This window comes from Barbus barbus (assembly GCF_936440315.1).
Source record: "Barbus barbus genome assembly, chromosome: 16".
Taxonomy (NCBI): domain Eukaryota; kingdom Metazoa; phylum Chordata; class Actinopteri; order Cypriniformes; family Cyprinidae; genus Barbus; species Barbus barbus.
The window spans coordinates 18,010,087-18,082,175 of record NC_136744.1 but is presented as its reverse complement, the minus strand read 5'-3'; the positions used below and the strand labels follow the sequence as shown (position 1 = coordinate 18,082,175).

Genomic DNA, 72,089 nt, shown 5'->3' with positions numbered 1-72,089 from the left:
AGTAAAACAGTCAATCTCAACAGAACATGAGGGTTTGTATCTCTCTGTTCCTCTCCCTTTGTCAGCTGTGTCCAAACCTGGAACGATTAAAATGATTTAGATGAGCGAAAAGAAGGAAAACTGACAATTCTGTGGTCTTTTTTTATTGTGGGATTGCATTCCCAGCTTGCTCCAGATGTAGAACGGTGGATATTATCTCCACATGAAAACCACTGTCACAACTGTCCTAAAAACAACCTGCCTCATGCCTTTCAAGTGTTGAATGTCCAAAAAAGATGATTTTCACAAATTGTTTGGAGGTTCCTCTGACATGTTGAGGATGATAAACATCTGGAACTCAAAGTCAAAAATATGTCCTCCACACCCCTTTACAGCTCACGGAAGTGTGACTTCAGCACTCTGTAGCCAACACTCATATCAAACAAGTTTCACACACTTTATTATTTTTATGCTCTACAAGTATATAGATCTATAAGGTGGGACATTAAACAAGTTGAGCAGCTGCCAAGCTTCCCAGGTGGAAGTCGTAGGCATTGTGCATGTGAAAATGGATTTTTCACAAATACTTAACTACTTTTTTCTTAAGCACAGCTCCCTGCGGTGCATATTACTTTATGTGTGGGACTGATTTACAGAGATGTTTGTAAGTCTAGCTAAGTGTGTGTTTCTGTTAATACAGTCACTTTCTAGGGACCAAAAAGCAGTCTGGGTGGTGAACAGAACAGCAACAGCTTTCCCAGCCATTCACTTAATTCCCAAAAAAGTCATCCTATAATGTGCTATGTAGTGAGAAATGCTCACTATGACACGTACACCCACAAACACACACATACTTATCTATCCACCAGATGATGTCCCTCTTAACACAAGCCATTCATTGTCACACAATTAGGGCATTTTTTCAGCACCTGCTGCAGTGGGAATGCCCGTTTGCCTGTGTTAATTAGAGCCAGACTTCACTGCTCCTCTCTAAGAACATGTTCAGAGATGCAATCCTGACCACCACAGTGTACCCACTTATCACTGCCACTTACTCGTGATCGTGCATCTAATGCCTCAGGAGGGAAATAATCACAGCAGACTCTTGATTGGCCAAAAATAATAATGTCTTAAATGGATAGTTCACCCAAAAATGTTAATTCTGCATCATTTCCTCACTGTCATGTTGTTACAAACCTGTATAACTTTATTTTATTATGTGGCAGACAAAAGAATATATACTTTTTTAGTTGTTGTTTTGGACCCCATTGATTTTCATTGTACAGGCAAAAACAGTTGAAAAATATAGCTGCAAGCAGCAATTACGGGGCCAAGCACGCCAGCGGCGCTAAATGAGGAGCTAAGCATAGCATGGAGCATCAGACCAAATGCAATGAGTGCTTAAAGCAATTTTAAGATGATTTCAATCGAAATGGCTGAAAAATCCTAAATACAATCTCTAGTAATACGATTAAATGGCTGAGCAGTTTTGACCAACAGGTGGCGCTGCAATCAAATAATTTTGGTGTACATACAAAGTTCGAAATAGTACACCAATGCATTGGTAAAATATAGCATTTTATATCATAATACTCTATTGTAGTCAATGGCAATTGTATTTTGTTCAATTATAGCACCACCAAGAGGCATAATCCCACCAAATTTTGTATGTGTCCTTAGACTGTGCCCATACATATGTGTGGCAAGTTTGGTGAAAATATCTCATTTTGTTTTGGAGTTACAAACACATATGTGTATGAGTAGATGAAAAATGACTGACTGTTTATTTTTGTTTGCATTTTTGTGCCACTTACTATCAAAATTTTGGCAATTGGGCATGGAAAGAAGGGCCGAGACGCTATGTTTCTGAATGTCCTACGGTGGTTTCGTGTCGATCGGAGTAATGGTTTCTAAGATATTGGCAAATGTTTTTTAAAGCGCTAAAATGCAACTTTGCACAACTTTGCACAAACCATAAGGCAAAATCTGGCAAATTTGGCATCGTTGGACTCGGGAAGGATTGAGGAGTCTAAATAGGTGACTCCCGTGAAAATTAGTCAACCTACCCAAAATTATAAGCATGTGAATATTTGATTTTACCACTAGGTGGCGCTGGCTCGAAACTTCTTAGGCTGCTTCAGGGCATCGTGCTGATGACCCATACCAAGTTTCATAACGATATGTCAATGTGTTTGTAAAATAGCATTTTACTACAAAATTCCAAATGGCCGATGCCCAAAATGGCTGACATGGGAAAATTGGATATGGTTCAACTCGGCATGATGCACCGAATCTAAAGAGATCAGTTTTGTGATTTTTGGCCAAACTATTGTGAAGTTATAAGCAAAAATATTAATTTTTCGTAACTCCTGACCACTAGGTGGCACTTTGCCGAAACACTACAGGTAGTCTCAGGTCATGCTTGTTATAACACACACCAAGATTGGTCTCAATACGCCAAACCATTGCGGAGATATAGGCTGTGTCCAAATTCAGGGTCTGCATCCTTCGGAGTACTCATTTGAAGGATGTTACGTCACAGCGCCGCGACGAAGGCTGTCCAAATTCGTAGGATCCTTCAAATGCGGCCCACAAATACGTCCTCCTTTTCCCCGAATTGGAAGGATGGGTGTGGTGGATCCTTTCCCGTCCTACCTATCCCATAATTCTTTTCGGCAGAGCGTAATGCCGGACGAAGCGAGCGGTAGCGGAGTGGGAGAGGAGTTTCTCTGACAAAACAAGCTAAAGTTTATGCTTCGGCTCAATTAATTTGTAGGAGAAATTAGTAGAATACTTAAAAACAAATAAAAATAGGCTATAATGGCTTACCTGGATGTGACTGTCTTGTAGTCTGATATAAAAAACTCTCCGACAACGAGCAAAGAAAGTATTTAATTTATTTAATTGCTTTATTTCTTCCAAAAGAATTAAAATGAGGAGAATAACTCTTTGTTTGTCCATTTTCCCGCTTCTTGCTTGGCGCTGTCACGGTTGCTAGGCGACAGGATATGAGCAACGGGTAAGGGAGGGAACTGAAAAAAGGGTAGGCTGTCCAAATTCACAAACACCGACTTCCGGGTTTTGCGGACGTCGGAGGATCCCTCCTCCTTCAACCGGGTAGGAAGGATCCTAAGGAGGATGCAGACCCTGAATTTGGACACAGCCATAGCCTCAGATACATTTTTGAGGGCTTTTCGTAGAATTCATTTGTACGTTATTTGAGAACGGTTTGACTAATCAACTTGAATTCCATAATTTTTGCCAGCATGGTCTGAAGATGATCTGAGCCAATTTTGGTGAAAATCGGACGAACCGTCTAGGATGAGTTCGAAAAAGTAGGTTTTGCAAACAATTGAAAATAGCGAAAAAAATAAACCTTATGAATCTCAAGAGTCAAGGATTCAGAGAAAAAAATATATTTTCATTATCTGCCTTACGGTTCAAAAGTTATTAGCATAAACATGACTGAACATTTGGACAAGTGGTGGCGCTAGAGAGTTTTAGATAGAGACTCCAAATTTGCTGTGATTAGTATTGACATTGACGCAATGGTGGAAGAAGAAGAATAATAAGAATCCTAACGGATTCAATAGGTGCCTAAGCACCCGCGGTGCTTGGTCCCTAAAAAGAAAAAAAAGTTATACAAGTTTGGAACGTGAGTAAACAATGAAAGAAGTTTCATATTTGGGTGAACTGACATCAAAACCAGTATTAGATTATAAGTATAACCTGTACAAAAAAAATGTGTCCATGCAATGTTGTTTTGGACCCCATTGGCTTTCATTGTAGGGGCAAAACCTTTGAAACAAAGACAGTCATACAAGTTTGGAATGACATGAGGGTATATTATGACAGAATTTTCATCTTTGGCTGAACTGACGTCAAAAAAAAAAATTATGCAGAGCACAAAAGAGGATATTCTGTGTTTTACAGTGCTGTTTTGGACCCCATTGACTTTCATTGTAGGGGCAGTTGAAAACAAGAAAAACAAAAGTCATACACCCTTGGAACAACATGAGGGTGAGTAAATGATGATTTGAGTGAAAAAATGTTTTTAATCACAAAAGAAGATTATCAGCATTTTTTTGTCCATGCAGTGTTGTTTTGAACCCCACTAACTATCATTGTAGGGGCAAAACTGTGGAAACAGGTAAAGGTGAGTAAACGATGACAGAATTTTTGGGTAAACTGTCCTTTTAATACTAATGTGGCTCTTTAGGTGTGTTGGAGAGTCTGTGAAGTAATACAAAAGCACTTTTGTCCTGATTTTGAGAGGATGACCTGGACTGTTAAAGGTTAAAGCACTAGCCTTCAAGAACACTTAATAACTCCTGGCTGGTTACAGCTTCTCATTGTTTTCACTTTAAAGAGCTGTAAAGTGCCACCTAAGGGGTGAAAGAAATTCCCTGTCTGATTGAGAAAGAATCCAGCTCACACTTGCTGACAACAGCCCACAATGCAAACTGGGAAATTGTGCTTATTGTCATTCGTAGAGGGCAGACATTCAAGGCTCTTTTTTCTTCGGCTATACTCCGCCGTTACAGGTAGTTGCGACCTATCACTACTTGTTGAAATTTAGGCCCACTACACAAAAAGAATGGAAGTACAATGACTTCAAATAAGTTTCAAGGTAAACTCCCTTTAGAGCCATATAAAAGAGAAGACTGTACTCAGACACATGTACCTTGCGTATTCTAGCTGTGTATTGGCTTATTGTTTTGACGTTGTAAATTAGGACAGTAAAATGTCTTCCGGCATTTGTGAATGAATAAAGGTTGGGCATCACTGTTTTTTTCATGACCCCTCAGAGAAAGCTAGCGCTTCATAAGAATTTTCTAATATTGCCATTTGCCAGTAGAGTCAAGTAAGAAAAAATATATAATAAAAAAAGCAAACAGCAAATCCTACAGCTTTCATTACACTTATAAGAATGCGGTAGTATTTTAAAGTGCTATGAGCATGAAACCAAGGAAACTGATCATTGACAGAGTAAAAAAAATTTTTTTTATTTTTTCTCTGAATTATTTTTCTCAATATAGTATTTGACAGCTTTATCTATAGGCTATGTTCAGAATAGCTTAATACCTATTAATTGTATAAATGAGATAAGCAGGCTACATAATATGCGGTATGCAAATTAAACGTACACATGGCTGAATTTGGAATATCATGCTAGTATACTACTATTTCTAACAAGTAAAATATGGCAGAAATAGTATGTAGTATGCTTTCTGAATATAGTGCATGGAGTATCTACTACATTCATCAGTGTCTAGAATACAAGTTACATATGTAAAAATATAGCTGCAAGCAGCAATGACGGGGCCAAGCACATCAGCGGCAAAATTAGGAGCTAAGCATAGTACGGAGCATCAGAACAACTGCAGAAATGAGTAATTGAAGCCATTTTAAGATTGAGTGAAAAATCATTTAAAACTAGCAGTAATAGGATTGATTGACTTTTAACTTTTGACCAACAGGTGGCACCATTATCAAATCGATGTGGTTTGTTTTGTGTGAGGTGACAATGGCACACACAAAGTTTGGTGTCAATATGCCAAAGCATTTCAGAGATATGGCCTCAAGTGTCATTTTGGCATGATGATATCAGGATATGGTTGGACTCGGCATGATGCACCGAATCTAAAGATACCATTTTTATGATTTTTGGCCAATCCATTCACAAGTTATAGGCAAACATATGTATTTTTCATATCTCCTGACCACTAGGGGGCACAGCGCCGAAACACTGCAGGTCGCCTCAGGTCATGCTTGTTATAACACCCCCTTGCAGAGATATAGCCTCAGATCCATTTTTGCGTGCTTTTCGGCGAATTCGTTCGCTCATTATTCGAGAACTGCTAAGCGAATCAACTTGAATTCCATAACTTTTTGCCACCATGGTCTGTTGATGATCTGAGCCAATTTTGGTGAGAATCAGACGAACCGTCTAGGACAAGTTCGACAAAGTAGGAATTGATTCGACTCGGCTTGAGGCAAGGATTCAGAGGAAAAAAGAATTTTCATTTTGTGGCTTACGGTTCAAAAGTTATTAGCATTTCAAATTTGAATTTTGGACAAGTGGTGGCGCTAGAGTTTGATTTAGAGACTCCAAATTTGGTGTGGTTACTATTGACAGTATCATCTATCAGTGTGCCAAATTTGACAACTTTCCCGCAATCGGTTCTTTGGGCTCCCATTGACTTTCGGCGGAAGAAACGGAAGAAGAAGAATAAGAACGCTAAAGATTACAATAGGTGCCTACGCACCTTCGGTGCTTGGCCCCTAATAATGTATCACACAATGCAATTCATGTGATTTCACCTTCCATTTACAGTTAAGACAAATTTTTTTTTTAAATTTAATAAAAATCCAAAATAGCTATTTCTGGAATAATTATGATTATTCAGAAATAAAAGATTCTTTCTGAAATAATAATTTTACAGCACTGTATTAAACATGCAATGAGATCAGTTCATGTGACAACAATATAGCATACTACTGATTGAAATGTTTAATATACTTAATATACTAAGTAGTATAAAATAAATACTGTGCAGTATTAAGTATGTTAAAATTCCATTTCAAACAGCCTGATTTTGACCTTTGACCTCCCTTTAGTTTAAAGAGTGTTCCCTGAGCTCCCTCTAGTGTCCAGTTGGGAATGACACCATAAGAAAAATCATATTCACAATTAAATTCACTATTAAATGTTACCATACAGCAGCTTCCTCTGGCATCACTGCAGTTTGAGACATTAGAAGACCAACAAGCTCAGACACAATAACCAAACAGACTGAATGAAGTGTCAAACACTTACTTAATCTGAAATGTCTGACAACTTTGGATTTACATTCTTTGTTAAAAGTAACAAGTGGTATTTTGCTGAGTAAGTGATCAGTAAGCTAATAATGCTGTGAAATCATGCACTTTACAATACATACAAAGCAAATGAAAACAGAGAGGCATGTTGGGGTGTTTCCACTTTGCGAATCCTTTACAGCACCATGAAATGAAATCAAGACCAAGAGAAAGCTAGAAATGTAGATACTTCCGAGATGTGACTGATTGCATTGCTAATAAGTTTCTGAGTTCTAATACACAACAGACGACCAAACGCCAAAGAAACCGGTTTATATATTTAGATCTGGATCACTACAGGATCAAAACAAAGGCAAAGCTTTCTCAGTTAAGAAATGGCATCTCTGAAACCAGTCGCAAATGTATATTCAAATTATCTTTCAAACATATCTGCAGGAAACCAGACGTGAATGCATATTTTACATCAAGAAACATGCATATGCATTTCCCGCTTAAGAACTATCTCTAGGAGAAATACACAAGATATTATAGGTATCTTGGCTAAAGACCTGGCGTTCCTCACACTGATTTGAGAGTTGTCAGTGAGTTGTTTAAGAGACTTAGCAGCTAAGTAGCAGGAACGTGTAATATTTGACAGCTATCTGCTGGCATGTTGACAAAAAGAATGGTGGAGGATTGAGTTTTAAAACATGCAAATGAACAAGAGAGACAGAGAAAAAGGGATGTGACACTGTGTTGATGTTCATGGAGTTTCTGTAATTTTACATATTCATTAGTTACATATTCATCACTATTAGACCTACTCTTTGCTCATATTTGATTTCTAGGATTTAAACGCACTAACCTTAAGCACTAAAATACATTGTGTCACTGTGGTCCTGCTACAGACAGGAATGACATTTCAAACTCTGCTTTTTAGGCAAGATATTTTCACACGTCACATATATTAAATCACATTTTCTTCAGAAAATGAAAAAATCGAGTTATCTAGTAATATTTTAAACTGAGTAACTGAGGCAGTTCTTTACTAGTACGTTTATGAGGTAGTTTGTTGGGTAAGAAGATGAGGTTTTAAAATAATAAAATAAATCTTTTCTACATTTGTCTTTGATTGTAACCAATCATGCCTAAAATTCAATTTTGAGAAATAAAAAGTATTACCAATATTTAATAGTCAGTGGTGCTGCATCAGTATGAAAATTAATACTATGAATTATATAGTTTTATCAGGCTGTAAATAAATAAAATAAATAAATAAATAAGAATAGTGTATGGTAAATACTTAAGGCAAATATTTAAGAATTCAATAAGACTTTGTTTTGGATAAAAAATTGTTTAATTTAATAATGCAACCTCAATTTGACAGTAGTTGCACAAAATAAAATGAAATATATACTAAAATATATATTTAGAAATATAATAAAAAAACAAAGTTGGAGCTAATCACAGTCATTTGATCAACAAAAACTATGTTTAATTAGAAACAGAATCTTTAATATAAACAGCCTTTTGTTTATAGTAATGACATATAACGTACATGTTCATATAGTGTACATATAATGCATGTTCACAGTACAATCAGATCTTTGCGACAGTATGTTTGTCCTTGATTTTAACCAATCATGCCTAAAGTTCATTTAAAAAAAATAATTCCCAATATTTAGTAGTCCATAGTGATGAATCAATATGCAATTTTAATATTATAAATATTATAGCTCTTAGGCTGTTATCAGTTTATAATTAATTTATTGTTCTACATCTAATCTCTGGAGGACAAAACAGTAGCTCTATGTATGGCCTTTAGTGCCCAACTGAAGTACTAACACTTTGGTGCTGTCATTGACAGCAGACTCTAGGTGGCACACCAGACAGCCTTTGTGCTCCATTTTGCCCCTGAAGACTTACACACTTTTGCTGGGACTGCAATTAAGAGTTACGCTGCCTGCGTATTGTTGTTTTGCATATGTACTGTATATGAATGCAAATGTACATTTGCAACACATTTTGCTTCCTCAACATTAGTCCTGTAATATTCAAGAAACAGCACCTACAGAAATTGCAGTAAATCTAACACAGAAATCCTTAAGTTTTCCATCTTTCAAACGACCTTCTCCAATATTCTTAAGTGACTAGTAAACCAACATACAAATACATACTCACATAATAATGCATAAAGACAGGTGCAGGTACACAAATACATTTTCACACACTCGTATGAGCAAGCATGTAGAAACGCACACACAGAGACTCAAAAAGCAGCCCTTCTCGCTCCTTGTCTATAAATACCCTCTCCTCAGTGATGGCTGTCAGGGCCTGTAACCTTGGCTTCTCCACTACTGCATTGATTTATGGTGGGGCTAGATTGAACCGACCTTGCACTTGGTCTCAAGCAGTATAAGTAATGGCGGGTCATCAACGCTGAAACTGGCAGCCATCTTAGGCAGGGCTCGTCTGTTGCTTTTGTCTCTATTTCTCGGTGTAGCCTCTACCCCGGGCATTGCCAAATGGACATGAGTGGCCCCCTGCTTTTGTGGCCATCATATAGAGAGGGTGAAATGAAGGCTTAACTGCGGTAAGGATCAGGCGGCGGTCAGCAGTAGCTCGCTTTAATTTCATGCCTAATTTCTCCCTGTGCTCAAAGAATTGATCTCTCTCCTCTGTCTCCCTAACCTCGGCCTGGCTGTCGAGAGCTCTAGCCGGACGGGGGCGAGGTAGGGGCAAGACTGTGGCCATCCATCACACACCTCCCTAGCCCTGGCTTCACAGCTCTGCTCTGAGCAGAGCCCGAGTGATGAAAGCTAAGCCACAAAATGAGCTTATTAGATCATCATAAACTCAACAGGCCAGATTCATCAAACGAGCGCATGTTGCTCAGCGAAATTCATTCTCTCGACTCGGAATGAATCACAAACCAGAATTTCCTGATAAACATTTGCGTGCATATTTGACATGCACACAGAAGAGAAGGTCAATGTGGAGAATTTCTTAGGTTTCCTGTAGCTTTGTTGCATAGCTGCTAGAACATGTGCTAGCAACACCAAGGTCATGGGCTGATTCCCAGGGAAGGCGTACTATATACAAAGTACATTCATTCACAGTAAGTTCACTCGCTTGTAAATTCAAGTCACTTTGCATAAAAACATTTGCAGCTTTACAGCTTTAAAAAAAAAAAAGAAACTCTAATTTGAAATTAAAATAAAATACTCAAGCATTCAAAAGGTTTGAGTCAATCATAACCCAATTTGTCTTTTTTAGATCAATAAAACATTAGGTTTACTTCAAAAGTGCAACTGCAATTTGGCAGTAGTCTCAAATAAAATAAAATACAAAAAATAAAACAAATACAATAGTATATCATATAAAATTTATTTTTTTAAATAAATATTGAATAAATAAAAAGACAAGGTTGAAGCTGAATACAACCATGTCTTTTTAAAAAAAAAAAGGTTTAATTTAAATAAAATATAAATAAAATGACTAATATATATATAATACAGTTAGTTAGTATCTATAAAATATATAATATAGTTAAAATATATAATAAAATATATATTACAATCAAATACAAAATAAATAAAAATATATTTAAAACTCAAGGTTTGAGCGAATCACATTTCAGCCAATCAAAATCATTTGTCAATCACAACAAAACTCTAGGTTTAATATAGTAAAAGCGTTAAACACTTAAAGTAAAACAGCGGTGGAAATATTGGTTGGTCACAACCCCCTTTTCATGTCACTAAGATCTGAAGGTTCTGTCAAGATGACAAAATGGCTCACCTCTGGCTGCACAGCACAGACGAAAACTACAAGCTTGGCACAATAAAACCTCCTATATCATTCAATGAATCCTCAGGTCACAGAGGAGCCATGGAGGCTTCTCTGGAGAGTGAGCTGATGGACAGTGCCTTCTTTTATAGGTCAGTCTACAATTTTCAGATGCCAGGCTTCCAGAGGATCTGATATTGTCACCGGCACGGACATGACCTAGTTACAAATGTTCAAATCAACGATAATCAAATATAGGCCTATCAATTTTGAGGTCCACCTAATGTGATTGAGAAAGAATCTTTTTATAAGGTGGGCGACCCTCTTTGCTTAACCACCATGGTGTCGTTCACCACCTAATCTTCAAAATGTCCTTGAGGAGCATAACAAGCATTCAGTGGTAATGAAATCAGTGGGCACACAGACATCAGTGAAGAATGACGTACTCGGAGACCACCACTGACACACAGTCAATCCTTATTTACTTAATTGCATGGCAAGCGGCTCACATGGAGCTATTTGTCTCTCTGTCTGTCCCACTGTTTGTCAGGACGTTTCATCACTGGCTGGGTTTGCGTCTCCGCTCCCATCTGTGCCCGTCTGTATGCGGGAGCTGGCAGTGAGACAGTGCTCCCCATCACCAGCAGCGCAGTCTGCATCCCCATCTTCCAGCCATAAATCCTGAAATAACGGAATGCAAGAGCATTCGCTCCAGACTGCGCTGCCACGAGTGAGAGAGAAAGAACGCGTAGCAGCTGAAGAGAGAGAGAGAGGAAAGAAAGAGTAAAAGAACAAGAAAACGCCTTTGGCTTCTCAGATCCAATTAGTTGGTCGTGTGTAGTCGCTTCTCTCTCTCTCCTTCTCCTCACCATCTTAATTGGAAGCCGGAGAGACCAGTCGAAATCGCATTAACAGAGGTCCTGACAGAGAGGACCATCAATCTTTTTTTATTACGGTGTAATGGGGGTTCTTGGGAGCCGCAATTCGATTTGTCACTGGCCTCGTTCGCTGATAACAGGCATTTGTCATCACTTTCCCTTGCCTTAATGTTATCATCTCGGGCTTGACAGCTGCCTCCATCCAGGGAGTCCCAGCGACACAGCACATCCGTCAACATAATATTTCCACGGCCAAGGGGACTGCTACAGCAATAAGCCACATTAAAGCACTTATGAGAAGAAAATCTGTTGTCATTAATTAAAATGTTGGAGCGAGCAGCAGGTCTTCTGTGTGAGGGTACTGTGTGTGTTTGTTTCTTTATGAGGTGACAGTGGGAGTGGGAGCGTTGAAATATTCTCCCGCTTCCTGCCATTGTCATTATGACAAAATATCTGCTTGGAAGTGGGTATTCTGCTACCACATCTTGACACATTCATACGGCGCACGCATATTGACAGTTTTCGTTTCTAAATATATGGTTTAATGTCTAATAAATGTTTTTGAAATGCTGAAGAGGATCATGTGCCTATAAATACAGCTTACCTTCACATTCCCTTGCTGAAGATACCTTGATTGTCTTCCTCTTCCGGACAGCAGAGGGCAGAGTCGAGCCTGTGGTGACAGGTGTTGGGTCCACAGAAGATTCCTCTGCTGCTAATTAGACCAGCATCCTCTCCTCCTGCTGACCTACAGGACACAGACACTCATTCCATCAGGGGAGTCAATTCACAGTGAAATATGAGCTGCCGTATTTAGAGCTGCGCAGGTTGGTGACGATTTAAGAGTGACTTTATTCTACAAAACTAGATTCAGCGGGCATTATCCATGCTTACCATCTCAAATCAGTGCATGTCAGTGAATGAAAGCTAAAATGTCAGTACTATCTGCAGTGGTGCAGGTTCTTCAAAGTCATATCAGTGGAAAATTGTGAAGCTCTGCCTTGTGGGAAATAAAACAGACCTGGATTAACAGGCCATGATGCGGCTGGACCAACCAATCATGAGCTTGGCCCTCCCCTACAACTGACAGAAAGAGAGAGAGAGAGCGGATAGATAGATAGATGGCTAGATAGATAGACAGAAAGACCTGTAGATAGATAGATAGATAGATAGATAGACAGACAGACAGATAGAATGACAGGCAGGCGAATGGACAGATAGAAGACAGACAGAACGCAAGATAGATAGATAGAATGATCTATCAATTAAAAAAAAAATAGGTTTCTTTTTTTTATATTTTATCTACTCGTTTAAATAATAATAATAAAAAACACACACCTTCATACGTGTACTGCGTTAGGATAACCGAGACTTGTCATAGCACTTTCATGTTGTTTCTCTTTTGTTGGTTTTGCATAGATTTTCATGCATAAATAGGCCTAATGTATTGTTTTTAACATAAAACGTTGAATACTGATATTCAAAATAATTTAAGACATTAAAAAAATTGTCGAAATTTGAAATTAAAACTGCCAGTATGTGGCAGCATGTGACTGTTAATGAGTGAGTCATTGAGATTCAACCGATTCATTCAAACGGCTGATACATTCAGGAACAAAGCATTTGACTGTTAATGAGTGAATCACTGAATCATTTTTATCATCCGATTCGTTCAAATAGCTGATTCATTCAATTAGTAAACACCGTCCATTGCTCAGAGACGCAAAACAGTGCTGTGATCTTTGTTTGGAACTATTTTCGTTGGCAAAATTGAGCAAAAACAAGCAATATTATGTCTAAAATGTAAGTCACTTATTGCTTTACTGAACTTGTAGCCTATAAATGATTATTAAATGTGTTCATGCTGATATCTGCAGAAAAACGGTACTCTTTGTGTGATATAGATTAAGTTAACTATATTCAATTATATAAATATAAAAAGCATACAGAAGCATTTTTGCCGTCTACAATTTAGAATGTCTGGAATTCTGAGTTTTAATAGACTAATAAATCAACATGCATGTGATTTGGTGATATAGCCTACTTGATAATGTCAGATCGCACATCATTACAACAACACTTACCATATTATCACAGAAGATATACTGTATATCGCACACCCCAGACTCGACTTGAGTGGAAAATGAATCATCCGCGGTTGCACATGAGCAAAGGTGTTTTTAGGAGTCTAGTTTTCAATCGCCAGACCACTGATTCGTCAAACATGCTTTCCTGCGGTCCGTGTTCTTCGGACTATTTTGTTGTAAATAACGAATATGTTTCGGGGAAATGTATCGGAGTAAAAGTACATTGTTGGCTGAAATATAAAAACTCAAGTAAAGTACAAGATACTCCCAAAAAATACTTACTTCATTACAATACACCACTGAAAATTATGATTATTTATATTGAACACCACATTAAATCTACTTTTACATTTATAATGGACTATATATCTTTTATTTTTTATTTAAGATATGCATAGTATCTTACTACATCTTGTAAGTGGTTAGGTGTAGAGTGTTATTTGAGTGTTCCCTGTGAGGCTAATATTAATTTTGATGTGAGCTAGTTAATTTTTTATTTTTTTTTAAATGCAATGTTTATATGTTAGGTTAAAGGATATTACAATAAAAAATAGTTTAAAGCAAATGTGTCATTTTACACATTCATCTGATCTGATATGTGATCTTATGGCTGTTTGAAAAAAAAAATACTATTATTACTACAGGTGCATCTAAAAAATTAGAAAATTGTGAAAAAGTTCATTTTGTTTGGTAACTTATTTCAAAAAGTGAAACTTTCATATTTTCTAGATTCATTTAATGTAAAGTAAAACATTTCAAAAGTTTTTTTTGTTTTAATTTTGATGATTAGAGCTTACAGCTCATGAAAGTCAAAAATCCAGTATCTCAAAATATTAGAATATTTACATTTGAGTTTCAATAAATGACCATCCCTACAGTATAAATTCAGGGTATCTCTTGTTCTTTGAAACCACAATAATGGGGAAGACTGCTGACTTGCCAATGATCCAGAAGACGATCATTGATGCCCTCCACAAAGATGGTAAGTCACAGAGGGTCATTACAGAAAGGTGTGGCAGTTCACAGAGTGCTGTATCAAAGCATATTAAATGCAAAGTTGACTGGAAGAAGAATTTGGGTAGGAAAAGGTGCACAAGCAACAGGGATGACCACAAGCTCGAGAATACTGTCAAGCAAAGCTGGTTCAAGCACTTGGAAGAGCTTCACAAGGAGTGGACTGAAGCTGGAGTCAGTGCATCAAGAGTCACTAAGTCAGACGTCTTCAGGAAAAGGGCTACCAAGTCACTTCTGAAATAGAAACAATGTCAGAAGCATCTTACCCGGGCTAAAGAGAAAAAGAGAACTGGACTGTTGCTCAGTGGTCCAAAATCCTCTTTTCAGATAAAAGTCCATTTTCCATTTCATTTGGAAATCAAGGTCTGGAGTCTGGAGGAAGACTGGAGAGGCACAGAATCAAAGCTGCTTGAAGTCCAGTGTGAAGTTTCTGAAGTCAGTGATGATTTTGGGTGCCGTGACGTCTGCTGGTGTTGGTCCACTGTGTTTTATCAAGTCCAAAGTCAATGCAGCCGTCTACCAGGAGATTTTGGAGCACTTTATGCTTCCATCTGCTGAAAAGCTTTATAGAGATGCTGATTTCCTTTTCCAGCAGTACTTTAGCACCTGCCCACAGTGCCAAAACCACTTCCAAGTGACCATGATATTACTGTGCTTGATTGGCCCGCTAACATGCCTGACCTGAACCCCATATGGAATCTATGGGATATTTTCAAGGGAAAGATGAGAAACAGTCGATCCAACAATACAGACGAGCTGAAGTCTCAGTAGTGCCTCAGGCTGATCGCTTCCATGCCACACCTCACTGATGCTGGATTTTGTGCTAAAGGAGCCCCGACCAAGTATTGAGTGCAGAAATTAACATACTTTAAAGAACTTGAATTCTTCTGTTTTGCAAATCCTTTTTTTTTTTTTTGATTGATCTTAGGAAATATTCTAATATTTTGAGATACTGGATTTTTGACTTTCATGAGCTGTAAGGTCTAATCATCAAAATTAAAACAAAAAATCTTTTGAAATGTTTTACTTTACATGTAATGAATCCAGAAAATATGAAAGTTTCACTTTTTGAAATAAGTTACCAAACAAAATGAACTTTTTCATGATATTCAAATTTTTTGAGATGCACCTGTATACTTATAAGTGGTCTTTGATTGCTTTAAGTAAAGTAGCATAAGAAAGATGGCAGAATATGAGATTTATAATACATTATAACTAAATATAATCCATTGTAATTTAAGTGGATGCAACGTGTTCACTGTGTTATAAATCATCATACTCTTAAAAGCTATATAACCACAAATAAATAAGTAAATATTGTAATACATTAAAACTGTTCTTATGAATATTCATAGAATATTCTATGAATATTCATGTATCATCTATCAATGTAGCTTATTCATACAGTCATGGTCAAAAATATCGGCACCCTTGGTAAATGTGATCAAAGAAGGCTGTGAAAATTAATCTGCATTGTGAATCCTTTTGATCTTTTATTTTTTTTTAAATCACAAAAATCTAACCTTTCATTGGATGATAATAATTTAAAATGGGGGGAAATCTCATTACGAAATAAATGTTTTTCTCAAATACATGTTGGACACAATTATTGGCACCCCTAGAAATTCTTATGAGTAAAATATCTCTGAAGTATATTCCCATTCATACTCACAATTTTGAGCACTCCAGGGTGATTATGAACATGAAATTATCCAGCCATGGCTTCCTGTTTCACAGAAATATAAATAGGCGGGAAAACAAAGCCCAAATTCCCTTAATCATCCATCACAAAGAGAAAAACCAAAGAATACATTTCTGATGTGCAGCAAAAGATAATTGAGCTTCACAAATTACTGAAGTGGCTTTAAGAAAAGAGCTAGAGCAGTGAAAATTCCCCATTTCCACCATCAGGGCAATAATTAAGAATTTCCAATCTACATAAAATGTAACGAAACTGCCTGGAAGAGGACGTGTGTCTATATCGTCCTAATGTACGGTGAGAAGGAGAGTTTGAGTGGCTAAAGACTCTCCAAGGACCACAGCTGCAGAATTGCAGAAAATAGTTGAGTCTCAGGGTCAGAAAACCTTAAAAGAAATAGTCAAATAGCACCCACATGTTGTTTGGGAGGATGAAGGAATGGTCTCTGATCTCTTGTCAGGTGTTCTCTAACCTCATCAGGCATTATAGGAGAAAAGTTTGAGCTGTTAAACTGGCAAATGGAGGTTTCAAAAAGTATTGAATAAAAGGGTGCCGTTAATTGTGGCCAATGTGTATTAGAGAAAAACATTTATTTCATAATGTTATTTCCCCCCATTTTAAATTCTTATTATTCAATGAAAGGTTAGATTTTTGTAAATTTTTCAAATAAAAGATCAAAAGGATTAACAATGCAGATTAATTTTCACAGCCTTCTTTGATCATATTTACCAAGGGTGCCGATATTTTTGGCCATGACTGTACATAACATATAAGGTTTTTTATAATGCATTATGCATTCATTATAATGCCTTAAAAATACCCTTATAATGTATTATAATTATGGGCTTCATAGAAAGTGTTACCGAAAATTGTTTAGTAGTAGAATCAAAAGTAGTATGAGGCAATTCAGTACATCGCTGCCTTTCCAGCACTGTAATTTCTCTTCAAATGAACTGGGAGAGTACAGCTGTGCACAATGGCCCATCGAGATCCCGTTTAACAAGTGACCTTGAGCTCGGTGTTTGAAGACTGACCAAACAGAAAGCCAGACACAATTCAGCTCACAATTTCTCTTCTCGGAGCCGGAGACGCAGGCGTATGATATCATTAGTCTGTGTGGGTCTCTTCTGGGGAGATCTGGAGAGGCTCACACAGATGGAGAGCACCGCCCAGGGGCTTGATAGACCCGAGAAACCCATTCATACTCGCACAGGCCTGGGATAACAGAGGAAAGACAACACTACACATGCACAAAGCTCTCTGTACAGATACATAACAATAATCTGATACATACCTTAAATGCAGTAACATAGAACCCTTCAAGGGCACTATATTAAATGTGTATCTGAATATAAATTGCCATACAGATGTTTGGGATCCATAGGGGAAGGTGAGAGACTCTTCTCTTTAATTAAGCATTAAATCTGCCTCTTCAGTGAGTTAATGAAGCTCTTCTCTGACTGGCAATGGCGCTCTTTGGACGAAACCAACAGTTTCTGTATTCAGATCCTGCTTTGTAAGCTTTTTTCACTCCGCACTCTGATGTTCTCAATAAATGGGTTACCACAGGCTCATTTAAAACACTTTTATTTGGTGTGTTATAGAGGTTTGAATACTCTACAAATATTTTTTGTACATGTGAGGTCAAATACAGTTATAAATATCCATATAAATTAGATTGAAACTCAGATATCATATACAGATAATATATAGATAATACAGTATACAAGATAATACTATGAATAGAGCCTATACTTTAATACTCTACCATTCAAAAATTTGGGGTTGGTAAGATTTTAAATGGTTTTGAAAGAAGTCTTTAATGCTCCCAAGGCTGCATTTATTTGATTTAAAATATTGTAAAATCAGAAAAAATGTATATAATTACAATTGCATTTTTTTCTGTGATGGCAGAGCAGAATTTTCAGCAGTCGTTACTCCAGTCTTCAGTGTCACATGATCATTCAGAAATCATTCTATGATTTGGTGCTCAAATAACATTATTATTATAAATGTTGAAAACAGCTCAATATTTGTATTTCTTAAGATTCTTTGATTAATAAAACATTCAAATGAACATAATTTATTTAAAATATCAATTTATAACTTTTGTAACTTCCTAAATGTCTTTAATGCATTAATAAATAATGAATGAATAAATGCATTCTTACAAAAAAAAAACAACAACAACAACTTAACATTAAACTTTGAAGTGGTAGTGTATATATTATGTACTAATACATATTTACAGCTGTAGCAGTGTTCAAAATGTCTGTAAATAAAACAACATTTTCTGAAAAAAGCAAAGGAATATTTAAAATAAGTTTGATCTCAGCCTATTTTAAAGTTTCTGATAAAGTGGTACATTAGCACTTGAGCGTTACTAAATGATCCAATGCCATTTATCACTGCAATATATATATATATATATATATATACTCTCATAATGATAAAAATATGTATAAGGCCTATATACATGAAGGAATTTCTTTCATAACACAAACATGATCAACAGTGAAAAAACATAGTTTGTGATTTCTCAATAACAATATACTAGAGGTAACATGTATATGGCACTGTTCTTGCATAGAAAGTAACACAAAGCTGTAGGTGTTTAACCATCATTACAAAACTAAATCTGATTCTGAAAACTAATTTCAGCTCATGTTTTGTTATGAGGCACAGACCTTCTGTTAGTCTGAGCCCATTGCACACAAAAGTAAGATTTACTTAACTGCGCCTTTTTAACTGATCTAATTCCTAAACCTCAAATGCATTTTTTGCTTTTAAATTTAAGGACAGGAAGAAGAACTGTCGAATTCAAGTGAACCATTTTCAAGTGAGCCGTATCCATTCATCTTTTTCAGTTTGAGCTGGTCCGGATGAGTGAGGGCCTGGCTCTCTTCCACAGCCTCTTTCATAGCAAACATCTGACTAATCTCTACAAATGTCTTATTTTTAGTTTCCGGAATAACATAGTACACGTAGATGGCCACTGACATGCATATGGCACAGAACACCAGATAGCAGTAGGACCCAGCAGACCTCTGTAGCAGAGAAATATGAAGTTATACCTTTTTAAAACAATTTAATTAAATGAAGATGATTGAATTTCACAATGATTGACTCTGACAAATGTTTTGGCGACCACAACCCTGGAAAACCCTTTTCCGATTATACTCTGTGTACCTTTGGCTTTAAATGCATTGAGTGGATTTGATACCTGAAGGAACGGAAAGACAAAGCCGATGGTGAAGTTCGACATCCAGTTAAGAGATCCTCCCACAGTGTATGCGGCAGGACGATGGGATTGCTTGAAGAGCTCAGCTGTGATCAGGAACGGAACACCCGCTAAAAAACACACACATTTGAACTAATGATATATTGTGGCGTCATCTTTATTTTTCATGTTTAATCACCTACCTACTCAGAGAAAAAGTGCTGTGAAACCTAGAGCGGTTATATTTTTTAGCCTAATAAAACTCATATGAGTGCATATTATGAATGCATTTTATGCACATGCATGTATGCATTGCTCTTCTGTAGTGCAACAGTTCTTGGAGGGAGGATAATAAACTAGCTTTATGAAGAGCTTGTTATCTCAATATGCAGGAAGCAGAGATTGTTCCACTGCTTAAGTTCTAATCCCTTTTGGTTACAAGTGAAAAATAAGGAGGCACAAGGTGTTATTTCAAATGTAATGAATTCAGGAACAAGCCAAGCGATGGCTTCATTATTTGTGCGTGATAATTGCAGCAGGAGGCGTGCTGCAGTTAAATTGATAAGGAACTCTGCTTGTAATTCATTGTTCATGCAGGATTTTGTCTTAAAAAGCCATATTCATCATTGTTTATGAACAATGAGCCATAAAAAATCCTAATTAAAGACGTAATTACACCGATTGAAACTGGGGCCTGAGAATGAATTATAGATTTTGGAGTTGGGTTGGATAATGCATCAACTCAGTAAAGCACTTGTAGTCTCATTCATCACTGTAGCAGAGCTACTCCTCTCTGCTCTTATTGTGTGCATAAACTATGAGTCTAATGCTCATGCAGCACTAATAGAGGGAAGTACACACTTTTGAAACTCTTTAAAATGCCAATATCTTCTCCTCAACAGCACAATTTATCACTATATCAATTTAATATAATTTAGTCAAGATGCATTTAATTTCCAAGGCGTCTGTATCCTGTTCTCTGTTCCGTCTAAGAATGACCAAATAATTTGATTATATAAAAAAACTGTGGTTCACAATCATGTATGTATCATTTTATATTTTTGTATAAACTTATCAACTCATAAATCTGTATTAGTACAATGTAGCTTATAAATCGTGTCCTCACAGAACAAAAAAACTGTAAAATAGTTTTTTAAATTGTTGTTTTTAAAATGTTTAAATAAATGAGACTGAAATAACACATTGTTTGAAATAAATAAATCTTAATGGAATAATCATATTTTGCAAGGATAGATAAGGATATATAGAATTAATCCTGATAAACTTTGGAAGTTTGGATTTTTATTAAATACTAAATATTAACTAAGAATTAATTCTATCTTAAAATAAAAATTATTAGTATTTTAAATAATTATTAAAATAAAAAAATATCCATAACTATTTCTGAAAGTTTTAAAGTCTTTAGACTATTCTGAACTAAAAAAATATGAATATATTAAATATAGATATATAATATAGCTTTGTAAAATGAATCAATATATGACAAAAACCTTGTGCTCAAATAAATACTGAGGTCTATACTGAACTGCAGTTGCGCTTGCTTTTCATAATTCTACCCCCAGGTGTCGCTATTTCACTATTTGAAGGCGTCATCTGGGACTTCAGGGTCAAAGAGCAGACAACTAACTACTCATCCAATTGAAGCAGTTCTCCACTGAATGTGCCTGAGCATGACTGAAAGTGATGCAACCATGTAGATCACTTTAATAAATAGATTAAGAGAAGAAGAAAGAGTGACAGACACAAAGAACTCACCCGGCCCGATGCAGAATCCAGCGATGATCCCAACCACACACCCCACACTCACATATTTCATAAAAGGCACATGTGTCTGAAAACATAATAGTAGCAAAAAGTGTTATATCACTTGTCATTTTTGCCAACAGTTATTTCAATTGGCAGTGAATACAAGTTAGATTTTAAGCATTTTTCCACTTTATTAACTTTATTTATCTCACTTACTTGAAGAATGAGAGCCAGTGTTATCCCAGCACAACATATTCCCATAACACCAAAGCCTCCAATTATCAATGGCCTTCGTCCGAGACGCTCAATGGTGAAACACTGAATGAAAAACAACAGATGCAATGTGGATGTTCACGATAGCCACTTCCTTTTTGTCTTGATCGGATTAATTAGTAACCACTGTCTTGAAAGGAAGACTTTCGGTGCTTTTTTGAAAGCAAATATCACAGAAGCATAAAGTGGAACCTTGTTTTTTCATTAAGTGCTGCTAAAATTGAGCGCTAAAGCTGTGCACTGTTGACTTAAAGGCGGGTGAAGCTGACATAAGAATGAATAGCTGTAATTTTATAACCAATCTCTAGCCTTCCTCTCGTGTGCCATTCGCCTCCCGAGTGAGGGCCAATTGACACTGACAGCAATGAGTTCTTCTGACTAACAGCGTGCCTCTTTCTCTCCGGTTGCTGCTGGTGCATCACTAAATCCTGGCTAAGCGACGCAACTGGGAGAGAGAGACTGTATCTGGCCTTCATTACAGCTCTGAGATGTAACCCAAGAAAGGAGGCGGCAAAAAACAAGACACATCAGTCTCTCTAACGCTCATCTTATACAGTGATTTTTATGTGTGTCACAGCAGAAAAATACACAACGTGAGCTTGGAAAGATTGAGGGCAAAGCTAAATGAAAATGATGGAGATATGAAGAGACGTTCTTTTTCAAATGCAGCAACTCTAGTGAAGTAATAGACCAAGTGATGTCTAATAAACTATTTTGAGTCACTATATAACTCTGTCAGATAGTCTTTTACCACTATCAATAATTGAAACAGACAATTTACACATTGGAAGTGTTGGTGGAATATGAAAACTCACCCCTATGAGGCCTGCAACGATCTCTATAGCTCCAGTTCCTACAGTCGTGTACTGGATCTCAGGGGCCGGGATTCCAGCGTTCTCAAAGATGTCGTTGGTGTAAAACCAGATCTGAGGAGAAGAATAGTGATTTTGGCTTGTACAGGTGGCATATCGTGACTACGAGCGGTTACAGCATACAACACTTCAGATTCAATTTGAGAGCTGGAGGGCTGTGTGTGAGGTTAGGCAGGGGGGTAATCAGAGGGAACACAGACGGTTTGAGAGCTGCTGGGACTGTAGAGGACACACACGGCCTGCCTCTCTCCTGCTGCTCATGCTGAAGTCAGCCAAGACTCACCACCTGTCAGCCCCATTTACACTGAATACACACACACAGACGCTCACAGGGTCACCTGCCACCTAAGGGCCCTACAGTCAATGTCATTTAATATTCAAATTTGATATCAAAACCCCACAGGGCAAACATGAAGAGTCCTACTTGGATTGACATCAGCAGCTCACGTACTTTGACAAGATGTATCTATGATTTGGGAAATTAAGGTTAAGACTGGTTTGTAGCCAGATGAGATTGTAAGGAAATGCTGTTCTCTAGTCTAGTGAGAAACATTTTAGTTTATTTTATAACAAACTCTGTAAAGACCAACTGAATAATGCAAGTCACTAACATTGTCATGTTTAGGTCTCAAATCTCATAGAAAAGAAATGAGATGCTCAATTTTGTTTTGTTTCAGAATCATTTGAATGAATGTCCATGACTGTAAATGAATTAAATTGATGAATCACCACTGAGATAATGGCTTTTATTTATTGTTTTGTTGTTGGTTGTGGAAATCAGATGGGGTGAAGACATGACAGAAATAGAAATTGCAATTTGACAAACTCCAGATGAAATCTGAAGCCTTTTTTCTTCATTTTGCGGCATAACCTGTGGAATTCTGCAGAATGTAATGTGGTAAACAGAGCTGAGAGTACTGCACTGTTAGCCAACATCAAATGAATGATTAAATGAACAACAAGCAAGGAGTGGGGAATATGCAGAAGTTTGCGAATGATGGCTGTTTGAATTCTGCTGAGCTCTGGGCACGCAGACTCCGTGTGGGCCTGGTAATGAGCTCTCTATCGGTCTTTATCCTCATTATTACATGAAGAATTAGTCTGCCAACCAAACAACATTTCAGAACAATACAATTTATATAAGACATTTCTATAGAAAGAAAAAATAATATAACAAATACACAGTATGTTTTACTGGTAATACCTTTTAATGTGATGCTAGAAACCTTTGTAGAATTCATTTCGGAGATTATATTTAATAGCACAGGTTGTTTTTGCTGAGATGCATAATAATTCTTATTCATAACCCTGATTCTGATAATAATATAGATGCCATTCAAGAGCATTGCAGTGGCAAGTATAAAGGAATGGTGTCAGCTGACAGGTCTAACTTAAACACTACCATCAAACTACTGTTGGGGAAAAAATTATATATTTTTCTGGAATCAGAAGCTAATTGTTAAATTGTTAGTTCTGATTTAAAGGAAGTGTTTATAGATTAAAAAAGATCTGCCAAATCACTATAATCACCATCTTAATGATGTAACAATTAAAAAATACATCTAATTTGCTTGAATAATAGCCTTTATTTATCACTATAGCAGGGCTGTGCAAATTAGACTGCATAAACACTTAAAAAAAGATTGTAATTTGTTAAGCTCTGATGGATAAAAAGTGAGGTTTCTGTCCTCCGTCCTCTTAATCATCTGAATAATTAAGCTGAAGTTAAACGAAACTATTTCAAGAAGGCAGTATGCTTCCTGAAGAATAAAGAAATGAGAGCCACTTTAAATTCAGGCGCATAGCCACTGCTCTGCTGTGCAGGTTGAAACCACTTTGGTTACCTGCTGTTTATTTGATGTTAGAAGAAATCTTGTGAGGCTTTAGAGGCTAAATACTCGCCATACACAGATCCCATCACTGTTCACACTGTTCATATCATTACCTTTCCATTACAAAGGACTCAAAACTCAAATTTCAAAACATTCAGTGTAGTCAGCTCTATATGTTAACCAGGATGTTGATCTTACCGCATCAATGCCAGACAGCTGCATACCGATGTTGATGACCACCACGGATAGGACCTGCCAGCGAACAGTGTGATCCAGAATCAGCTGCCAGACAGACACAGTCTCCACTGAGGATAGAGAGCGTTGCTCCTCCTGCATCTCTTCTATCTCTGCCTGGATATTACATTTGGCTCTGTACCATTTCAAGGCTGCACCAACAAAGAGAACACAAACTATTGGTTTAATGTTCATCTATATCAGGGGTTAGCTGATAAAGTTTTTAGCATGAGCTGCCTTTTTTCTCACTTTGCAATATCCCACCAATAGAATCACCTCATAATGACCCATGAACTAACTAAAAGAAAAAAAATAATACTTTTAAAAAACATCATCTTTATATTGTTTTCTAGTAAAAAAATGTCTAATTATTCATAAACTTAAATTGACTTAAGAAGGAAAATGACACAAGATAAAAGCCTATCAGAGAATATGCTGATTTAAGTTTATTTTATCCCATTAATTTTTTTTAAGCAAAACATATCTTATTGTATTAATATTTTATCAGCATTTCTTTTCAGATTTATGACAATGAGGTAAAAAAAAATATATAATTTTATTCTTTTAAAGGATGTTTACAAAAATGTTTACTAATAATTAAGACAAAAATACAGATTAATACACTCTAAAAAATGCTGGGTTAAATACAACCCAGTGCTGGGTAAGTATTGGACAGAACACTTGCTGGGTTGTTTTCAACCAACAGTTAAATGTTTAACCCAACCTTCTGGGCAGTAAGCAAACTGCTGGGTCTAAACAACCCAATTGCTAGGTTCGTCCATATTTTACCCAGCACTGGGTTGTATTTAACCCAGCATTTTTTAGAGTGTAAGATGATCTATAACATATACTGTATTATTTAAAAAAACAGGGTAGATTTGATGTTTGGATGGTTTTAGAAAAATGCCTAAAATCTAAATCAAAAGCATTTCTCTCACCAGTGATAGTGGCATGAACATTGTGCTTCTCAATCAACAGGTAGCGTGGGCTTTCTGGAAACCACGGTAAGAGCATCAGCTGGATAAAGGTGGGGACAACCACAAGAGAGAGAAACAGGGGCCAGTGCTCTTCCTGTCAAACAAAACAGCACAAGTTAAAACAGAATACTGAAATCTATTTTATAACTACAGTATTATGAAAATACAAGAGCAATGTAATTGTATGATTTTAAATTGTTACGTTCCCTGTTGTACCTTTCCCAAAAGTTCATGCAGGCCCAAGATTTGAGCTAAGAAAACCCCAGCACAAATGAAAATGCTGGGCATGAGCCCCAGAAAGCCTCTCAGATTTTTAGGAGCAATCTCTCCCAGGTACATGGGCACCACGCTAAGAGAGATACCTGGAAGTTGGAGATGAGCAAAGCATGTCAGAATCTATTCACATCAAGCCTTACTTTGCTATACCTGCTTATTTTATAGTTGGGACATACCTGAATGTATTCCTGTTATAAAACGACCAAAGATGACCATTTCGGGCGAACCACAGATCCTGCTGAACCCCATGAGTGATCCTGCTAAGAACACCAGTACAGTGGAGTTGACCACTGTTCCTTTCCTGCAAAAGCAAACACTGAAGTTCTGCTCTGGCACTGCTCATTAAGCTAGGACAGTCATGCTCGATAGCCAGCCACCTGGGAGTTTAACTATCAAAACCAGATAACTGATGTTCCATGACAGTGCTGCTGGGTGAAATAGCTGCATTCCTTGATTAGTTCTATCAAGTTGTAAACTTTCCCCCTGATTTACAGACGGCTGCACCGTGTTCTGCGTTATGATCACCTTACTGCTATAAAACATTTTGCTGGACTGAAATTGATTAGAACAATAAATAGGGTCATGAATCATCGTCTTTCATTTGCATTTAAATGTCTGCAGTCAAATCTTGTGGTGCCACTCATAGACACTCAGAACAGACTAGCCAGGCGTGCTTCCAGAGTCCTTGAAGAGTACAAAATAGAAGTTTAAGGTAGTAAGTTAGGAAATGCACATAGTTACAAAGTGGTCAATTGAACAGTTTTGCCTCTATACAACAATATGCTACCACAGCTATAAAAATGAGGAGTTTGGCCATTTCAAATGATGTTTTTTTCTAAAAATTCAAACTTGTTAATTACACATCCTCATGTTGTTCGAAACTGGTATGACTTTTGAATAATGTACTTGCTCTTTTCCATGCAATTACAAATAATGCAGACAGAAGCTTTCAAGCTACAAAAAAGACACAAAACATCATTAAAGTATTATAAAAGTGATCCATATGCTAAAGCCTATGGCTTCAGATGATTTGGATCATGTAAGTCACACAGATCACTTTTATAACTCTTCTAATAGCTTTTAATAGCTTTTGCCTTGTTTTTGAGGCTTGACAGCTCTATTCTACATTCACAGTAACTGCATGTAAAGAACGCAATCGGTGCATTATTCAAAATTTATTCTTTAGTGTAACATGGAAGAAAGAAATTCATACAGTCTTGGAACCACATGGGGGTGAATACATTATTGAATTTTTATTTTTGGTTGAACTATTCACCAACAAAGAGGATTGGAACTAACTGGAATGAACAAAATGTCTCCTCTTTTCAGAGTGCAAACAAGGCCATTTACAAGGCAAAGGCAAAGTCATTCAGTGCGGTCAGAGAGGTCAGGTGAGGTGACAGATGAGGAAGAATCTATCTCGGTGGCCTTGACACTCAGAGGATTTCCTGGCAGAGCGACCACACCATGCCAGATGTTATGGGTCTCCTCCTGAGTTACCTTCCAAATTTGGTGACCAGAGTGCCAACCATCAAAGAGCCGATCAGGCCTCCAATCGCAAACACAGAAACGGTGAGTGAATACATGAGCGTCAGGGCCTCCTCGTTTAATCCAGTTCCATTGCGACTTACCGCTGTACGGTTATAGAAGTCTTTAATGTACTAGTGAGAGGGAGACGGAGAGAAAGAGAGAAATTAAAATTAATAGTTCACCCAAAAATACTGTTAGCATTTACTCTTGCTAAAAACTGTTGGACTTCCCTTTTTTCCATTCATTATTACTTAAGTAAAAAGGGACTGTAAAGCTACAAAATAATAATAAAAAAAATCAGTATAAAAGGATCATAAAAGTAGTCCATATGACTACTTCTCACATGTCCCAACTTTATCGCCCTAAGAATAGAGGTTTGGAACAACATGAGGATGATTTTATTGGTGGGTGAACTATTCTTTAAAACATTTTTTTGGTATTTAACATATATAGTATTGTGAGGCACAAGAGAGGCACAAGGAAAGGCATCATTAACAGGCATTCCCAATTTCTATAACTCATTCCTATTTCTAGTTTTCATATTTCAAATCTCAAAGCTTCTATTCAGTGAAACACACCTCAACATGGACTCACATGCCTCTCTCTCGTGACAAGCTCTTCTCTCTTTTATTCTTTCTATGCAACTCTCTCTGTTGCCTGTGCTTTAAAGTCACAGTCTAATTTAATTGAATAAGTTTACTTACCTTTTCTTTTCTATTCTAACTTTAAGTTGGAACAGTGCAGTATAATTTAATACTTGGGAAAACTTAATATAATCTTTCAGTTTACTCAACAATAGATTCAACTGAAATAAAACTGAGTTTACAAAAAAAAGTGGATTATTGATAACATTGATTGAGCTTCTGCTTCAAAAAAGAAAAAAAAAAAGAAAAAAAAAAGCAAGCAACTGTTTCCAGATGTGATTTTTGGATTTCTATGTTGGAATATTCTTCATTAGCACATCATGTTCCAAGAAAAACAGAACAAAACAAAGCCACTTAAGTAGGGTATATAACAGCCAGTCAGGAGACCAGACAGGAAAATTTAAATATTTTCGTCATTAACAGGCTAATGGGGCAGGGCAAATAGGTCCCTACTTATATACATGAAGAGCTGCTAGAGGCAACCACTGCAGCACAAAATGCCTGACAAGCCAAGATGAACAAATAACATCGAACTGATTCATCTACAAAAAAATAAAAATAAGGCTTCAACACTTTGTTTCTTCAAGTTTTTGGAAAAAGTCTCTTTTTGTCCCATATTGATATCCATATCCTCTCTGATTAGTATTATGATTTATTTATGATACATTTAAATCTAATATAAACTGTAAGTACCGTATGATAAATAAAAAAATATCAATTTATATTAATATTTAAATTATTCCAGAATTCCTTGTAGAAATTATACCTTTACAACAAGAATGGATAGAATGCACAGAATCATGTTAAAGCAACATTCCCTGAGATCTTGCTTCAGAAGAGCCTCTGTTTAGAACACTGTGTTTATTTCAGCCTCGAGCCTGATGTGCATCTCTCTACTGGAAGCCACTTTTAAAAACTTTGTGATGAATGGAAATATGTTGGCTATGTTATCAATTGATTACTTCTATTGGTGAGTGGTTTTGGCAGTTGAGGTACTGAGCTAGCTCTTACCCCAGCAGGAGAGTTGACTACAGCTAAGTTGTATCCATAAAGCATTGAGCTACCAAAGGAGGTGAGGAAAGCCACTGCCAGAAGAGATGAGGTAAGATGCTATAAAAAAGAAACAATAACATATTTATGGCATGTAAGCTGTAATTATCCTTATTTTTTTCTTAAAATGGCAAACTTTCTTTGTTGTTTCTTTTTCTTTAAAATGCTGTGGCTAAAACTAAGAGCCCTACATGCATGAGCCCTGATGTCAATGAATCATATAGGTCTCAGGCAGCCTTTATGGTGTTTCAAAAGAACAAATTCAGAACTTAAACAAAAACAGGCATTTTATAAAAAATATAGATAAATAGTGCTTAGTACATAAACAATAGTTTTACATTTGTATGCCCATTAATATGTGTTGGACTATACAGTATTTAAATTGCATGTGGCACACATAAAAATACATTTATAAACAAATATATTTCATTTATATATTTTATAAACATTCTATTCTATTCTATTCTATTCTATTGATCTTAAAATGCTGAAGCAATAGTTCAAGTCAGATGAGGAGAGAACAGCTTTTTCATGGTGTGACTTCAGTGGTCGTTACGCTTCACATCATGAGTGGAAAACTTAATTTGTCCCACTAAGTGGTCAGATACAGTTGCTTATGTGTAGTCCTACACGTGAGGGAAGATGCTGAGAAAATGTCTTGTGACATTAACTTAATGCCTTTTCTTTTTTTTTTCTTCACACCATATCGTACAAAAGAAAAATGTGACATTAAATATTGCATTAAATATTACTGATATTACAATACCTTTTGAAGCCTATTATTACAAACCCTTCATCAACCAAAATTCAACAGCCTATTAAAATTAAACTTTAATAAAGTATCATTTGAGAGATCATGTTTAAACTAACTACTACTACTGAAGATCCGTAGATGGCAATCAATAATACGGTTTAAGAGAATGATAAAAACTAAATTAGGATGAAAACAAATAAGTTACAAAACAAACGCAGATTTATAACAAAGTGACAAATCATTTAAATAATAATCAAATAGTCTACTTACAAATGTTATTTTGCCTGGACTAAGAATTAACACTTCTTCGGCCATTTTCAAGTTTTTTATAGGCTACAAGACTTCTTGAGATAAATACGAGTTAAGTTTAGTTAGTTAGTTCCTACTGGCCGTCTTTCTGTGCTACCGACTTCATCTTGTACGTGAGGGCGTGGTCATAGCGGACATGAGGGCGTGGTCACAGTAGATTGACAGCCAGTACATCACATGATTGACAGCCAAGCGGCCTCTCTTCTCATCAATCCTGTCCTGTGCGCGCGCTTCTCTCACTGCTGCACTTCCGACCGAGACTCGCGTTTCACAACAAGACCAAGCTTGTACAATCACATGACAGTCAACAGCGTGATTCCTGCTGAAATCAATTAGCTAAGTGAATTTACAAAGTCTGCGGTCACTAGAATGAGGGGACTACGGAGAATCCAATAGTGAGTAATCCTAAAAGACAGCACAGAGAGCAAAAAGGAGATGCATAAATGGTTTGGTGTATCAATCGCGTTGAGTGAATGAATAGACTGATGCTATTAGTGTCAGTTCAATGAACTCAGTGAGGAGCTAGTTCGTTTTAAACTTTAAATAGCTCTTCTTTCGTGAATTACATGTTCTGTTTCTTATAATTGTAGTATCCAGAGGAAGTTCTCACAATGATATTAGTTGCTAGATGACATTAAACGTGTTCATTAGGATGCTATACAGAGAGACGTGTGTGAGCTTAAAACTCAACATGAAATGATTGTAGAAAACGTCCCCTTTCTGCTGATATGAATTATTTAGCCATTTTAGCCTTGTCTAGGCTATCCTATGTTTGCTCTAGTAATGCTTCTCCTTATCCATTGAATTTATGCTGACTTTTTTTTATGCACCAGGAAAAGACAGTTCACTATCTGGATTGTAAATGCATATTAGAGGTCATATTTTCAACAGTTCATTTTTTAAACGACTTGGTAATGTTTACCTCTCTGCAAACTCAAGTTCATCTACATCCGTTTTTGAGTACAATGCTCTTATGTTAAAATCCAGTCAGCAACCAATATGTAGAAGGTCCTACCCTACTTCTTTAAATTATATTTTATTTATTTAGCATTACCCATAGGTGTATAACTGATGGAACAAATATCTGTTGCCACTTCTGTTTCATGGTACTTGGTCCTGTCCTGTATCTTTTGGTTAAATATTCAGGTGAAAAAGTAGTGAAGACGGAGTAAGATGGCTCTCTAGACACATCCAAAATGATTTACATTGCTGAAGTTGGTTAGTCACTGGGTTTTGTACATTTTTACCTCTGTATAGCAAAACTATGTTTGAGTTTGAGTCACAAGTTATAGCTGATGTGCTCATTGTCAGTTGAAGTGTGGTGATGATGACACATTTTAATGCATGAAACACAAAGAAAGTTCTAGAGATCTTCCTCACTGGCCTGTGTCTCCCTCAGGGACTACATCTGACTGATCTGTCATAAGACTGACTTGTCAACAACCTCATGCTGCTTCATGAAAATCATTTGTTTTAAAATAATACATAGATACTAAAAGGCGCATGTGTCTTAGGGGGTGACCCAAATATGAAGATATGACATTTGGTATGAAATATAAATTCACCTTTATTTAACCTAGTCAATACTTATAACATCAAATCAGAAAGAAATCTTTTGTTCTCTATTTCCTTGTGGACTCAAACCTGGTTTTATTATGGCACTGGTGGAGTCTATAAATGTATAGAAACTTGCTCTTCGCATTCTCATCATTCTCTCTCCTTCACTCCTCAATCCTCATGCTAGCACATGTGACCCTGGAGTATAGATTGAGCTGCTCTAGTTGATTGCTGTTGGTGTGTTCGTCTAATGTTGGTTTGGAGAGCGTTGTGTACTTGATCAGGTTAAGAATGACTTAGATTGATGGCTGCCCCTGAAACCTAATATCCTTTCCCTCTATGGCTGATTCTCTGATGAATGTAATCAGGGACAGCTACTGAAGCTGACAGCAGGTTAGATTTCTCCAGATCAATGGCGATGTCCTCTGTCTCATAGAGTCTTTCTTTATAGCCAGCAGCTGTTAAAAATCACACCTCATTCGCTCAACTGTATTTATTGATTAGAAAATAAGCACTTGAGCTATATATATATGATTTATGATAGATAGATAGATAGATAGATAGATAGATAGATGGATATACCATGGATAGATAAATAGATATGCTATAGATAGATGGGTAGATGGATAGATATACTACTATAGATAGGTGGTTAGATATACTATGGGTAGATATACAGATATATAGCCAGTGCTTCTCAAATCCGGACTCTGTTCTGGATTCGGACCTGCCACCATTTCATATTTCAAGGGCACTAATTATATTCCTTATTTTGATAAACGCACGTTAAACTTCTAAATAATTTGTTTCGGGGTTTTTTTTATGTCTTTTTGGAGATGGTCCGATATGAAAGCACAGGCGAGATATTGAAACTTTTCCTTCATGACAGTTGTTGTCATGACATCCAGTGTGCGTATGACCTTTGACATGATCGGGTGACATTTCACCGCTAATATGAGTTTTTTTTTTTTTTTTTTTTTTATCATTTAGATTATGGCAATTTGTCTTCTAGCAGTGTCCCGTGTTTGCCATACATTGAGTTATTTGTTGCAGCCCGTCACAATATCAAAACCGACCGCCACAAATAGATTTTCCAAAAGGATTATATATACTTTGTTGAATAAACCAAGCACTGCACCTTTCAAAATTAAAATGCAGCGCGGGTATTTTTATATGAATGTATCTTTGAAAAGAACCGAGCGTCGTCTTCAGAAAAGCTTTGATGTCATTTTAATTTAGTGTTTCCTGTAAAGCCTGATAAAGTAGCTTTCGTGAGCGATTTGATTACAGCTGTTACCGGGGAAACCGCTATATCTCCCGCTCCAACAGCGCCTCCTGCTGGCAGAGAATTAATTTGCATTTGCAAGTCTGTGGGAAACACTGGTGTCTGTCAGCAACTGTTTTGAGAAAGCGCTTAAGTTTTGAGCCATGTATTATTACTATGAATTAGGCTACTACATAACTACAACTACTACTATTTCTATCTTGTGCCCTGCAATAATCAGTTACTCAAACTCTCTTTTATGAAATAAAGGGTGAAAAAAAAAGGAGAAAATCGGCCCAAAAAATCAGCATCATCAGCACTCCTGTTCAGAATTTTTGGTTAGGGGTTACAGAAAAATTGCACATGGTACTTGACAGAAATACCATTTTCTCCTTCGTTTTGTTTGTTAGGATTAGGTTTGGAGAAAGATGTTGCACCACATTATGTAAAATTGGTTTACATTGTTCTGATTCTAGCAAAAAAAAATAGCTATTCTCCAACATTGAAAAACTAAGCAATCATTAAATATTAACCATTGGCCGAATTTATTTCTAGAGCACATGGTAACGTGCAACGGATAGCTGCTGTAGCTTGTAAGAGCGGTCTTATTTGGAATTGTGGTCACCTTTTATTATTATTGTTTTGGATAGGAGTGATCCATGTATAGCTTTTTTTTTCTTTTCTTTTTTTTGTGTTTGAATATATTAGGTATTTAGAAAAATCTGTTGAAGGCAGGATTTTATATCCTTTAATCTATGTAACATCTGAACTATTCATTATGAAAATTGCGAAACTGGCATCATGTTATTTGTGTCTCTGTATGTTACTGTTCTTATTGTGCAGTGATGTTAAACGTATTTAAAGAAAAAATAGAATAAAATTAAAATAATATATAATACACACACATTTCTCATGCTCTGCAGTCTGCATTTATTTGATTAAAAAATGCTCTAAAAACAATAATATTATGAAATTGTTACAATGTAAAATAACCTTTTGGGGATATTTATTAGGGCTGTCAGTTTAACGTGTTAACTTAATTAGTTATGAAAAAATAACGATTTTAAATATTTTAACCACTGATCTATAATAGAGATGTGATTTTAACGCAATTAACGCACTGGCCCCGCCCCCAGACCTTGTACGTCGTCTTACATTTCATACAGATGACTGTTGACAAGTATGATGCAGGGCAGCAACTCCATAAATGCAGTTATGCCCTAAATTCAAGATTTTGGTGCAAAAAAATGCCCCTGTATGAGTTTTTGTCTCATATTTATTTCATACGGTATCACACCAGCAGTGAGAGCAATATCACGAATGCGATTTTTGTCCCGAATTTGTTTAAATGTGATTTTATACAACAGTTCAGTAAATAAGAAGTTGTTATTGTGTTATATTTTAAACATAATATTATGTGTTATTGGTCAATTTTGCAGAGAACATTACCTTTAAAGCCATAGCAGAATTGTTGTGCGTCTCCGAGCAAAAAGCGGTGTTTAATGAATCTGCGTTTTGAACGGATCGTGTGAAATGATTCAAAGGCCCATTTATTAAGATAAGTTCAAGTTCAAGTTCAAGTTGAGCTTTATTGTCATTCCGCTACATGTGGGGATATGCAGTGGAACGAAATGTCGTGTCTCGCAGGACCACGGTGCTACATAAATACAGACATACAACAAAGTTAAAAAAAAACAAAAAAACACTATAAACCTATACACTACTAACAGATTTAACTATAAGTATACTATATATAAGTATTTACCCTATACAAACTAAGAGAATAAAGGATAAAAAAATACAACTATACGAATGCTTCACATAAATATTACCCTATACAAACTAAAAAATAGAAGATAAAAAATACAGACTATACGAATGCTTCACAATTACCGATTACTTCATTCCTGAATGAATCAGCCGTTTGAACGAATTGAATGAAGACACTTACCGCCACCCACTGGTAGATATAGTTTCTTATTTGGATTATAATTTCTTAAAAATAAATAAAATAAAAAATAAAAAAATACATATACTGAAATGTTTCTCAAATTATCTTTTATGTTCCACAGTTTGTTAGGCCGTTGTAGCCCAAATGTTTATGTGTAATAAACATTTTATGTTGAATCAAATAAATATTTATTTCTAAAGCTACAATTTGTAATGTCTACTTGATATTTTCTCATTTAACACAAAAATAGCTTTAAATAATATTTTGTGGTTATTTTCACAGTCAAAGTTATTTTGCGATTAATTAAATTAATTAATCGACACATCATGTAATTAATTAGATAAAAAAATTGAATCAACCCACAGCCCTAATTTATTTATTTATTTAATTTAAAGCAACCTTTATCACTGTTGAAGACCGTTTTGATGCATAATTTTTTGTGGAAACCGTTAAGTATTTTTTTTCTCTCCAGGATGCATATAAACACGTGTGTGTGTGTATATGTATGTATGTGCGTGTGTTTATGTATAAATATGTGTGGTCAAAAGTGTTTTGATGAAAAAAAGTAACATCCTTGCTAGTATAGACCTGTTAGTCAAACATTGAAGCCCTCTTGTGGCCATCTCATTTGCATAAAAGCTCCCAGTTCCAAAAAGAGCACTGTGAAACGGGGTAGCAATTGGGATTCTCCAACTCTCGGTGTAATGCAAGAAGCTGTATTTTCGAATGCTCCCTGTATGAGAAGCACTGTTGGCTGAGTGCTGTTTAGCACACATTCAGCGAGGGCGTTGCACAGGCTCATGCGAGTGTGTCGAGGCACAGAGGATACATACAGGGGCTTTAAAAGGCTCTAAACTCAAGCTGCCGCATCTGCGAGCCTGCATACATCACTCTGTTTATCGCCGCCACTGCTAATTGAACATAGGCTCACAGAATGGTGCCCCCATGTGTTCCATAGCACTGCACTGCCATTGGCTGTTGTCTCGGCGACGCAGCCATTAATGAGACAGGGCCAGGAAGATGGATTACCCAGTGCCATATTGCCCATCATCCCCAATCAAGAACCACCCATGGAAATTGATTGTTCTAATTTGCTCTCATTATTATTATAATACCCGGACAAAATAACACACACGGCTCACTGTCAAAGCTGTGAAAACCAGCCATTAGTTATGGGGGAGACAGCAAATGCGTTTTATGAGTTTCGCAGTTAGTTGAGACGTTGGATGCAAACACATCTTAATCAGATTTCCACTCCCTCCATCATGGTGATATAGCATCTCATTATCTCCACCTCAGAGAGTGGTGGAAGAGAGTACACATTCATTTATACTTTAATGTCAGTGTCACAGTTTTACTTTGTGAATAATGCCTTGAACTTTCCGTGAACAAGAACGGTAGCGATTGCCGATCCAAATGGCAGAGCGGAAAAAAACATCAAGCTCTAGCCAGGTTGAAAACGATTACCCTGGAAACAAATGAGGAAAAAAACTGAGGTTTAATTTGTGGACTTTGCCGTAGTCAGCAACTTCATCCGCTCATCTCTCATAAGAGTTCTTGTTGTGTTTAACTCACTCATCAGCTTTCCTCGGACAGTTGAGAGCTGCTCTTCGGGTGCTTAGTACCCCATCTAACCAAAAAGAACAAATGGTCAATACCTCAGGATGTGTCATGTGGGATGACTATAATTAGTCCTTCCTCCAGTTCAGCCAATGATGTACATCATAAACGCTTCGTCTCCAGAGCCAGATTAAGACTGCAGCCCGGCGCTGCTCCCAAATCCTCCCTGCTTACACTGCACTCTGTCTGTCTCCCGAGTCCCTCGCATTATATATGCAAGAAGTTATAAGGCATGGAAACGATCAAAGCAGGATACGATTATGCATCCCTAATCTCAAACTAGCCCCACGAAACCTCAGTGGTCTCGCCCTTTTTATTGGGCGATGGTGAGGAAACGGCAGGTAAATCAGTTGAAGATTACACCTCAGATAGTTTTATGACAGAGCCAGGAGTCTCATCAGGGAGGAATTTCTAGCGTGGTCAGCAGCATATGAATGGTGGGGGACATCGTCTGGAATTAGGGCTGTAATTTAAAGCACTCTAATTACAACAATCACTTACATCCAGGCTTTTACTTGTGTCGCAACGCAATACGATTAGCAATGCGAGCGGGAGAGCTTCCGTATCTTCTTCAAATCAGACCAAGTATGGTGTCATTTTGTGTGATATTAAAGAAAATTGGTGAATTCCAGAGAGAGCTTTTAAAAAGCCTACTGTATCATATTTGCTACAAACATTTCTGATCCCTCTAAATGATCAACTTTTCAGAAAAACCTGTTGTTTACTTAATCTTCATTTTGAAGTAATCCTCAGTTTTTAGCAAGTAAATGGCTTTTAAGTATAATTCTAAAAACATCCCACTTCTGGTCAGGGTACAAGTGTTACTGAATCTTTTCTAAAGTAAATATAAGGTCTTATATTACTATATTATTTCAAGATGAACGCTAACTGGACTAAAGGGGTTTTATTGATTATCCATACATCATTTAAAAAAAATTGTACTTTACAAAAACATATTTGTACTTTTCTCAATCATTGTATTGCTTTCCCACCACAATTAAAACTGCAGAGCTTTGATCATAAAACTAATAATTTAAATAAGAAATATTACTAAATATATACAGCAATCATTGTACCATAATACTGATTAACATATTTTAAAAATGCATTTATGAAAGTAGTCTGCTATACTGTTCTCAAGATCTCATTGATTTATTATCAGAATTTCTTCACTCTCTGGCTATTTTGCATATTTTTGTTGTTTGGGCATATGAATAAATCTGAGGTGGTTTTTTTTTTTTTCTGCCTAGAGTTTGAGCTTAATATTGTCATAGTATATGAGCCATAAAAGCCTGATGTATCAAATATGATACTCAACAAAAACACATTTGCAAACTTTTTTTTTTTTTGTCTAAAGATTCATAAATTAATTTTCAAAAATTATAGACAGTTTTTCAGATTTTTATGTTAGGCTTTAAAGTGATGCCATAAAGTGAAGCCCGTCTCTAATTTATGAACACCATTATTCATCATAAAGTATTGTCTCCGATCATTGTTACAGTAAAAGTTTCTTTTCTGAGTATCTTACATTAATTGGAGTTGTTTGATTGATTCATTTATGGGCATGCGTGTGTGTCAGCCCGTGGGGTGTGAAGTATGGTGTAGATCCATCGCATTGTCCCATTCTCCTGCTTTTTCCCCGACAGGGCCCAGTGTAACCTTCAGCCCTACAGGGGCGAGGCTTGTAAATTACCACTGGAGTTTTCCCCCTCACCCCTGCTGTCATCATTTCATTAACCCCATCCTGATCTCCTCCGACCTTGACTGCTTGCTTTCACTCACAGGGGAATGGCCTCTCTCTCCACCCTGCTTTCTCTTACTTTGTGCCAAACTGTGTTGAGCTGCAGCCAGTACATATGTCACCCACAGAACCATGGGCTTTTAGCTAATGGCGTCAGGCAATAGACTGTAATTTTATGGGAAAAAATAGATCACGTTCACAGATGCCATGTAAACATCAATGTGAAATCAAAATGAACCTGACTTGGTCAATAATTGCACATGGTGTTATTTTGAATGATTCATCTGTGCATTTTATTCTGAAGAAAACTGTTGTTACTTTTACACTGATGTTACTTTTAAACTTTTACACTGATGTTACTTAGGTGGTGTGGACGATTGAATATTGTTAACCAGTTACCGAAGAGATATTATGCCATTGTTTTAGCAAACTCTGCCTTCATTCTAGTACAGCGATTCTCAGCCAGGATTAGTGGGCCTCAGCAAACTTTCAAGCAGGCCCTAATAAGTTATTTTTGGTTATAATAGTGTTGATTTAAAATACTAAAAAAAACAAAACAAATAAAAACCCTTTTTATAATAAAGATGTAAACTTTAGTTAAGTTTAGTTAAGAACCCCTTTTCTAATAGTGTATATAATGTTAACACTGCAATTAATTCTCAGTAGATAACATCCCACACACAATTTGCTTAGCTCGGAAATTTGTCACATTAAGGAAGTAAAATGTTTTGCAAATGCAAATGTAAATCTGAACATTTATGGTCCTATTTCTGTTTATGTGCTCAAAATAACCGGTGTACACTTATTAATAATCAAGCGTAGTATTAGTTCTGGCAGGTCATGCTAGTCAAGCTCATTAGTCAGCATACTCTCAGCTGATCCACGCCTACCTATAGGGATGCGACACCTATCACAGCACCCATATATAAGGTCCTTCAGTATCACCAGCTTTTGAGTTGCTCAATAGCTAATTATCCTTCTCCATCCCCAGCTCCTCCTCTCGTCAGTCAGAATTCGGCTTTCTGATTCTCCTTGAATTAGACTAATTTCTAAAATGTTACATGAAATTATTTAACTTTTTTGATATCTGCGATATATTTATGTTGGTTCTGTTCTGTTTACCCTGGGGATATTGCTGCTCTCCCTGCTCTTATCCATGCTAGACTGCAGGGATGCACAGGGAGTTCTTGCCCAGAACAGAACCATACCGCCAATCCAAATTGTATGCTAATTTACATTTACATTTATGCATTTAGCAGACGCTTTTATCCAAAGCGACTTACATTGCATTCAAGTTACAGTTTTTACATTTTATCAGCTCTTGCTTTCCCTGGGAATTGAACCCATGACCTTGGCGTTGCTAGCGCCATGCTCTACTATTTGAGCTACAGGAAAGCCATTACTTGTCAGTCACATAATTGTCAGTCATTTGACGAAACTGGTCCTGAGTATAACACAATGACTTTAGCAAAAGCTGTAGATATTTGAGAAAATTAATTTGTGAAAGCTGTTGCTCTTAACGCGATTAAGTGGGAACGTGGGAAGTCGTGGCCTAATGGTTAGAGATTCGGGAATGTGGGATCCAAAGGTTGCGGGTTCGAGTCTCAGGCCGGCAGGGATTGTAGGTGGGGGGAGTGAATGTCCAGTGCTCTCTCCACCCTCAATACCACGACTGAGGTGCCCTTGAGCAAGGCCCCGAACCCCCAACTGCTCCCCGGGCGCTGCAGCATAAATGGCTGCCCACTGCTCCGGGTGTGTGTTCACTACTGTGTGTGCACTTTGGATGGGATAAATGCAGAGCACGAATTCCGAGTATGGGTCACCATACTTGGCCGTATGTCACGTCACTTTCACTTTCATTATGGTATGGTGTAAATAAAGATTATGGATTGTTGTTTTAATTACTTCCCCTTTTGTTGGAGATTGAGTGATGATTCACATTTTTCTTGTACAAAGAAATGAGCAGAATATCGACGTAGCAGAACGACTTTTTTGTCGTTTTTACCTTTATTTATTTAGGACAGTATGGAGAGCAGGCAGGAAGCAAAGAGGGAGTGGAAAGTACAACGAGCTGGGACTCAAATTCAGGTCACCCAAAGCACAAACAAATGCTATATGTTGGAGTTCTCCGACTACATTTTACTCCTATTCAAAATGACTGTGGTATACTGAAGTTATATATATATATATATATAATTAATTTATTTATTTATTTATCAGTAAATATGTTCTCTGGAATCTTGAGTTGCAAATATTGGACGTTTTAAGTAATATGTTATTATAGTACCTACTGTTCATATCTATATAGATAGGTAGATATTAATACTTTTATTTACCAAGGATGCATTATTATTGATCAAATATACAGTCTTTGTGAACATAAGAATCTTCTTTCAGAAACACCTTGAAACCTTTGAACAGTAAATGCGAATGTACTATAAATTGCTTATGTATATAATGTCTGTTTATATTAAAATCATTTTTTGTAATTTTAAATTGGTATTTATTTATCCCATTATTTGTTATATTATGCCCTATATTTAGTCACAGCTGACTGCAATATTTTACAAGTAAAACCCTAATTGTTTTCTAACCCCATTGTCATAAATGGCATTGTATTTTGTTCACTTTAACCATGCACAACTGTCAAGGAACCGCTCTTGAGGTCAGTTAAGCTGAATTAAATAAGTTTGTCCCTCAACTCCTTTTCACCATATTTGGCCAGTCTTCATGTAGGTTGTGTGTGATGTCTGATGGGTAGCGTTTTCTTTATTTACACATTTTCCCTAATCAGTACAGTTTTCTTCCTACTGCATTAGGCTCCCTGCAGTACTATTTGGAATGGCACTTGATTGGCTGATTGGGTGTGAATACACACCTCCTCAGAAACCATGTTTTTTACCGTGAGCTTTCAGCTGAAAAGCTGAGGATATGGATCCCCAATCCCGTTATCCTTATCCTATCTGAACAGCATGAAGACTGGAAGCAGGTCGGAGTGTAAATGTGAGAGATCTTGCTGATGCTGCTATCTCTCTGCCCGCAGCTGCCGCATCAAACCCTCCTTCGTTCCTTTAGAATTTATGCACTCACTCAGCAATGTTATTACAAGTCAGAGTTTATTGGGAAATTGTTACATTATGTGAAGTGTCTAACAAATTGCTTATGCTCCTGTAATTGGGTTACAACAGGCATGCTCTCCCATTGGTGAGATTAGGCAGGCTGGGCTCCCACCGATCTCACAACCCAAGCAGTAATTTTATTTGTCTTGCCTTGCTCTCCCTCTCCTAACAACATGGCTTTTTCTGCCTCCTTGCCAGATGTCTGTTTGGAGGAGCAGGCTTGTTTTTTGGCCCCTGACAACGCAATTACAGCCCCGCCGATTGTCGTGCGTGTGCATTAAGTACCTCGCCCAGAACGAGGCCGATTAATGAAGGGGCTCCTTGGGGCCGAAGAAGAAGCCCCAGGCACCCACACACAGAGGAGAGGAACTGTTGTTAGGGGTCAGGCCGCTACACATCCTCCATATTAATGCAGGTGTGTATGTGTGTACGTTTGAGACTACATTGCATAGTGTGGCTTGACCACAGGATGGGATGCTATACTTCTACAAGTTTCCTTCCAGTAAATAGATGAATCTCTATACATATAGGGCCCTATGATTTCCACAATGCGGAAAACACGGACAGAATCGCGGAATCTAGTTATAAACAGAATTTACAGTTTAATGCAGAATGTCACGGAATTTCTCAAAGTTTGGATGACTTAATCAAAAGTAGTGAAGTGAAGTGACATTCAGCCAAGTATGGTGACCCATACTCGGAATTCGTGCTCTGCATTTAACCCATCCAACGTGCACACACACAGCAGTGAACACACACACACACCCGGAGCAGTGGGCAGCCATTTATGTCACTCCATGAGCATTCACCATTTCATTTGAGTAAAACGGGTGTGAGTGCCGTCATACAATAAGCTACACACAGAAAGTAGAAATATTTTACTATTATTTAGTAGAATGTACGTGATACTACTACTACTACTGTTTTTATTTTATTTTTTTATTTTAAAAAATTAAAATTTTATTTATTTTATTTTATTTTCTTAACTTTATTTTTTAAGAAACAATCACACAATATTTCTTCCATGTTTTAATTTAAATATTCATAAATCCCCTTTATTTGCGAAAAATAAAATGTTTAATTTTCATTAATTAAAAGATCAATTAAATCAATGTTTTATGCCTTCATTTGATAACCAGAACAATTTAAATACACAACACAGAATTTCTGAGGGGGAAAAAAACATTTCATAAGGCTACTGTAAGAATAAATAAAAAATAGTTTGTATGCATTCAAATGCTAAAACAAAGAGTTTGGTAATGCTAAAACATAAGGTGAGAAAATAAATTTCATAGGGCCCTAAACATGTGATTTTGTTAAACTTTTAATAAATGAATATCAAATTGTATAAGTTTCATGATTTTAATTAATTAGACATGCTTTTTGATTAATAAAATGTAGTTTCACCATTAAAAAGGTGTCCAGAAAATTAAAATGAAAAAAAAAAATGGAATCCAGAAAAATTCAAACGGAAAAACCGGAATTTGGAAAACAATTAAACAGAATTTGGAAAAAATAAAACTGATTTTATAGGGCCCTATACATATTATCATTAAATATTTTTTACTAATTACATTATTTACAATGGCATTTTAAATTATTAAATTATTACTATTTCAATTATTTTAGATGTGTATTATAAAAATAATACACTACCACAGATGAAAAATTGGTAACACTACAAGTAAAATATATTAAATTTGTTGTCTAGGGATATTCATGTTTTAGGCCATATGATGTAACCCTTCTTAATATAAAAGTATCTATATATTTTGTATAAAGACCCATAGTGTGAAAATTAATGATCTTATACGAAATAAATAAACAACATTATATTGTACTGAAGCCAAGGCAAACAAATATTTAACTTGTATTAATTTTATAGCAAATCTTTTTTTCCTACTCACTATTAGAGTAATGTTGGATGTATAAATCTAAAAACTAAAATGATCTTTGTTTGTATGAATCTATCAAAAAAGAAATATTTTCAACATTTTGCACAATGTAGTTCCATAGCATATTAAATTATTTTATAAACATAATATTGTAAATAAATATTCTAAGTGAATTTGGTAAATGTGACAACCCTATGAAATGTGAAGTTTGAAAACGTTTTTTTTTTTTTAGACTATACAAATGGCGATATCAAAATAAGAGATGGACTGTTTTATCTGAAGCAACTTGGAGTGTATTTAAACAGTGTATTTTTCGTGATATGTTCACTGGGAAAAGAACCCATTGACATGTTGTTTTTTACCCTATGCTTTAGCAGTTGAGTTACATGAACACAATAATTAGTCTGTATATACAGTACATCAGCTGAATGTGATTTATTAGGCAAATTGTACTAAGCAGGTCAGTGTCTTGTTTTTTCAGTATATATAAAACAAATAAAGAGAATCGACCCTGTCTGTAAGGTGTGTGAAGACTGAAAATGGCTTAATTTTTATAATGTTCCCCTGACAAGAGATTATCCAACATAGTAATGGCAAATCAATAGGGACTTAAGTTGTCAGGAGAAACAGATAACATACTAAAAGGGATTGATTAGATGAATTTTCTCATTTTATGAGAAAGTCTATACCGAAGGTAGCTGCAAAGCTTGTTTAATAGAGGGCATACTTATCCTTGCAGATAGAAAAAAAACATATTAAAGAGCTGAAGGCAGATTGTTGAAGGGAAGAGAGAGACTGAAGGGAAGAAACTGCTGACCTGTGCTATTTTTTTGTGTCTGACGTTGAGCTGATTTATAACGATGGATAAGCTTTGTCTAAAGGGGGAGTGAACGATGTCTCCATGTAAATGATCTTAAATGAGATATCACAGGCTGTTGTCACAGCGGGAGCTCTTGCAGTGTGGAAACGGAGGAAGCATCATGGGACTTTTTAGTCCTTTAAAACATGAGGATAATTCTGAACATCCTTCTGTACAAGTCTTTTTCTACATTTATGGTCATTTTAAACAATGCAAAGCAATTGTTTTATGTTGGAATTAGGATGTTTAAAATGACAATACAATAATCAGCTTTGGTTCTTATATTAAAGAAATATTCTTGACATTTTTGAAAATTGTCTAATGTAAAAGCACAGACCCTAATGCATAATTTTTGATGTAGCATCATGATTTAATCATTGCAGTTTCACGATTATACACACCTCTCCTGAGGAATAGTGCATTTACGGTATTTTTTCCTGCTGAAAGCTGAACAGCTGTGTTTCTGAAGTACTTTGTGTAAATGTCTTGGGAATTTGGGTGTCAACAACTGTCACCAAAACACGCTACCACTGATTGTATTTGGATGCACAGATGTTTATATCCTTATGTGAAGGGCTTCTTTTTTCAATGAAGCAGTGAGAACTGTGGGTGCTATTTGAGCATTTCATCAAGAAAACTAATTAGTGGAGGAAAGTCTGCATGAGAACTAAGGTTTGGACTTCTCTGGTCTGCTGGCTATACATTAAAATGTAATATTTACATTCTGTATTGCTGTAGCACACCCTTAGAAGATGTGAGCTGTTCAGTCATAAACATATAAACATATCTCCCTTTATGGTTGTGCTCAGTATAGTGAATAGATGTGGTATTTGGGTGACATCTGGTCCCTGACTGTTCAAAGTGTAGCAGCTGTTGCTCCCCATGATGACGTTCATCTTCCTCACAGCCATGTGACACTTTAAATGTTCTTGTCTCCACTCCAGCTTCTCAAAAACTCTTTGAGGTGTCACTTACCAAGTCTGCATCTCAGGAAGTGCTTTGACCTTTCATTATGTATTATCTGTGGGGTCAGAAACCAAGTAGTCTAGCTGTTGTTTTGTTTTTGGAGAATAATATATAGATGTTTTTGTATATAAAGCTTATTCTGCAGTGTTTTAGAGGTCAGCACTTTTTATTTAGACGTGGAATGAATCGAGGACCAGTTCTTATTCAGAGAGAAAAAAAAAGATTTTCATGAAGTTGCATTCTCTCATCTCTGTGCTAAAATACTCTGTCCGTGTTTTCTTGAATCCACAAAAGAATTGTTATAACTGATTTGTGAGCCTATAGTCTGAATGCAATGATAGAGAAAATTACCGTTGGTCACGTCTGAAACAAGCCAAAAATGATTACTGTATTATGTTGTATTTAAGATTTGTCAGTCAGAGAAATGGAGAAATAATTTCTAGGGGTGCCAATAATTGTGTCCAATGTGTATTAGAGGAAAACATTTATTTCATAATGATATCCCCCCCCCCCCCCCCATTTTAAATTCTTATTCTCCAATGAAAGGTTAGATTTTTGTGATTTAAAAAAAAAAAAAAAAAAAAAACATCAAAAGGATTAACAATGCAGATTTATTTTATATAATATATATATATATATATATGTTTACATTTATGTGCAAAGTTCTGTTTTCAAATGTGTTTTACTTTTTACTGTTTTAAAATGTTTTTTTTTTAAATGCTAATCAAGGCTGAATTTTCTGCACCCATCCAATCTTCAGTGTCACATGATCCTTCAGAAATCATTTTAAAATGCTGATTTGGTGCTCAAGAATCATTTCTTATTTTATATACATTTTAATATTATAGTCAAATGTAGTATAGTCATAAATCTAATGGTTCCTTAAAGGATTTCTTCAAGAATAGTTCAGTTCCTAATGGTTAGTAAATAATAATTCAGTGTTTAAGTGTTTTTGTTCCTTTTGAAGATAGCTGGAAATGAAGTGTTTATGAAGTGTTTCTTCCTTTGAAGGGCTTGATCAATAGTCTCCATATTGTGAAAACCTGGTGCTGATTTCTCACTATTGTTTGGCATCCCTCCTCCAGCAGATCTGCATTCTCTTTATGAACTCTGTGATGAGGAGACACACGCTGCGTACTTTATTTCAACAGGGCTGACTGTCAACCTCAACAAAAGAGTCTGACCCCTGCGCCGCCGCCTCTCCACAGATTAGGGCAATTCCCCATGCAAATGTCTTGTGCCCAGCCTTGTGCGTCTCCCCAGCGCCTTTTACAAATCCAGCTTTGACTGATTATGTCCTGACAGCTTCAATGTTGGCTCACTTACACAGATTGACATAATCATTAGGGGGTGGGCTGACCCAGACCCAAAGCGCCCGGTTTTATCCATTTGATAGTGGCCCCTCCCACTTCTTCTCCCCATTCTTCAAAGCAGCTGAGACTCTCACACTCTCACACAAAAAAAGAGGCAGATCCCCTCGGCCCTTCCCTGCCCACCCCTAGCATTCATCATCCTGAAGTTAATTGGTGTGGGCTTTAAGCAAATTTCCTACACTCAAACCATCAGCCTGCTGCCTGAAGACGCAGTGCAGAACGTGACTGCTGACCCGCCGCCATACGCTGCCTATTGATTTAACTGACGAAGCAGACCGCTCTGATAGAATTCCAGGCTGGAGAATGCATTATCCCTATGGAAGACAAGAGAGGAGGGAGGGAATGTGGCCATCAATATGCAAGATGAATGGGGGTTAAACTCAACCTTGATTTAAGGTTTCTGCTTGAACTTTCCCAGAGCTAATCTACCCCTTCACTATCCTGTGCTAAAATCACAAACGCTTTGCTGGTGCCTGACTAAGTGTCGTCTTTATTGAAATGCCAGGAGAGGAATAGATCAAAGCTGAAGGAACAATCATGGTTTTAATTGATTATAATTCAATTGATCTAATGGAAAAAGGAACCGATGAGCGCATAATTTTCGCTAAATGAAAACCTCCAGTTTATTTACGATTTAAAATCCACCTTAAGACGTCACATATTAATGTGTCACGTATTAATCTACAAACTACTCTGGGTCCACAGGAAGGAGGCATTAGTCTTGTGACCGAATGTCTTCACGTCTCTGTAATGAATGCAGATCACTGACCCATAAAATAGAATAAAAAAAGCAATCTTGCGCTGTGGATCCACATTATTACTATTTTCCCCTCCTCCTCTTCATCCCTGCCTTTCCCTTAGATCTGCTGAGGTCTCAGTCAGGAAGAAATGGGCGTTTGTGACAAGTCGCTTGCCGTAGGGTTAATTAAACAGCACGCTTTAGCACCGCCGCTGTCATTCGCCCAAACACGGATCCATCAGTCACGCACGCACTTCATCCCCACGCGCACACACCGTACACGTCAAAGTGTCAGAGGTTCCCGGTCCCACGGTGACGGCCGGGAACATTAAATCTTATCTGGTTTATCAATTATTCCCGTGATTGCTCGCACGGATTAGTCTATAGTACTCAAGGCATTGCTGAAATTTATCACCCTTCTGCCATCTTTGCATTTGCAGCATGGAGTGGGCGCCTTTCTAGTGCCGTGCTGCTGGGTGGAATATGGGTGATGTATTTTTCTTATTTTATACCCAGCTGGAGAAATGGCCTTTATTATGCCACTCATACTGCTGTCCAGACAATCCTTCAGCAAATCACTGCTTGGCACTTTACTTTATTGTGTTCATTAATAAATTTCCTTGGCTTTCGCCTAACACAATTCACAAACCTTGAAATGACAGAACTGTATGTGAACTGAGCACTTAAAGCAATAATGCATGCTGTTCTAAACTTGTGGTGTTGTTTTTCATGGAACACAAAAGATGAATTTTTGAAGAATATCCTGGCTGTCCGTGTCTTCATATTGAAAGTGAATGGGGAACGTCATATAATTGATGCATACAGATTTGAAACAACGTTAGGGTGAGTAAATGAATGATTGAGACTTGTTTGTTTGTTTGTTTACTAGTTTGTTTCTTTGATTTATTGTTTTATTCTATTTTATGAATCACTCTATTGTATTTTATCTTTTTTTTGTATTGCATATTTTGCTTTGTTTTATTCTGTTTATGTATTTTTTATTTTATTCCGTTTTATAAATTATTGTATTTTCAATTTTTTTATTGTATTTTATTTTTTGTTTGTTTTATTCTATTTTATAAATTTTATTGTATTTTATTTCTTGTTTTATTTCGTTTTTTGTTGTATATTTTGCTTTTTTTATTCCATTTTATAAATTGTTTATTGTATTTATTCTTTATTGTAGTCTATTTTTATTTTTAGTTTAGTGTTTTATTCTATTTTATAAATAATTTTATTGTATTTTATAGTTTGTTGTATTTTTGCCTTTTTATTCCATTTTATAAATTATTGTATTTTTTTATCTATTTTATTATATTTGATCTTGTTTTATTGTATTTTTTGTTTTATTTTTATCATTTTTTTTCTTTTAGTTTTATTCATTTTATTTTTTTACAAGCTGAATTTTATTCGATGTTTGTTTATTATCTGCATCTGCCTTAAAATAGCCTTTTAAACTGATATGGCAATAAACTCAAATACAAACAAACCATTTTAGTTTAATGCTTAGCTTAACCATCTGCATTGAAACTATACGTTCCTGAAGATTTTGAAATTTGCATCAGGGTGACTCTGTCAGTAGTCACCATTTCAACATATCATCTGCAGTGACCTCCCCCACATTAGGACGGTGCATAGACACTAGATATAACATGGTCAACAAATTGTCACTCCCAGGGACGATTGGACAAATCAAGGTTTCTGTGGGTTTAATGCAGCATAAGCTCAACATATCAGAGCCATTGCTACTTCTCTCCTAGCATATGTGGCCTGACATTTAACAGGAAGACACGGAGCAGGAAAGCACTTTTCCAGCCCTTTAATATGGCACAGCAATATGAGCATCCAGAGTCCTGCTCTCCCTCACAGATTCATACAGGCTTAATGTACCTCTCCCAAATCCCATTAGCTGACAGGCTGTTGAAACAGCTTGAATATGTGAGGCTCATGCTTGAGGGATCGGGCCAAACTGGAAGGCCTGGCACCTAGTCAACTCGACAGAAGCGGCTGCCTCTCCTCTTTAGAAAGGCACAGGCGACAAAGAGCTCATCAGCGCTCGCCACTCAAGAACCAGCAGGGAGGCAAACCATACAGTAGTTAACTCGCTGATATGGGCAGCGTGTGAGCAGTCGTTGTACGACTTCCAGAGCTCAATAAGGGCTGGAGGACGGCAAACTCATCGTCCATTTAGCAAGAGCCCGCTACTGTTAGTGGTGCACAAAGAGGCTTTTGTTGTTCAGTTTTGATTTTTTTTTTTATTATTTATAGCTGCATTACTTTTGCTTGGGTAACTCTTTTGAGTTCAAGCTTTATGTTAACCTTCCCGCAGAGGGAAATGACATACCCTGAGGGTGTTTCTGTGTTTTGCCGGGACAGAAAAGAAAGCCAATCTTTTACGACATATTGCGGTCCTCCTCTCCTGAAAGAGCACAAGTAGGCTTATAGCTGTTTCCACAAAATAGGTCATTTCATTTAAAGGTGACAAACATATGTCATTTACGGTCACACAGAATGCCCCCCCATTTCAGTCCATGTGTAAAAAATGGGAACGTAACATTTGGACTTGGCGATCAAACCTCATATCCAATTTGTGTTCCTATCTGAGGGAGAGGGGAGTCCGTGGAGACCCCAGGGCAGTGCTGCCCCTCTCAGCGCTGACATTTCATCTAATGTGTGTACCACTGAGCTATCAATTAAAACAACAAAACCCACACACACCTCACGAAACTAAGGTCAGCTACCTTTGATAGTGGCATTACTAGGATGCCATCCTGGGGCGAGCAACTCGAATCAGTATGACTTTGAAAATGTAAATTCAACTGAATCATGTCGGTTAGCTTAAGTATGTGTAACAGAGAAATATCGGAATTGAATGTTTATATATGTGAAAAATTGTTCTTGCGTCAATATAAAGTAAAAAATACGGTTGTCAAAATTGTATTAAAAATAAACTGTTACAGGAGGTTTTGGTCTTCCAGGAGGTTGCAAGACTAGAAGCTGTCCAGGCTTTTTATAAATATTATTTATTAATATTTTAGGTCCCTCCTTATATTAGATGGCCTTATCTGTTATGTCCTTACATTTAAATTAATAATTTGATACAATGCACTTATTGTGTACATGTTTTTATATTGTACTTATATTTAAAAAAAATACATTTAGAATTACATCTACTATTACACTGTTGACCCATCCCTTACCCAGACCACCAAACCTGTCCCAAACCTTATCCGTATCCCACCTCAATAGCAGTAAAAGGGTTTTGCAATACAACATTGAACATTGTACTTATTTTTTGATGAAAGCACTTTGTAGTTAAGGTCACCTAATATTAAGTGGGACCATATTTTAATATTAATATTCTAGTTTATTTACATTTAAGAATGAATTTAAGTTTTACATTTAAATTTATTTATTTTAGTTTTAGTAATTTTGCTATGTACTGTCTATTTTCTATTTGTTTTTTTTAATATTTTTATATAGGTTTAATTTATTTTTATTTCCATTTTAATACTTCAACCTAAACTTATTTTTTCATTTAGTTAACTTGGCAACATTTCAGTTTTTTTTTTTTAAAGTTTGTTTTCATCGAACAGTTATTTTATTTTATTTTAACTAAAACAGCATTGGAATAACATTGCCACTCTACTGTTTTTTTTTTTTTTCATGTTCATTTTTCCAGGGTCCCCCTTCAAGAGCTAGTCCGAGTCGCCCTCAAGCCCAGGCCTGAGAAAAAAGGTCTAGTTGTCTTGAGTAAATTGTCTTGCCTTTAAAGGATTTTGATGTTTATCTGGAACACTTGTAATCTGAATCTATTAACACTTGTTGACAGGAAACTGCATCATACTGAATACTCCAACCGCAGTCGAAGCTGGTACCACAGTGAAATGCCTAGCAGTCATGCCAATCTAAAGTTTGAGGTAACCACCCAAAACTGACTAGCATGGGGCATCATTGGTTAATGTTCAGTCTTGGAAATATTTGTCCAGTGTGTTTGTAGATGGTGACATGATTTTGGTGGTATGGATCAACCAGGCTTGAAAATCTGCATGCTGTAACATGTATAAGCATACAGGAGGTGTATTTGAATTACTACTCTCATATTTCTATCAGTAGTTTTTCTTGGATGGGCATTGCCCACCTGTAGCCACTCCCCCGAGCTAAATTTATCAAAATCATTACAAATTATATACTACCCATCATGCACCATAATGGCCATTGTGCAGAATTTTCATCAGAGCGAAATCCCAGTACAAATGCCTTAATAACTACACATTTTTATGATAGTTTATATTGTTTGTTAGTTTTTAAAAGTGTCTTGACCAAGAGACCTTCCACGATTAATGTACATTTTCATAAATAAAGAGTTATTCTAATATCAGTTTTTCTAATGAGATAAGACGACGTGGCTTGTCCAAAGTGAATATGAATGCCATTTTTCATCATATTCATCAACCACTCCATGCTGATGGGTTCATTACCATCAAATTAGAGATAAAAATCGTGCTACTGCCCTGAAATGATGTGGAAAGGCAGCGCTGATAAGATTAATGATGAATACATTAGCGTTGAGCTAGCCATAAGACACATCTCAGATCTCTCGCCACGAGCACACGCTGAACAGATAGCACTTATAATCGAGTCGCACCAGAGTTAAGGGGGTCGAATCTGTAAGCGGGGTCCGGAAAAGATGCTGAATTAGAGCTTGTTCATATTTTGTGGCTCTACAGTGCTTTTGTTTTACAATGAAGATGGTGAGCTTATCAGCTTGGCTGATGGTGGCAGACATTGCAGAAGTCAGGGGACAGCCGACGGACAGAGCCAAGACTCTGTGACAGATCGCCACAGCTGACAGCCTTTAACGTCCCATCTAATTTATGTCGTGTAGGGAATGGGAATGAAATGTTAATAAAGAATCTCTGCATCACATATTCTTAACTGCAGCCTCAGGCCTCACTCTGCATCTGTCATGGAGATGAATACAGAGAAAAGGAAGGAGGAGGGAGAACTTAGTGGCACAGAGGGATGGCGAGTTATCTTTACACATGTAGCTGAAGCCAAAGTCATTTTAGACTTAAAATGAGCGGGCTTAACAAGCTCAGCAAAATGAGTAGCGTATTTACAAAATAAACCACTATATTCTGGCTATTAGTTCCGAATCGTAGATTATAGCCTGATTGAGTGTTCAGGCAGTTTGAATTGACTGAGTGAGTGGCTAACATTTATCTCATGTCTCAAGGCTGTCATTAAATAGATTCTCTTGTCTGATTAGTTAAACATGATATTGAGCTGTTTGGATTTCCTCCAGCCAGGATGACAAATGAGCCGGGTCAACTTACACAGCCAGGCCTGAAGAGGGCAATGTGTGTTCGTGTCAGGATTAGGCATGTTTCTCACACCTTTCCCTAGTCCACTGAAAATTTACTTTTTTTTTTTTTTTATATATATATATATAATGTTCAGTCTATTTTATATTCAACTTCTTTGATTCTGTTCTCTACAGACCAGTTTTGATATGGTCTTTGCAGTCGTTTTTAACACGCAAGTGCTCTAAAATATATTAGCAGATGTTCACTCAAAAATGCACTTAACCTTGTTATGATTTTTTTTTAAATGCAACACTTTATAAAAACAATAAAAAAATTTTTTTACAAACAATTAAAAAAAAACATAAGAATAAACTAAGAGTTTGCTTATGTGATTTATGTTTTGTATTATATTTGATACATCAGGCTTTTATGGCACACATATTATAATATAATGAGAATATAGTGGTCACACTTGATGAGGAAAAACACACCTCATATTTTTTTTGAGGTTGCTGTCCCAAACTGAGCAAAATGTGCATGGTACAGGTGTACAGTGACTGAACTATATATATATATATATATATATATATATATATATATATATATACACATATATATATATATATATATATATATATATATATATATATACACATATATATATATATATATATATATATATATATATATATATATATATATATATATACATATATATACATATATATATATATATATATAGAAAGTGAGATTAAATTCTGCTTGTAAATCAATTATCAGCTACAGTATCTCAATAATATTTCTTAGTAAATTTTATTTATTATTAAATCCTGAGTTTTTTTGATTGTGGGGGAAACTATATATAATGCAATACAATACAATGATGATTGAGAGATATAAACATTCCTCAAAATCCTGATGTATGTTTGATACACGTTACCATGAATAGTGTATAGATAATAAAGTAAACCTATGTTGTTTCAGTTCAGTAAATGTTCATCTTGAAGCATTGATATTGATGTTTACTTTATGAAAATAATGAATGATTTCACATTTAAAGAAAAAAAAAAAAAGACCTACAACAGGTATTTTCAGCAAAGTTTTTCATGTGCCAAATATGATTGACTATAGGTTTTATAGGGTTAAAGTTTTTTTTACATTTGCCTAACATAAAATATTACATTCTATAAGTACATATATTTTCTTTAACATGATCATTTGCATGTCTGCTTATGAATCTTTGTGCTTTCTTGATCCTGTCAGTTTATAGTCATTTAAAACAAGGGCAGTTGTCATGAGTAACCTAGCGGAAAGTACCCTAAATGGAAAAGTTGGTTTTAAATAGTTTTTGGTAATTACCATGAGGTTAAAGTTAATATATCTCACACAGCAGGAGGGTTTTATGGCCTTTTGCTTTGTATTGCCTACCCAGTTACCCCAGCACTCAGAGCGCAGGCAGACATGCGAGAAATTAAAAGTGGGGCCGAAACAGATTACTGCTAAGTGCTCCGATGTTCAGGCGAGAGAGGAAAGGTGGACACTAAAGGACTTTTAGAGAATCGGAGGACATCCGTACAGCCAAATAATAGATAAGGAAAAAATGGTCCGAAAAGAATGATTCTCATATCTGTAATGGTCAGTCGTTCAGGTGCTGTGCCTGGACCATTGAGTTTTGTGGTCAGATTCAATTTCCGATATTTTATTGTGGCACTGCCACTCCATTTAAGACTCATTTCCTTCTCACCAGTAGTGACTTTGGGGGACCCGAGGAATTTGAAGGCCAATTGACTTTTAATATGAATCATGCTGTGATCGCCCCATTCTCGTCCCCCGCCTACAAATTAGAAATGGCAAACAGAGTGTCCCCATCAAAACGCTCTTTTCATGTTTTCCGTTCATGCTCCACAAGTCCCCCAGCTCCACCCCAATTGCAGCAGTGTGCGTCTGGGTTTCTCTGTGTGGGAGTGTATGGGTCGGTACAGGTGACTTGGTAACGTGTTGCAGCATCATGATGTTGCTGTCACAGGAACTTTTGTTTTGGCTTTCACATTTCTGGAAGACATTATGAGGACAAATGAAAACTGTTGCTCTTTTTTATTTTTATTTTTTTATTTTTTAAAGATTTGGTAGATTAACTGCATTAATGATTAACTTTAATGACCTACAGTATATAAATAAATATGTAAGTAATACAAGTAGGATAACAGTCTATATAATAAATAGGTAGGATTATTATGAATTTGTACCATTTGAAATTTAGCAAATATGTAACCTAACTATGAATTGCTGATATGCAATTTTTGATTACTGTTATGTAAGGGAAGTCGTGGCCTAATGGTTAGAGAGTCGGACTCGTAATCCAAAGGTTGCGGGTTTGAGTCTCGGGCCGGCAGGGATTGTATGTGGGGGGAGTGAATGTACAGCGCTCTCTCCACCCTCAAATACCTTGAGCAAGGCACCGAATCCCACTGCTCCGGGTGTGTGTTCACGGTGTGTGTGTTCACTGCTGTGTGTGTGCACGTTGGATGGGTTAAATGCAGAGCAGGATTTCCGAGTATGGGCAACCATACCTGGCCGTATGTCACATCACTTGTAATTGTTAGTGAACAAAAAGTATTATTCTACATTTTATTTACACTGCAAAATATCTCTATCTATCTGTCTATCAATCTATATGTATATGTGTGTATATGTATTACTATTTTGTGTTGTTTCTCACCTAAATATCTTCACAACATGATAAATTTAAGCAAAATTGAATATCAAGTTTTTTTTTTTTTTTTTTTTTTTAATATAAGCAAAAAATATAACAATTTAAGGCTTATGCTTAAAACAAGAAAAAATAAGAAATAACCAATGCAATAAGAAAAGTAAAAACTTCTTTAAATATTCATCTTGTGCAGTTTTGCTTTTCAGATTAATCAATCTTGCTCTATGGATATTTAATATAAATGTAAGCAAAATTGCATATTAGGTTTTTATCAGATTATTTTGAAGAAAGAAATATTTATTTCCTGTTTTAAGCAAAAATATAACAATTTGAGGCTGATGCTGTAAACAAGAAAAATATGTGCTAAGGCAGTAAGAAAAATAAACACTTATTTTCAATATAAAACTAAAAATATAATTGTATATTTTAGTATTTATTTGATTTAAATATTTATCTTTGTAGTTTTCATTTAAGTACATTAATCTTGTTCTAAGATAAATTTAACAAAATTGCATATTAAGATTTTTTTTTTTACACACATACCATGAATGAAGAAATATATTTGTCGTTTTTAGCGAAAATATAATAATTTGAGTAAAACTTATGCTTAAAACAAGAAAAAATATGTGCCAATGTCGTAAGAAAAGTAAACACTTCTTGAATTAAATCTTTATCTTGTGTTTAGGTGTTTTTACAAAAAAAAAAAAAACAGGACAAAATACTGATTAGGAAAATTAATTTTGCGTTACAGAGGGAGTCAGCACTTAGAAGCAGCATGTCTTGCACTTATACACTGTAAAAAATGACCCACATCCCACTACTCTGCACAACTTGTGACTTCATGGCGCTCACCATGTCAGCTTTTTATTGCGCCCCCTACAGGAAATACCTGCACAGTGCCGTGCTGCCAGTCCCAAGGCCCTGAAGCACAAATTCATTAGTATGCACAGACACTCTCTCAGTGTGTGTGGCAGGAGCGGGAGCAGGCCGGCATGGAGCAGAGGGGAGACAGTATTTTATCCACGCTTGCCAGTATTATGAGGCTGAGCGAGAGATTCACATTATCGTAATGGGAAAGTCAGCGCAGCAAGATGATGCCCCGGAGCCACGCCACTGATTGGCTGCAAAGCTGTATTTATATATAGCAGAGTGAGTTCACTTTTAGTTCAGCACTGAAGAAGAGAAACAGGCCTGCCTGACTGCCACTTCATCTGCTGCACAGAACACTATAAACTTAGCCTGGAGTTTAGGACTGCATACTTGGCCATGTGTGCTGTGCAGTAAAAAAAATTAATACCCATTTTCAGTCTATGAGGTTTATGCAAATAACAACTCCATTGACTTTGGTGGACTGTAAAATGATCATATTATTCATAGTTATTAAGATGTTAACAAGTTGTGTAAAATTGCTCCTTTCTCCCCCTCTGAATTTAAACGGAAAAATAATGTTAAAACGTTATAGTTAAAATGCTTATTGGTTTAGCTGTAAATTATTTTTACTTTATGTATACTGTGGAAATTTATATTTGATTTAACAGATTCAAGTAAAAGGCTACAAAAGTTATGTTTTTGCAACCAAAGTATAACTATAAATAAATAAATTTAGTCTATCTAAAATTATATTCAACAAAACAATACAGTTCGCTATGGGAAGTACAGGTGTAAAGCATTACATTAATAACATTTCATATTGTAATATTTTCAGTTATGTATATTAGAACAGTGTTTCAAGTTGCATGTTATGTTATTTAATTATTGTTTATTGTTTTAGCATCATATCAGGTTTGGAGTCAGTAAGATTTCTTGTTTTAATGTTTTTTTGTTTTTTTAAAAGTTTATCTTATTCTCACCAAGGCTGCATTTATATCATCAAAATACAGAAAAAAACAGTAATATTGTGAACTCTTTTTACAATTAAAAATAGAAATCTATTTTAATATTGTAATTTATTCCAGGGATGGCAAAGCTGAATTTATTACTCCAGTCTTCAGTGTCACATGATCCTTCAGAAATCATTTCAATATGCTGATTGGTGGTCAAGTGATATTTATTATTATAGCCAAAATCCTTCAAATTAATAGTTGCATCAAAATGCTTTGCATCACATTCGTATCAGAAGAACCGTTGGTTCTTGTGTGTCTTTTTACTGTTTGAATAAAAAGACTGATTGAATATATGGAAGGATGGCTTCTGAGAGCTTCTCTGAGCTTAAATTTCAGGCTTTTTATCACATAAAACTACTGTATGGTTTCAGATGACTCTTGTAACATGCTTTTTTTTTGTCATTTTGCAGCTTGACATTGTCTTTCTCCAATCATTGATTCTGTATGGAATAGAGAAGCAAGAACATTTAGCTAAAGTTCTCCTTTAGTTTTCTGCAGAATAATGTGTGGGAGCAACATGAGGGTGAGTAAATGATGCAATTTTAATTTTTGAATGAACTATCCCTTTAACTACCTAACTACCCCTGAGTTAGTTATACACCTCTTTTACTGTGTGCGCTCCTATATTTGCACAGCATGCATTCACGCACCAACAGGACTTGGGTACTGCTACAGAAATAAGGATGAGACAGTAAATAGTATGACACTAGCCACAGTCGTTTCCCCCTAATCCGCTGAATCACAGTGCCAAGTCAGAGATTCTGCCACTGACGAGAACACTGCATCATTTAAAGAGGAACTCCCCTGGATATGCCTCAAAATTACTGTACAAGAAAAATGCTGACTCTGAAGAGGGTTTTCATATTTATGAATAAATTGCTCTGTGAAAGAGAAAACTCATTGAGAGGAGAGAAGAAAAGGAGGCAGGCGAGAGGAAGGTGGAAATGGCTCATTATGTTAGTGATGAGGCCGGGTAATGCCTGCTTGACCAGCCCAGCGTCTGTCAGACGAAGATGCATTGATTAACCCTTATCCATTACCCTTCAACCATAGAAAGAGATGCCGCAGACAAATGGATATCACTTTACAGTTACAGTAATATCACCGGATGCACTGATGCATACTTAAGGGTTTATTCTATTTTGTCTGTGATTTAACCAGCAAAATAAATAAGTTATACATATAATATTAAACTGTGCACCTGGAATTCACAACATCAAACTGTGATAAATAAAGCCCATCAGGACATCCTGGGCTGGTGTAATTAGAGCTACATTGTGTCTCATTGCAGGCCGAGTTATACGGTGTTCACCATCCTCCAGAACGCAGTCAGCAGTTTGTCACCTGTTTACCCCTGGTTCTTTGCTCTCATTGGATTTGAATGGCTAATGAGGGATATAAGTGTGCATTGGTGTGTTGTAGCACTTATGTTTTGTGTATTTCTTGCTTTGTGTTTCAACGGCACCTGTTTATAGTGCATATGTGGGCAAGAGGGAAAAGAGAACGATATCCCACTTCACAAGTCTCTATCTGCTCCACCAGGACCCTTGAACATTTTAATAAGGTGAGCTTTGTTTGAAGGCACAGTACTGTTTGAAAGAGGAGCAAATTAAGCAATCAGACATTTGATTTGTGCTTAGCAGAAGAAAAAAATACATGTACTTTTGAGGTTTAGAGTTTCATTTAAATATAATTTATTAAGGAATGACCAGTATGATTTAAAGTATGATAGTATGATATCATGTTTACATGTATATTACCTTGAAGCTTTTGCTTAGAATAGACCTTAGTCAGGGTAGACGCCATATTGAACTTAACATGACTAGCAATTTTTACAACGGCACACGATTTAAAGGTCTTATATGGCACAATTTTCATAACTTATGTTTTTGTCTACTGAAAAGTTTTTTTTTTGTTTGTTTGTTTTTTTCTTTCAGAAAGATGTTTCATCAGTTGAGCAATTGGTGTGTTGTTAAAGAACAGTTAAAGGATTGTTTCATTACTGGCAAAAATTCAATATGGCACTACGCTGAGCTCTATAAAATCCATAAAATCTATAAAGTCCATTACATTCAAAACAATCTGACTAGCAATAAGAGGAAACAATATTACAGTAATATTACAAATGAGTATCTCTGAAGTAATTTTCACTTCATCAATAACTGAGATGCAAGATGGCACCAGTTGTGTTTGTATAAAAGTTGCATTTGTATAATACTGTGTCTGCAGTTTAATGCAATGAGACTAAATTATCAGTACTCTATATAATGACCTATCAGAAATCAAGAATTCTAGAGTGCCATAAAATAGTGTAACAAGTGTTAAGTGTTGACTAAAGGGTTGCTCAAAACAACCTTTGAACAAGAAATTCCGAAATTTGTTCGTCACTGAGAGCTGAGGTGTCAATTGAACATGATATGGTCTGACTGCGGCACATTCAGAGCCGGTCATGCTCGGCTTGTGGAAATGATGACCGCATAATTCTGGAGCGAATTTCTGTTCCTGTTGATGTGTTAAATATGTGTGGTCTGTCCATGTGGGCCGGTTAGCATAGACAGGGAGACATTTTACACCAGAGAAACCGTTCCTTAGGAGGACAAAATCTGTGTGCGTGCGAGAGTTGTCGTGTCTGTATGCGTGTGGTGCAGTGAACACGCTTTGAGGGATTGTGCCCCAGAAAGTGAGTCTCGGTTGGGGAAAATGCTGAGGCCAGCAGTTCCCACCTGCCGGAGCAAATCGGATGAGCTTACATTCCCATGGCTGATCCCAGAACGAAGATGTTTATGTGCATGCATAAGTCTGCTACAGGCTCAAACAACTCACAAAGTTGAACAAAGTTTATCTTTGCTATTGTTGCTTGTTTTATGTGTCCAAACCACAAGTAACTCTGGTTTGGTCAGTCATTTTAATATCTATGAATATTACCTCCTCAAGCCAAACTTTACAGTATACTGGAAAAATGAGTTTTATAATTTTTGGTGGAAAAAATATATAAAATATATTTAGTAAAATGTTATTCATTGTGGAAAGTTTTTTTTTTTTTTTTTATGTCAGCTTACAAATAAAACGAGAAATGGCAAGTTATGGGAATTATACTTCGTAAGTAGTGTAGTTTTTTTTTTTTTTTACCTAAAATGTCTTTTGTACATTTTTAATTTGAATATTTTGGATGTTTCTTTTGTGAAATGTGAATTAAAGAAATGCCACATTTTTGTCTTACAACAATTCTGAGTGAAGATTTGATTTGATATTTGGTGAGTAATATTTTATACATTAGTGTCCATGTTAAACACTGCATGTCAATATAATGTAGGACTAATAATAATGTATATAATAACCTACTACAGAAAATGATTGCATATTAAATACACATATGCTGTTCTTTAGTGTTGATTACTAGGTACATATGCAACAATTAATTAGAGTATGCTGTTTTTATAATTATTACATTAATATTTATCTGATAACCTCAAAATTGTATATGCTGAATACACAAGAAATGTGGCATGCTTGTTTTTTTCGTGCATATTTTTCTTATGTAACAACTAATATTTTTCCTAACTAAACTTTTTTTTTTTTTTTTTTTTTGGGTGAAGTTTCCCATTTTGGGATTAAGGAGGCATTATGAGTTGATGTTGAAAACGAGAAGCTCCAGATACCAGGATAATTTGTAAAGATATGTCGGAAGAAGCAAAAACTGAAAGTTGTAGCAGCTTCAATGAATAAACAGACAAACAATGTCTGTGAATGTGATGCTGTTTTGAAAGATGGAAATTTGAAACTTGCTTGGAATTTTTAAATACTTCAGATATTCTCTTGATATATATCTGACCAAAAATACATATATTTAGAACCTCTTTTTTAATGCTTGTTTTTAAATGCATTCTTTATTTTTTATTTTGAAGGTTTTTGTTTTAGTTTGACGGTTCAGCTGAAGATGTACATTTCCTCACTGCATTCAATTAGTTTCAAATCTGATCAATGGTATGAAACTATGTCCATGCATGACTAGTAATAGTAGCATGAAGAATGGCAAGCAAAGGTATGTTTCTCAAAGGTAGCCGTGTGTGTGAGCATGTGAATCCTCTAACTTCCATGCTTTCCAATGTGGAAGCACACAGTTCAGATGCTAAAAACCTAATGTGGTTTATTTATGGCATTTGCGATCTTGTTATATTAATTTGTGTTCATGTGTGTCCTCACGATCTAGTGTAAATACTTGCCCCTGTTTTGTAGCGTCTGAGAAATGACTTAATTTACTGGATGTTGATGACACATTCATTGATTTAGAAAACAGTTTTGCCTGTTTCCATCTCACGATTGTTTCTTTGATGAGCTTTCGCACAAAATAATTGAGCCTGTTAATTAGCTTCATTATGAAGCCTAATAACCCTAAAGCTTTCAGGAAATAGACTTGTCTAAAGGCTGAAGTTCTTGACATTGTTTATCCCGGTTGGTTGCTCCTTTAAAAAGGCTTCTGTAATTTAATAAAATGACTCTGAGAAGAGGGATGTTATTTTTGTTTGTTCTCTTTATGTGTGTGTGTTTGTGCAAGATTTCTGCATAAACAGACCCTAAATATTTTGTTTAAATATAAAACAATTTTTAAAAAGAAAGGAAAAAATACACCGTTTATAAATAAATTCTCTATAAATCTATCTATCGGTCTATCTATCTATATACAAAAATACATAACATTATTGTAATAAATATGTGTGTGTGTATGTATGTGTGTGTGTGTATATGTATATGTATACATATACATAATATATACTATATATATATATATATATATATATATATATATATATATATATATATATATATATAAAAACTATATAAACATTATTTTCCAATAAAATGCATTTTTGTAGATGCTTTTAGATGCTCAAAGTGACTTTCATTCCATTCAAGGCATACCTTTTCTGTCCTTGTGATTTGAACCCATGACCTTGTGTTGCTAGCACTGTGCTTTATTGTTTGAGCCACAGGAGTGATAGATTAAACTAAATGCACCTAAATAACACACGGTAGGCTATGCGTCCATATGCATGTCAGTATATGTTTATAGGGTCCTGATGGGAGCTCTTTTGTCCAGTCTGAGGTTGAGTAAAGTGCCGCCTGCCGTGGTGTGACAGAAGCGACTGTGTGATTGAAGACGCTGGGCTTGGAGACGCTGTTGGCAGCTATATTTCAGCACAGAGATGGATGGACTTCATGATGTGAGTTTTGCGTCAGGGTGAGCTCTGCGCCTAACTAGGCCTGAATAATTCACAACGCCTGTTATTGCAGAAGGGCCGATCAGCAGTGACGAAAGAGGCGAGAGACAAGATAATAACATGGCTCGGGGTATGGAGATGAGCGCCTGTGCGTCAAGCTGATCTGAATAGTTAATGCGAATAGAGAGAGAGAGAGTTGATGCTGGAATAGAGCAGCAGTGGCCCTTCGCTAAGTCTGGGTAATGGATGGAGAACGCCAGAGACAGTTATGCTAGAGTGCTGGGCTGATCGCTGGTTTGGGGCGATGAGCTTAACTCCTTGTCTCTGGATCGTGTCATAAAGAAGGAAAAATACCCACCAGGTCCTCTCATAAATATGCTAAGAAGGAGGAATATGATTTTTATGAGTGACAGAGAGAGAGAGAGAGAGGGAGTGAGAGGGTACGCATCCATGGCAAAGTGCTTGGCAAACAAAGGAAGGGCAATATTTCAGTACATTTGCTGCCAATGTTGTTCTGTTTGAGGTGAGAGGCTGCAATAACAACAGTAAATTCAGATCTGCTTGTGTCATTTAAATCCCCATAAAAGATGTTGTTTATACTGATATGTATTGTCTTAGTGTAGACAAATACAATGCGAAACAGTAGCGGGAAATAACTCCGTTTTATTTAGGAGAAAATGCAAATAACCATGCCTGAGGTATGACGTAAACCTGCCCATTCCTCAGCTATTGTGTGACAAAAAGCATTAATATTACACACATAATATTACGCTGGATTTATAATGCATTCCGCTTAAATCCTTGGCCTAAATGATCGTAAAAGAATGTGAGCGGGTGGCACCGGGTGAAGTCGTCATTTGCTATCTGCTTGCATGTTATTTCTATTTTGCGTCTCCATGGCTTCTCTCGCATCCCACGTCTGTGTTCTTAACAAGTGTCCAGAATGCAGCGCTGGTGTCAGAATTTAGCACCAGTGCCCTCTGACCCCTGCTAATCTCCTCTCACTCCGAACAGGTCAACTCATAAAACTGAGTGACAGGATTTTTACGAAGAAAAATGTTTGTGCATGTGGCTTCCCCTCTGGCTTATGTGAAGCATACAGTATCCATTTCATGACAACAATTTATGGAGATCTAAATGAGATGGTAGCCGTTGTCACCTTAGGGTAGACGTCTTTGTGATTATATATGTCTCATCTGATGCAAGACAAACGGTCCTACTGTTTGTTAGAATAAGCAGCTTTATTATCTTCAGTCTGAAAGTGCAATGTTCTTTATTTAGATTGTGGTGGTGTAGTTATTTATGTCATAAAAACATTGAGACAACTGTAATACGTACATTTGCAGCACCTATTATAAATGATAGTATTTTATGGGAAGTGATGGGAATGTCCATTGCGTGTGTTCAGTCTCTTTCTTCTCCTGTTGTTTTGTGCAGCCTCTGCGTTCGTCTCAAATCCAGCACCTGTTGTGCGACACACATGTAGGACAACCTCCTCATGGCCTCAGTGTGTTGATCAGCGGTGAAGCTGGATATCTGTGGCAATTCTTACGTGACAGTATTAATGCGATTGATTCAAAGGCTGAACAGCAGGGCCATGTGTGATAACATCTGACATGGTAAAATATATGGCAGATATGGCACTTGGATGTGTGTGCAAGAAGAAAGACTGTGTGTGTGTGTGTGTGTGTGTTTGTGTGTATATAATATATTAAACATACACGCGCGCACACACACACACACACACACACACACACACACTATATATATGTATGTATACGTTTAATTTCATTAAAACATTTCTGAATAAAAAAATTATATATTTAAAATAATTTAAATGTAAAATCTAATGTCATAACCTGCACTGATATGTTTTTAAATTCATAAAATAGAGTAAAAAGTATAGAAGCTAGGTTTAGGGGAAAGTCATTGTTATGGTAAATCCCTGACATCATAAATCAGATTTACAAGATGCTAAATCAGAATTATGAGAAAAGTCTAACCTACGAGACAAAGGTCATAATTTGGACACAAAAAGTAATCGTATTTCATAATTTTGCACTTTAGAATATTTGTCATAATTTTACTTTTTATGCCATAGTTGGCATTATTTCATAAATTTGACTTGCATCATAATTAGGACTTTGTCTTAATTTTGACTGCAACAATTTGTTTAATTTCATATATGACTTGGTATCCTATAATTTTGTTTTTTTATCATAATTTGTCGATTTTAACTGTTATAGTTATGACTTTTCATCAAAATTTTGACCTAAGTCATATTCAGACTTTTTATTTAATTTTTCACTGTCATAATTTCAACATTTTATCGCATAACTTTTATGTCCTTGTGAATTTTCATAAACATTCTGATTTACCAAAGTATAATATTTTTCGTTATGTGGCAGAAATGGACTTCCTTAAGGACTTGCCAGAAATGATTGAAGTGAATGCAGTTATTTCCAAAATAGAGAGTGTATGAGAAGCACTTTGACAGAGTGGCTGTTTCAGATTGATTTGTTAAGAATCAGAGTCAAAACTTGAATGAGAGGGATCGCCCAGCGTGCTGGATCTTTCTCAGAGTGAGAAAGGTCTGTTCTGTGTCCAGAGGTTAATTGGGGTCAGTTGAACAAAATCACAGAAGTTGCGACTCCTATTTGGGCAAACAGAGCGACAGAGATCTGTTTCAGTGACTCAGTCTAGACTGTGGCAGTTTGCCTTTCTCTTTTAGCCCATCTGGATGTTTGATCTGGTGTAAGCCGTCGACCTTGCAGTGCTTAAAACCCCCAAACCCAACAGCAAGGTCAATATGGCACAGTTCCTGCACCCACACTAACCCTGAGGCCTCACCACAGCAGCTGATCCAACACCAAGAAACATCTAGAAAATCGCCTGTAACACAGTCTATACTGAAACTAACACCTTTTTATTATTCTTCGTTTTCCAGAAACACAAGGGAATTATTAAGGTTGTAGGGGCACATTAGCAGACACAATTCTCCATTAAAAATACCAGAGCTGAGCTGTTTCAGTGATCCTTCTAAATCTGCAGTTTAATACCTGAAGTCCATCAGTGTAAGGGCTTTGACCTCACAACATGATGTGTGACTCTGTGGTCTTAATACAGAATGAAATGAAAGTAATGGAAGAATTATTGTACCCAGGGAAAATGTTTATGACAGATTAGATGACACATGTCAGGAGAAAGACATCTGGTGCTGAACTGAGGAACATGGATGAATTCCTCTGACAAATTTGATGCTGTGCTTTTGTTTTTAAAGGTAAATACTTTCCAAAAACTTGCCAATTGAATTCAGACAGCAAATGTAAATTAAAATAAAAAATCAATTAAAAAAAATATATATATAATTGCTTTGTGGAAAACACTTCTTAATGAGTATCTCTTATAAGAATGTGATGTGTGCATGGTTTAATTGGATAATTGGATTATGGAATGCTAATATTAACTAATTGCTTACTTGATAATTAATTTTATTTATAGATTCATGATTCTCTTATTTAATCTGCCAATATGTGCAGTTATGTAGTTACTTAAATTTAAAAATGTTTAAAAAGTAATTTATTTTCAATATTAAGTTCTGGAGAAATTAATATATTGGCAGACTAAAAAAAAGAATTTAAATATAAAATAATGTAAAAAATAAAATAAAATCAATTTTCCTTTAACACTTTACCCAATATATATTATTTCAAAGCAGCTTCACAGAAAATGTTATTAAACAATTTTTTTTTCCTTGAAGAAAATTTTCAAATTTAGGTCACATGCTATTTTAAATCTGCTTCAATTGCAGACTTAATGAGACGTCTTCTATGCCTTTGAAGGAAAATACGTAATATCTCGGAAGCTTTGCGCTCATTAATTATATTCATGTGAAATGTCATCCATGGCCCCGTGGAAATTCTATAGACAAACAGAGGAAAAGGGGGTTCAATAAATTTGAGTTATCTGTGAGTAGGTATGAGAGAGGTGCGGTCACGCCTGTTAGAGGTGTAGTGGGGTTGTGTTGCACCCCGTGTTGGGTTAGGGTGTCGGCCCTGAGCCTCTTATTGAATTACAACAAAGGCAGCTAAAGGTCAAGCCTCTGTGGCAACACTGTGGCCATGCACCGGCCACTCTGATGGAAACCCGAGGTCATTTGAAAGGTGCTCTGCCGGAATCTGTCCTAGTGGCTTTTTCCAGGGGAGTATTCCATGGGGGAAATGGTCTGAATGCATGAGCATTTGATACCATATTAACTTTGGAGTAGACTGTGTTTTTACTTTGTCATACTAAAGTGACCATGTTTACACGCTTTACCATTAACTTTCAGTTCACTCAGAAGCATCATACGTATTCAACCTGAGAGGGGCATTTGAGCATTTTGATCTTGGTCAGTCCTGTCAAAATCCGCAGATCATTGGCTTTAAAGTGAAAATTCTGTTGATCTACCTCCATGTTGCGCAAAACTAAAAGCTACACCGATAAACTATCCTGTCTAGCACTAATGTACAGAACTACCTAATTGTTAAACGGCATATTTTGTTTTTCCTTGGTCTTATTTCTCTTATTGCACCAAGTATACAAAAATAATGTTTCATGATATCCTTGACATAAGGTACAAATATTTGATTCTGTACTACTGAGAAATTTGTGTAATATTAGCCATGAGCTTATTCTACACCCCTAATCCTACCCAATACCTAAACTTAACAACTAGCTTACTAACACTTAATAAGCAGCAAATTAGGTATTTATTAAGGGAAAAGTCGTAGTTAATACTGAATAAGCGTTCCCTATTCTAAAGTGTTACCAAGGATTTTGTGCAGTTAGATTGATTGGCAGTCTAGTTGTAAGTTTTAAACCATTTATACGTTTTTGTTTTTTAATAAATTAATATTTTTATTCAGCAAGGACACATTTAATTGATCAAATAATGTTACAAAATATTTCTATTTCAAATAAATGCTGTTCTTTTGAAAAATCAGGCCTATCAGTTTCCATGAAAAATATTAAGCTGCACAGCTGTTTTCAATACTAATATTAATGTTTCTTGAACCATATCAGCTTTAGAATGATTTCTGACACTGAAGACTATAGTAATGGCTGCTGAAAATTCAGCTTTGACAAGACAGGAATAAATTACATTTAAAATATGTTAAAGTAGAAAACACTTATTTTCACACTGTTACTGTTTTTACTGTATTTTGATCAAATAAATGCAGCCTTGGCGAGCATAAGGCTTCTTTCAAAAAAATCAACCCAAAACTTCTATATTTATAATATATATTTGTTTGTATTGTATGTAATTTCTGATTTGGTGACTTCATCAGGAGTGAAGCAGGTATTAGTATCACTGTAGGCAGTATGTCTTCACAAAGACTCATGGGCTCATAGGTTTGTCATGGTGAAGTTCTGAGACCCCATACTGTGGAGCTCCTCCAGCATTTTCCATGGCTTGATATGGAACACGACTTCAAGCAGGTTAAATGCTTGAGCCATTTAGCGAATGAATTCAGAAGGGTTTCAAAAACACATCTAGGAAAAAGAAACTGAAGAATGCACATTTGACCCACCATTGTTTGGTCTGTTCTAAAGTTCCTGGTGCATGCTATTATAATTCTACACTGATTTAGTACATCTAATGAGAAGTTGCTGGGCGTAGCGCCTCTCAAATGATCAACCAGGGTGTCTGTTTAGGGTTGACATGAGCCTTGAGCTGTGCCCAGGCTAAATTACAGTCCTGCACTTCTCCTCTCTCGGCTGAGCGAATGCTGATTCAAGCAAAAATTCATGCTCACCTCACCATCTTTTGCCCATCCTCTGTTCTCCACTCCTCCTTTAAACCGGGCCAGAGGGAAAAATGCTTCCTCTTTCTCCTCACTCTTTACTCTACTCTCCCTCTACTCTGTTTCTTTCACTTTCTTATTTCCAAATGTACAAAAAGTGTGTGCGTGCTCTATTTTTGAACATGCAAACTTATTTTACTTCCATAACCAGACATATTTCTAACTGAAATGATATTCAATTAGATAAAAATATAGGATGGGATTTGATTTGAGCAGTCATAAATTGATTGGATGGGAAAAAATGGGAGTTAAATACCTAACTTATATTTAAGATTTTTTAATGTTTCTAAAAAAAGAAGTCACTTATGCTCACGAAAGCTGCATTTATTTGATAAAAAATGCAATAAAACAGTAATAATGTGATTTATATATATATTTTTAAAAGTTCATTCCTGTGACAGAAAAGCTGGATTTTCAGCAGTCATTACTCCAGACTTTAGTGTCACATGATCCTTCAGAAATCATTCTAATATGCTGATTTGGAGTTTAAGAAACATGTCTTATTATTATTATCATTCAAATCTGTTTTTTGCTGATTAATATTTTTGTGAAAAACATGATGCACTACAATTCATAAATTTGAATAAGTAGCATAAAAAATGTATACTTTTATTCAAGGACACATTAAATTGATAGTAAAATTGTAAGTGAAGACATTATAATGTTACAAAAGATTTATGTTTGATATAAATGTGGTTCTTTTGAACTTTCTATTCATCAAATAATCCTGTAAAGAAAAATCCTCAAAACATTAAGTACCAGAAATAGTTTTTCAGCATAAATACAAGTATTGTTCTAATCCTTAAAAACTGAGCACCAATTACATTTCACAGTTATTTTCAAATATATTATTTCAAAATTTTACTGTGTTTTTCATTAAATAAATGCAGACTTGGTGACCAAAAGAAACTTTCTTTAAAAAAATAAATAAATAAATTATTCCAACTTTTGGTCGGTACTATAAATAACTAGTCTGTTATTGTTAACTAGTCTGTTACTGTTTTCTGGTTATTGGATAGAAAAGGAAGGACAATTTCATTTTTTATTTTTATTTTTTTACACAAAGTTTACAAAGGCAATTTCTTTGAGAGCAGTCAGGACCATGCATTTCAAAATTGTAGGGTCAATTTTGATTCGTGTTGACATTAAAGTGCTCAGAATTAGACCGTATGATAAGGCCACATTGTACATCACCCGTGTAATCTGCGTCGCCTCATAGCACTGGCGTAAAGAAGACTGCGAGTTTTTGTCGTTTTTTTTTTTTGTTGTTGTTGCCTGGAAAGGTTATGGTTAGTTCTGAGCCTATTTATCTACCGTCTCTCCCTGTCTCCCCCCGCCTTCACGCCTCGCTCCAGGCCCAGCAGTTCTCGCTGCTCTTCTGGGGAAAGAATGATATACTGGCTAAATGAGCTTCTTTATCAATCCGCAGGAGCAGAGGGGAAGACGTCTGCCTCCTCAGCTCATGTCATCAATATCCTCTTATATAAATGTCAGCTGTACCATTTTACTCATCGCCATTTCCCACACTGCTGATTACATTATCCTGTAATGGAGGGGCTCGCGTCTGCCTCTCTGGCTCTCTCTCTCCCTCTCTTTTGCTTTTTCATACATGCAGACTCGCACCCTCTCTCTCTCTCTCTCTCTCTCTCTCTCTTTCTCTCTCTTTCCATCCATCTCTCTCTCTGCCTCCCTAACTCTCCCAACGGTAGTGTGTCAATAGCCTGCCTCCATGAAACAAGTCAATTTTCTGCTGGCTTGGCAGCAGAATAAATCTCAGAGCTATCCAGAGCGCTAGAGATATTTATATTGAGAGCGTGCCTCTGTGTGTGTGTGTGTGTGTATGTGTGTGTGTGTAAGAGTGTGTGATGGGAGTTTGTGTCCTTGGCTGAATGGGAGTGATTTCTTGCCTGGGCTCCACTGCAAAGAGAGGGAGAAAGCGAGGAAGGGACAGAACAGAGAGATTGAAATAGAGATATGCCCAGCGGCTGGGGGAGGGTGGGAGGGGACATGCAGTCGTTTCTCGTCAGGCCCTTAAAGCACGACTGGCAGTGATGACCAACCGCATTTGTTTTACTTGCTGCAGTTGAGGTGGCAGGAGGAGACTTATGTGCAGATGGATGCTGCTTTAAAGCTCAAGGGGCTCTCTCGCTCTTTCAGGGGAGTGGATATTGTGTTGGCCAGTGATTCATTACAAGCAGTTGAGCTGTGAAAAGGAAGAAGGCCGAGCGCCAGCCTGGGCGGCCTCCTCTCGTCGCTTCGGAAAGACTCTCGCTAAAAGTCACTCGACTGACATTTAACTACATCAGCTCAACGTCACATTTCAGATGAATTTCATTCATCAACTTCCCATCTGCGGGTGCATGTCTAAGAGCTAAATGACTGTCCCGTATTAATGCTTTCTGCTCCTCCATCTGCCTCCCTGCATTGCAGCTTTTCTGGTTCATCTGTCCCTCTGTCACCTTTATCAGATATGAAGTTCTTCAGAAGCTGTTTTTGCGCAGGAAGTCACTGTATGCATTTAGTGATGCTAAAAGAGGTCTTAATCCTAAGTACTGGAGTTTATTATGTGCTTGGGAAGCAGTTCGCTACGGTCTGTAGTGTTCACTAGATGGCAGTAGAGTAGGCAGTGGTGTGACCAGTGGATCTTATGATTGAGTGATTAATTTAGTATGTCAGTGCTTGTTTTTACCTACAGTGTGTTCGTGTATTTGCATTTCACACTTTGGAGACTTTTAAATTCATCGTAACATGTATAATGTTGTAATTAATTGGAGGTGCTATGACTTAAATATAAAAAAATATGTGTGTTTAAAAGTCTCTTCTGCTCACCAAGGCTGCATTTATTTGATCCAAAATCCAGCAAGAACAGTAGTTATAGTAATATTGTGAAACATTTGTACAATTAAGCAATTTTCTAATTAAATATTTTAAAAATTTATTCCTGTTTTGCCAAAGCTGAATTTTCATTACTCTATAGTCTTCAAGATTCAAGATTCATAGTTTCAAAGCGTTTGTCATGTGCACAGTGAGGAAAAAATGTCCCTGTACTGAAATACTGTAATGAAATACTTTCTTTGCTGTCCACAGTGAATGCCAAGACAAGTGCAAAAACGATGAATTCAGTGAAAATCAGTGTCACATGATCCTTCACAAATCATTCTAATATGCTGATTTGCTAAAGAAACATTTCTGCTTATCTATGTTGAAAACGGTTGTGTGCGATTTTGCATTTATTTATTTATGTAAATTTTTTTATTTACACTAGGGAAAGAAGTGAAAGAAATTAATAATTTTATTCAGCAAGAATGCATTAAATTGAACAAAAACGTAATGTGTATATATAATAAAATTATTACTATGCTATTATATACATATACCTTTCAGACCTTTCATATTTCAGACACATTGAATTGATCAAAATTGACAGTAAAGACATAATGTTACAAAATATTTCTAATGTAATATAATTCTCCTATTGTGTAAATTAATCAAAACCTATTTAGATTGCATAACACAATGAGGGGTTTGATTGGCGTACAACAACAAAAACCGAGACAAGGTAGCCTACCAATGTACAAGAAATCGAAAGGGTGAATCTTTGTTTGTTTTTGTTTTTTTAGTCTTCTTGCTTGCATGTTTGTTTTTTTTTCCAACTAACCGATTCACCAGAATGAATCAAACTTTCCAAACTCGACAGAAGAAAGAGAACCGTTTAGGATGGACCAATTGACTAATGAATCAGAATTTCCAGCGCGACATGTGAGAGGGACAGGACAGTTTAGGAAAAAGGGGAAAAGTAGCTAATAACTGAAAGAGCATAGTGTGAAAACATCCGAACTACTGTCGTACACTGCTGAAAAATAGGTTATATGTAAGTTAGTAGCGTCGTTAGTTTTAAATATGTTCCCCCTCCACACTGGTCTGCTTTTGTTTTATACTATTTTATATTTTATCTTATGAATACACATATAGGCTGCTTTGACAATGAGAAATCGTTGCTGCGTTTATTATGAATTGCAGTGATAAGCTTGGACCTTTTCTTTCAATTATGCT

At 36.2% G+C, this 72,089-nt stretch overlaps 1 protein-coding gene across 1 annotated transcript; it reads right to left on the bottom strand.

Annotated features, from left to right (window-relative positions):
• Window positions 1–19,039: 19,039 nt before the first annotated feature.
• On the bottom strand, window positions 19,040–29,991 carry LOC306882015 (solute carrier family 2, facilitated glucose transporter member 9-like; the record flags this gene model as incomplete). Its single annotated transcript, XM_079436440.1, has 12 exons — window positions 19,040–19,294; window positions 19,471–19,598; window positions 21,244–21,319; window positions 21,451–21,552; window positions 22,323–22,433; window positions 24,410–24,597; window positions 25,384–25,516; window positions 25,639–25,784; window positions 25,875–25,999; window positions 27,199–27,359; window positions 28,884–28,982; window positions 29,947–29,991. 12 exons carry the CDS (start codon window positions 29,989–29,991, stop codon window positions 19,040–19,042), a joined length of 1,569 nt encoding a protein of 522 aa, XP_079292566.1.
• Window positions 29,992–72,089: the final 42,098 nt, after the last annotated feature.